This window comes from Oryx dammah, unplaced genomic scaffold (assembly GCF_014754425.2).
Source record: "Oryx dammah isolate SB20612 unplaced genomic scaffold, SCBI_Odam_1.1 HiC_scaffold_2, whole genome shotgun sequence".
NCBI classification, from domain to species: Eukaryota; Metazoa; Chordata; class Mammalia; order Artiodactyla; family Bovidae; genus Oryx; species Oryx dammah.
The window spans coordinates 181,291,035-181,363,123 of NW_024070186.1; positions in this window are offsets into that span (position 1 = coordinate 181,291,035).

Here is a 72,089-nt window from a genome sequence, read left to right on the forward strand (position 1 = left end):
GAACAACAGCAAAATGTGCCAGTACCCTTCCAGGTACTAGGGAGAAAGCAATGAATAAGACAGAAAGAACTCTCACCCCATAGTTTTTACATTACAGTGAAGCCAAAACAATAAAATGAGTAGTTGAATAAGAGCCACAGGTGTATACAATTATGAAATTAGTAAAATAGGGCAATGTGATCAAGAGTGGCAGGACAGGGGCTATATATTTTAGGTTGGGTGATGAAAGAAGACTTTGTAAGAAGACATCTCTTTATGAAGAAACAAACTCCTCCATGAAATTAAATGGAGCCACAAGTGAATCCCTGAAAACCATTACAGCATGGAAAACCTTCAAAAGCAGGTGTTTGGCCAAAGAGATGTCATGAAGTTCAACGTTTCTGTGAAACCCACATCAGCATGTCCAAGGCAGACCCAGAGGGAAGTTTAATCTTGATCCAAGTGTAAAACCATGGTCATTGAAAAGCTAAAGAGGTGTGGTCACAATGTCTTTGGGGAAAATATCCCATGTCAGCTTCAGACCCAGGAAATCACTGTGTAACAGTATTCTTCCTTTTGGGAAATAAATGGTACTAGCAATTATTATTATTTCCTATTGTTCCTAAGCAAGCTATACTAATAACTGTTTCCCTTCCCAAATACAGGCTGAAAATCGAACAAAGGGAGGGAAATTCAATCATCTTCCCATTTCTTGTTAAAAGTTATTTATTTATTTTTTGTTTAAACCAAAGTTGCCAGACTGTTTCATAAAAGAATACTTACAAACATACTGTAGGTGTTCCAAATAAAGAAAGATGTTATTGAATGCCAGCATGTTCCTGCAATTTCTGACCCAAAGGAAGTTTAAAAAGGGATTAAATTATGCCAGCTCAGGGACTTCCCTGGTGGGCCAGTGGTCAAGAATCCACTTTGCAATGCAGGGGACAAGGGTTTGATTTCTGGTTGGAGAACTAAGATCCCATATGCCACGGAGCAGCTAAGCCTGCATACAACTTCTGAGTCCATGCCCTCTGGATCGTGTGTGCCATACCTAGAGAGCCCGTGTGCTACAACGGAAGATCCCACATGATATAACCAAAACCCAGTGCGGCCAAATAAACACACAAATATTTTATGAAAAATATGCCATCTCATTCTTTAGGTAGGGTCATTGGTCATGCTCAGTCAGACAGGCTCATCCGGGAGGCCTTGGGTTACTCTCCTGATCTTTGCTCCATTGACCAAGTAAATGATAGAATCCTAGACTGATCAGATGGTTGCAGAACCCACCTCCAAATAGGAGCACTGCAGAAATAACCTGATCCTGCATTCGAAAAAGGGGTAAAGGTAGAATTAAGCCCTTTGGCTAAGAGACAAATCTTTGTCTCTTAATACCCTGCAATGTCCACACCATTATTAATAGAACCTCCAAGACTCTAACTGTGGTCTGGTATATGACAGAGCAACCCCAGCCTTGATGGACTCCAAGGTAAGACCAGGGACAAGCTTCAGTGATGATTTTACCAACAATCTATCCAGAATAAGACAAATTTAAGAAAATTCCCCCATTGTCCATCAAGCAAAAACTTACAAATGGAATGTAATTAAAATCAGTTCTTCTTTGACCCAATTCAAAGAAATCTTCTTAAAGGCGTGCTGGAATTGTGATACATTGAGCAAGGCTCTCTGGGTGCCAGGAGCTGCTACTGGAAATATAGAACAAACTGGAGGGTATCAGACAGTTGCAGGAACCCCCAAACATTAATTTTAGTCACAGTTGGCTGCACCATATCAACCTATAAACACTTCTCTACTTTCAATTAACATTGCTCTGTCTCCTGTCTAGCTGAATATTATATTTAACTAATTTAAGAGGATTGGTAAAGAGAGTTTTCACACTTCACAGGAAAACATAATGAAATAATTATACCTCTACCTACAAAAGGCATGAGAATATTACATAAGCAGCCTTCCAGGCTTTTCAACTAAAACCTTTTTTCTGTGTCTTCTGTCTGAGGGTTCCTGCCTGAACTTTCACTTTGTTTTTACATCTTTGTGTTGCAGAACGTTTGAGTACTTCTTGGAATTTCAGTACTTGTGTATTTTTTGGCCACTGAATGTACTGGCTGAGTTATACACATCAGGTGGGAATGGGTGCAGGACAAGCTGGGACACTGGGCACATGTGTTGGTGGAGAGAAATGGGATTGAGACTGGGGCTGGGAAAGGTAGTCCATAATGCTGTTCTTAATATAGACAGGGCCTGGGAAACAAAGCTTAATGTTAGCATTGTAGCCCATGTGTCAGTCAGCTAATGACACAATAGTGCCACACAACAAACCACTTCAAAATTCCGTATCTTCCAACCACAAGTAGGTTTTCTCATGTTTATGGCTTCTGGAGACCAGTGATATCTCAAATGACTCTGTCAGGTTACAGATTGACTGGCCTTGCTTCCAGGCTATAGGTTGGATTCAAATCTGCTTCATGTTCTTGGGACCAGGTTGAAAGGGCAGTGACTATTCAGTGCACGCTCTTCTTGTGGTTATCACAGGGGCTCCAGAGTGAAACTAAACCCTATAAGTACATCTAAGATCTCAGTTTATGTCATGCCAGGCAATATCCCTTTGGCCAAAGACATCACATGGCCAAGCCTCACATCCAGGTAGTGAGAAGTAGATATCACCTTTGGTGGGAGGGGTTAGGTGATAAATATTGGCTTCACAATAACATCCTTCACAGCCATTAAGGGTCAACCCAGTGGGCAGAGTGACCAGTGGGTAAGGTGATAAAGACTTCTCAAAATCACAGTGGGCTCAAGGGAGAAAGGCCCATGAAATACAGGCCCATGGTCCCAATCCATCCATCAGTGTTTCAGTATAACTTAGGAGCTGGAGGATTAGGAAAATGGGAAGGAGCCCAGACTTTGAGATGCAACTTGATGAACAGACTGCCAAGTACACAGCAGCAAGGTGAAGGTACAGCGCAGATTGGGTTGAGCTGAGCTGATGATGTGCTTGCCACCCTGGCAGCCCTCCCCAGGAGCAGCCTGGAGGAGACTTCCAGGGAGGTCTCTCTGTCACCGTATTAGTAGAGGTAGAGAAGATGGAGATAAAACACATTCTGGACCCACAGCAGCTTCAAAGAACCTATATGAGATGAAGCAAGAGGTTAATATAGTATATTTTCCCCCTGTGTTTCAAATGCCATGTATTAAATATAAGAATTTTTATCTATTTAGCATGTACAATGTGATGATTTGATATACATCTATATAGTGAAGTGATTTAGTACAGTCAAGCTAATTCACATACCATCTTGACTCAGTGTTCAGAACAAAGGGATCACCTTAAGACAAAAGCAGAACATGAACAGCAGAGAAGGGACCGCATCCCACACAAACCTTCACATGACTCCTGGGAAGCACCTGGTTCAAGAATGATGTCAGCTGAAAAATAAATGCCGGAAGTTGAGAATTACGTTTTATTTGGTAGACAAGATGGAGGACTTAAACCTGAGACACAACATCTCAGAGAGCTCTGAGGGACTGCTCAGAAGAGACAAGGAGGGGAGCTAGGATACACAGGAGTTTCTGCAACAAAGACCAGGTGGTCAGAGCATCAAAAGACTACTACTAATTAAAGCAGACCAGATATCTCAAGTTAAGGAACATAGCACTTTCTTATTTATGGGAAGATGCGAGTCTGGGCTCACTGAAATCATTCCTTTGATATGCATCTCAGCTTTCCCTCAAGCCAGTCTCCTATGCACTCGCCCTGAGTCTCCTCAGGATACACTGTAGGGGTTGGGGTGGCTGCAGGGTCTGACTGCTCAATGCAGGCATCCTATTTCCATCCTCAGTTCCCTCATCAGGGAAGCCTCATGTGATGGCTCATGGCTGCACCATCCTTTGTTTACTGATATGGCAGACAACAGTTTTCATTCACAGTGGTGACCCCCAAATCGGCATGACCATCGCTGAGCATGTGTTGGAAGTGTGTGCAGGAGTCATGGTGGCATCACCCAGAGATGAAGTAAGCTCCACCAAGCAAGACAGTGACTTCCCCCTCCCCTGCCGCATTGCACCCTGTACCAAAGATAGAAAGGCTGGCTGAGAGATCATTCTCATTGGCCAATCAGCACTCACATTTACAGTGCTGCAAAGCTATGAAAATAGTAGGAGCTCAACTATGTGCCAGATATTGTCCTAAGTTTACGCATATTCACTCACCTAGCTTTACAATAGACCTGGGAAATTCGCGGAGGATAAAGCTCAGAGGAGTTAATAATTTCCCAAGGGTTTCACCATGAGGGAGTAGAGCTGATATTAGAGTCCAGGTAGCCCTCGTAGCTCAGTTGGTAAAGAATCTGCCTACAATACAGGAGACCTGGGTTCTATTCCTGAATCGGGAAGACCCCCTGGAGAAGGAAATGGCAACCCACTTTAGTTATTCCTGCTTGGAGAATCCCATGGACAGAGGAGCCTAGCAGGCTACAGTCCACGGGGTCACAAGAGTCAGACACGTCTCAGTGACTAAACCACCACCCCCAGTCCAGGCAGAGATGCTGCTTACAGTCACCCTCTCTCCTCTCTCAGGAAGAAGAGCTGGGTGCCCAAGGGGAGAAACTGACTCAGAATTTGCAAGGAACTGGAGAGAATAACCACAGTGGAGGAGAAGCAAGAATTATTGTAGACCATATGTACTTTGAGGCTTCCCTGGTGGCTCAAAAAAATCTGCCTGCAATATGGGCAACCAAGGTTCGATCCCTGGGTTGGGAACAGTCCCTGTAGAAGAGAATGTACTCCAGTATTCTTGTCTGGAGCACTCTATAGACAGAGGAGCATGGCAGGCTACAGTCCATGAGGTCACAAACAGTGGGAACACTTTCACTTTTTCACATGTACTTTACAACATAAAAGTTTATATAAACATGTATGCACCAAAGCTAACTGTACAGTAAGCCATGTTCATTCTTAGCTTTTTAAGGAACATTTTTATAAAGCCCTTATTAAAGTCCTTATCCCCTGTGCTTAATTATCTTCTGGGTAAGAGGAAAAAAATTTTTTAACAGAATCTCTATCCACTAATACTAAATAAATCAGCAAGTAATAATAAGAATAACCAAAAAGGTGAGAGTGAAAGTCTCTTCAGTTCAGTTCGCTGCAGTCACTCAGTCACGTCCGACTCTTTGCGACCAACTGTCCATCACCAACTTGCGGCATTTACCCAAACTCATGTACATTGAGTCAGTGATGCCATCCAACCATCTCATCCTCTGTCGTCCCCTTCTCCTCTTGCCCTCAATCTTTCCCAGCATCAGGGTCTTTTCAAATGAGTCAGCTCTTAGCATCAGATGGCCAGAGTATTTTAGTCATGTCCAACTCTTTGTTACCCCATGGACTATACAGTCTATGGAATTCTTCAGGCCAGAATTCTGGTGTACATAGCCATTCCCTTCCCCAGGGGATCTTCCTGACCCAGGAATTGAACCAGGGTCTCGTGCGTTGCAGCCGGATTCTTTACCAGCTGAGCTACCAGGGAAGCCCTAACCAAAAAGGTCATCAGTAATAATTTTGATAGTAGCAATAAGAATGAATGAAAGGAGAATACATAGTGCCAAAATCTTTGAAATGCTTCACCAAGAAAAGTTTTCTTTTGTAAATAAGTCTCCTAATCTCTCACTCCACCCCCATGTCCCAGATGTGGTCCTAGTGAGTTAACAGAATCCTATGTATCCTCAGAGGTCAATCAAGAGATGAGTGATGGAGGTGGGGAGCTCTTTTCCTCCTCTGACCACGAGGCTGGTCACGTGGGTTGCTAGAAAGAGCTGGGTGAAGCAGATGAGCAAACACGTGCAGATACCTTTGATGGGGACAAACACTCACGTCACTGCTTTGAACTAGAAACAGCTTGAAGGCAGAGGAAATCCCCCCAAGGTGCATCCCAGGTAGTGGGTGGACGCTGGCACAGAACAATCAACAATCTCTGAGAAGGAAACAGTCTGGTTGTTCTGGGACTGTGCTCACACCACTTGCCTTCCACCTGCCAGCTCATCTGGCCTCAAGCTAGAGAAGTAGCTGGAACATAAACCTCCAGTCCTCAAACTGTGGTTTAGAAGGCAAACAAGGAAGTCTGGAAAGAGAATAAAGGAAAATTCAGCCATCCTCTATCAGAGCAAGTAGATACAAGAACACAACAAAGAAAAAGTAGGAAAACAATGCAATACTGTGAGCTCAGAGAGATAAAAGGAAGAAACACAAACTGGAAAACAGCGATGCGGGATGCTATCTGGAAGAAAATGCCTCAAGGAAAAGGAAAAAATGCTGCAAGAGTGCTTCATGGCAAAGAACCTCGCTAGACCATGACATCAGCAAAGCAGGACTTCCAAGACCAAAAGATTTTCTCAAAGATTGAAGTGTCTGGAAAGTTCACAGAGCTAAGAACACAAATGGAGACCAAATAATATCCATGCCGAATTAGTAATTTAGAAGCATCAAAGAAAAGAATAGAAGCAGCTGAAAATTGATTTACTAACATAGGAAAGGCTTCCCTGGTGGCTCAGAGGTTAAAGTGTCTGCCTGCAATGCAGGAGACCTGGGTTCGATCCAAAAAAGTCTTGACATAATTACAGTCAGAATAGAGAAATTAGACCTGTGGTTTAAGCACACAGACAGGAAGCAGGCAAATCAGGAAGGCAAAGTCATCCAATGTTACGATCACTGGCGTCCCTGCAGCACAAAAGTCAACAAATACAACAGGAAAAGATGCAAACATATTAGAGGGAAATTTTCCTGAAATCAGAAGGAAAAGCTGAATCTGCAAAATTGTTACCGAAAGTAGGGAATGGGGTTCGCGGTTGGGAAGGGGTTCTGGTGCTCACTACTCAAAAGCCAATAAACAGATGGAAAGGAAATTTTGCTTTATTTTGGATGCCAGCAACCCCCGGGGGCCAGAGGGGACACAGGGGAAGGGCAGATCTCTGTCCAAAGGCCGACTGGCAATCACAATCAGTGGGCAAGTTGTGTTTATAGACAGAGGGAGAGGGCTACATGCATAAACAGCACCGTCAGCTCTGACAGTCACCTTCAGATTGGTCACCAGGGACCTGACCAGCATCATCTTGGTTGTTTTAGGTACAGTGAGTCTTCAGTTCCAGGGTCAGTTTTTTTCCATGTCTTTGAGGCCAGTTCTTTGAATTATGGCAGCTTATGGCATGGGTACAGTCTGGTCTGCAAGGAGATCCAACCAGTCCATCCTAAAGGAAATCAGTCCTGAATATTCATTGGAAGGACTGATACTGAAGCTGAAACTCCAGTACTTTGGCCACCTGATGCGAAGAACTGACTCATTTGAAAAGACCCTGATGCTGGGAGAGATTGAAGGCAGGAGGAGAAGGGGATGACAGAGGATAAGATGGTTGGATGGCATCACTGACTCAATGGACATGAGTTTGAGTAAGCTCCAGGAGTTGGTGATGGACAGGGAGGCCTGGTGTGCTGCAGCCTGGGGCTGCAAAGAGTCGGACACGACTGAGCGGCTGAACTGAACTGAACTGACAGTCTGCTCATCATGTAGCTAACTTCTTCCATCTGGTGGAGGTTTCAATATATAAGACAGCTCACAAGATATGGCTCAGAAGAGTATCTATAGCCCTTGAGAAGGAACTAAAGGTCTTTGACTAGGCTAAAGACTTGTTGTTGCTTAGTTGCTAAATCATGGTCTGACTTTTGCAACGCCATGGACTGTAGCCTGCCAGGCTTCTCTGTCCATGCAAGAATACTGGAGTGGGTTGCCGTTTCCTTCTCCAGGGGATCTTCCAGATCCAGGGATCAAATCTGCATCTCCTGCATTGGCAGATGGATTCTTAACTGCTGAGCCACCAGGGAAGTCCCTTGTACTTAGTGATTGTTGTTATTGTTACTTGCTCTCCTTTTATTGTTTTCTTTTGTTTCCTCATGTTCTCATTTCTCACTTTAAACTTGTTCTTTGACTTGCATCTCCACATACAAAAGGCAGGCAGAGGACATGGTGTAGGGTGGGGGGAAAGGACCCTGTGGTCCTGCTCTGTTTCAGAACAAAAGTGCATATTCTCTTCCAGGAAGAATCGGTACAGAGAAACCAATCCCAGGACATATCCTTGCGTCTTACCAGACTTTATTCAGCTAAAGAGCAAATCCTGAACAGGAGGAAAAATCTAGGTGGCTTCAGACATTCCCATCCTATCATTAAATATCAGAAAGAAAATGGAGCAATGTTCATGTAGGTCTGAGGAGAGGAACCTACAATTCTAGAAGATTCCTTCATATACTCAGCACGAAGGCAACAGGACAAACCTTCTTTGGGAATGTTTATTTCAAGAGTGAAATAAATCAGAAACTATAGCACCCCTGAACTCATCTAGAATAATGATGTAATAATAGATATCTTGCCAGTTAAGACAAAACAAATAACTAGGGAAGAGGAATTTTGGCAAGCAAACTTGTGGGCACTAAGTTCATTTAATTACTAATTCTAGACTTTGTTCCAGAACAAAGCATAAATTAATCCATGGTGGTGAAGTAAAAGTAAAGACATAATTAACAAAAATCAACAAGGTTGGGGACATTTGGGTAGGATATATCCATGCTTGTGTTTCTTCATCCTTCTTATTGACAGTCACCCCATATTATCCAAAATTAAAACATGCAGTTAAAAAATATTGACTTCTACTTCTGTCAATGTTTTTTTCTTAACTTTAGAGGGCTCTTATAAGGAATAATATTTATGGTGAAGAATTAAATTTTAGCAAATGCCCAGTTTTAAATTGCTTTTTCTTCTCTTTCATTTAAGAAAGCTTAATTTAAAAACTTCTCTTTAAATAGCAAGCATATTACAATTCTATTTATTACAGTGTCTCCTTCTGTCTGTCTGTCTTTCTGAATATAAGCAAGAGAGCTGTCTGGAATGATAGACACATTATGTTGGCAACAGTTATTTTTAGACATTAAGATTTGGGGTGATTTACTTCTTTCTTCCTACTTTGGCACGGTTTGAATAACTTATAATGAGCAGATACAGTTTTAAAAATGCAGTCATTATTTTAAAAGTGAAGAACTTATACCAGCATCCTTATATAAAGATACTTTGCCTGGAAAAACAGAGAGAATAATTCAGATAGCAGAATCCTTTACTAATGCCAACATCCCAAGACTTACTTCTGCCTAGATGTGCTCTGCATTCCAGGATGGCTGTCAGAGAACTCTATCAGGGTCATAAAAAGGAAAAGTCCTTCATACAAAAATGGGAATTGTAAAAAAAGAATGAAATAATGCCATTTGCAGCAACATGGATAGACATAGAGATTAACATCCTAAATGAACCTAGTCAGATAGAGAAATACCATATGTATCACTCATATGTAGAATCTTTAAAACAGGATACAAATGAACTTATTTACAGAACAGAAACAGATTGGCAGAGTTAGAAAACATGGTTACCAAAGGGGAAAGGTGGGAGGGAGGAATAAATAAGGAGTTGAGATTAAAATATACACTTCGCTGGATGTAAAATAGATAAACAAGAAGGATCTGCTGTATATAGCACAGGGAACTATATTCAATATTTTGTAATGAGCTATAATGACAGTGAATGTAAAAATAATCTATATATTTTATATATATATATATATATATATATACTACTGAATCATTTGTTGTACATCTGAAACTAACACAGCAATGTAAATCAATATATTTCTCTCTTTTTTTTTTTTATGTTTTTGGCTGTGCAGTGAAGTGTGTACGATCTTAGTTCCCTGACCATGGATCAAACCTGCACCCCCGGTGGTGGAACTGCAGAGCCTTAAACACTGGACGACCAAGGAGGCCCCCTAAGTTAATTATGTTTCAGTCCAAATTTATTGTTCTTGAATTAAAAACAGTAAGTGGCTAAAATACATTGACTCTTACTATCAGGCAGATGTGGTCCTAAGAAATGTACACACTGCAATATTTAAGGTGGATGAGCAGCAGGGACTATTGTATACCACAGGGAACTCTGCTCAGCGTTATGTGGTAGCCTGGATGGGAGGGGAGTTTGGGGGAGAATGGATACATGGATATGTATGGCTGAATCCCTTCACTGTTCGACCTGAAACTACCACAACCTTGTTCATTGGCTATACCCCAATACAGGGATTCCCTGAGGGCTCAGACGGTAAAGCATCTGCCTGCAATGCGGGAGACCTGGGCTCAATCCTTGGGTTGGGAAGATCACCCGGAAGAGGGGAAGGCAACCCCTTCCAGTATTCTTGTCTGGAGAATCCCCATGGACAGAGGAACCTGGTGGGCTACAGTCCATGGAATGGCAAAAGAGTCAGAGACGACTGAGCAATGAAGCACAAAATACAAAATAAAAAGTTAAAAAAAAAAAACATACATTGATAACTAATTTATGTATGATCACAGTCCTGTTAATATAGGTGCTATTATAACCCATGACATTCTGCACAAGGCGACTGTGGCTTAGAAGGAGTAAGTGACCTGCCCAAGCCCGCCTTACAGATGACTGCAAGCCTGGGTTCTTAGCCACTGTGCAACCTGATTTCTGAAGGGTGAGACAGGATCTGGAATTCACTGGGTTTGACTTGAAATTCCTGAAGGCTGTTGGTCTCACTCAAACGGTCATGTGACTTACCTGACGCAGGAGCAAGGCTGCCTTTAGCAGGGAGCAAGGCTGTGTGTGCTCATAAAAATATCTCTCAGTAGGGTGATTTCCAGATGCTGCCATCAAAGGCTGGCTCAGGCCCACACACTTCTTTCCTTTAGAGAGCCTGATGATTGTGAAAAAAAATAACATCTGCCCCCACTGATCCCAGGGTACCACTCAGGTGCGTTCATTGTCAGGAGGGAAGCCTGGCTTTAGATTTGGAGATGCTCTGTGTTCACAAGCTGGTGGTGCTTCTCCCCATCCCCACCCTCTGCTATGCTGTGACCTGTCATGCCAGGAATACAGGGTTTCATCTTCCCATGTTTAATTTCAACAGCCTGGGAAAGAAAAGTACCTCCCTCCAAACCTGGATAATTAGACCTTCTGTGAAACTTCCGCTGGTGGGTTGAATGACACCCCATGCTGTGCTGTGCTTAGTCACTCAGTCGTGTCTGACTCTTCAATCCCATGGACTGTAGCCCACCAGGCTCCTCTGTCCGTGGGGATTCTCTTTGCAAGAATACTGGAATGGGTAGCCTATCCTTTCTCCAGAGGATCTTCCTGACCCAGGAATCCAACCCAGGTCTCCTGCATTGCAGATTCTTTATTAGCTGAGCCGCCAGGGAAGCCCAAATGACACCTCACCCCACCCAAAAGATACACTGCTCTGGAACCTGGAAAACTTACCTGATTTAGGAAAAGGGTCTTTGCAGATGTAATTAAGCTATAGATCTCAAAATGAGGTATTCCTGGGTTAAGATGGGCCCTAAACCCACCTACACGTGCCCTTATAAGAGATGGAGAGATGACCCATAGACAGGAAGAGTGTGAAGGCAGGAGCAGAGACCAGAATGAGGTCCAAGGGTCATCAGCCAAGGGTCTATAAGCCAAGGGTCACCAGCAGCCACCGGAGGCTGGGGGAGAGAGGACTGGATAGGATCCTCCCTCAGAGCCTCCAGAAGGAACCAACGCTGCCAACACCTTTACCTTGAACTTCTGACCACATCCTGATGGCGCTCAGGAAGCATTGATTAAATTAATCCAGGCATTCGCAGCTGGTTCAGTAATGCCAATGGTAAGGGTTAGAACTCCACCCAGCAGATCTGGCAGTGGAATGTAAACTCTCTGTACAGAGACATTGCTGCCTCACCCATTTCCTCTGTATTCTCTGCACAGAACAAAGTAGGTATCCAGCGGTGTTTGTCAAATGAATGATATTGGGATGAGGTAAAGGCCATTTGAGACTTGCTATGATGCGGTCCTGAGGATGTCAACAGCATTATCTGGGCCTCTGGTTCTTAATGAAAAGTAGCCCTAATTATTTCAGGGGACTGTTGTGAGGATGAAATAAGAGACTGCCATCCATGTTTAGAACTGTTAAGACTCAGAAGTTTATGTGTTTTTATTAATAGTGCCACAGTAGAAACAAACAATCTCAGATTTTAAAACAAAAATGTTCAAAGCTAACTGGAATACTGTGCTTGGGCAGGAACCAGGGAGGGGCCTAAGGCAAGGACCATGAAGTCAGAGGAGAGCGAGGGGCCAGAATACTGGCTGGACTTACATCTTCCTGGATCTTGGGCTCCACCACGAAATTAACACATGGGCCCTGATTCCATGCAAAGTGGACATGTGTCTTTATTAAAGGCAGGTTTCTGGGGACTCGAGGAAAGGAGGAAGTTTTTGAAAGCCACTCTTCTCTATCCACAGGTAGAAATTGATTTCTCTTGCTTTTGACCTTGTGGAACATTTATTGAGAACTGACTATGTGCCAGACATCAGAGCATTTTACAGGTATAAGCCCTTTTTATCATTCCACCTATTTTACCAGTGAGCAAAATCAGATAAAGGGGCTTCCCAGGTGGTGCTAGTGATAAAAAATCCTCCTACCGATGCAGGAGACACAGGAGACTCAGGTTTGATCCCTGGGTCAAAAAGATCCCTTGGAGCAGGAAATGGCAACCTGCTCCAGTATTCTTGTCTGTGGGACAGAAGAGTCTGGTGGGCTACAGTCCAAGGGATTGCAAATAGCTGGACCTGTCTGAGAAACTAAGCACACATGCAAAGTCACACATGCAAAGTAGATGTGGATTGTAGAACTAAGATTTTACTGGAGGTCTGTCTGTGTTCACAGCCTAAGGTCCTGAGACTTTATTGCCCTCTCACCCATCTACTGAACAACTTTTCTTACAATGCTCTGCGAGAGGCTTGCAAAACAGAAATGCAAAATGCTGTCCCTGCTTCAAGAGAGTCACAGACAGTAGAGAGGGCAACCCAGGTGGCTCAGATGGTAAAGAATCTGCCTGCAATGCAGAAGATCCTGGTTCCATCCCTGGGTTGGGAAGATGTCCTGGAGAAGGGCATGGCAATCCACTCCAGTATTCTTCCCATGAACAGGGGACCCTGGTGGGCTACAGACCAAGGTTTCCCTGTCAATCACCAACTCCCGAAGCTTGCTCAAACTCACGTCCATCAAGTCTGTGGTGCCATCCACCATCTCATCCTCTGTCATCCCCTTCTCCTCCTGCCCTCAACCTTTCCCAGCATTAGAATCTTTTCCAAGGAGTCAGTTCTTTGCATCAGGTAGCCAAAGTATTGGCTGTAACTAACACCAAACACACACGCCTAATGCTATGAAAGCTCTGAAGAAGGAGGAATTATGACCATCTGGAGGATAATGGAGGGCTTCCCATGTGACGCTAGTGGTAAAGAACTCAGCTGCCAATGCAAGAGACATAAGAGATGTGGGTTTGATCCCTGGGTCAGGAAGATCCCCTAGAGGAGGGCATGGCGACCCACTCCAGGATTCTTGCCTGGAGAATCCCATGGATAAAGGAGCCTGGTGGGCTACAGTCCATTCAATAGCAGAGAGTCAAACACAACTAAAGTGACTTAACACGCATGCTCAGAGGGGAATGGAAGGATTCACAAAGACAATTACTTTGAGTGGGGTTTGGTAGCATGAATAAGAGTTGGCCATTCTATATGGAGTGAAAACTAGCCCAAAGGCACGAAAGAGGCTGATGGATCTAGGGAAGAGTCTTTACTGTCACTGAGACACAGGCTTTGTGTGTGTCTGGGGAGGTGGGGGCTGAAGCAAAGAGGCTGGGGTAGGGGGGAGGTGAGTAAGTACAGATGATGAGATGCCAGGGGTATTGGATTCTACATCAGAACTTCCAACCTGGTGGCCCCGTAGACATGTTTTGTTGGCCCATTAGTGTTTAAAATTCCTTTAATTGACAGCCAACATTTGCAAGGATGGAGATTTTGCATCACCATCAAGATTTCAATTCTCACTTAAAAATTCAAAATCTGGCAACACTGGGTCCATGTTTGTTCACAGTTACTACCTGGAACTGAGGAGCAGTGGCTCCTTTGGGTCCGTCTCCCGTTCTTCAGATTGGCACAGCCCCGACCTCACCACTCCATCCGCTCTCTTCACTCCTTGCCTTGTGCCTGCGGGCATCTGAGCTCTCATTGCTGATGAATGGGAATTACTTTAGATTTTTTAAAGCAGGTAGTCAGATCTGAAAGGGTCATAGCTGTTCGGGCTGGAATGGGATTGATAGATGAGAAGAAAAGGTGAAAACAGAAAAACTAGTTAGACTGTCCAGGAGATCAGACCGGAGATGAAGGGACTTTTCTTGAGTAATTCCAGTGGGATGAGAATCTTCACGAGGTTCATTTCCATACTGTTTCAATCTCCTCCTTACCATCCTTTGTAAATTACACACACCACATCACTTATCTCCTTCCCCTGCTCCATCTTTCTGCATTATGCTTACCACAACCTGGCATCCTGGGTGCCTGAGTTATTTATCTGTTTATTACCTGTCTCCTCTGACTAGAACATAAACTCCATGCGGTCAGGAATTTTGTTTGTTTCATGCCCTGCTGTATTTCCAGTGCTGGGAAAAGTGCCTGGCACAGAATGTTTTTAACAAAGATATGTTTACTTCAGGCAAAAAAAAAAAAAAGATGTTTTAAATTCTTTGTCGATTGATGTGTTTCAGCATCTGTAATCTCAATACCCTGAGGATAACTGGCATGCCTGCAAGATGTGCCATGGTTTCTAGCATATCCCAGAGGCCCTCTCCACTGTTCAGATCTCAATCTGAGAAGTCCATCTTCACACTAGTGACAGGGGCAGAGAGTTGTCAGGACCTTGGAAAAGCAGGGCCTGGCCAGGACTCACTCACATCACCAAAGCCAGAGATCTCCAGACACCTGCCCTGTACCAGCCTGAGTATGTATGGCCCCCTGGGACTCCCACATCCTCTGAAAGGAAGATGTTGATTAATCGTCCTTTCTCTCCATTGTAATTTCTTCCCCCGTCTTCTAAACAAGAGCCAGGGCTGTTAAAGCCTCCTTTTGATGCTTAATTGCTTAATTATCAGTTTACGCCACCAACTTTAAGAGACAGAATTGAATCACTTTTTAAAAAGGCAGGTGGGCTAGAGGCTGCTCAGGAAGTGAGGCCCCCCTCTGTGTCGGCAGCAGTTACTTCCGAGGGTGGGAGGACTTCTTACAACCCAGGTTCTGGGGGCTTATCTCCTCTGATCATCACTGTCAACTGGTCCTCTGAACCCCTGATCCTTCTACAACCAGCTGAGCCCTTGAGAAATGAGCGTGGAAATTACTGAGCCCCTAGGACCCCCGTCACAGGTACCACTCTTTTTTTTCTCCAAAACTATCTAAATCTTTTCAAATTTGAATTCTTGTTTTATTCTTTTAGCTGTTGTTCAGTTGCTAAGTCATGTCCGACTCCCTGCAACACCATGGAATACAGTACACCAGATTTACCTGACCTTCACTATCACCCAGAGTTTTCTCTAACTCATGTCCATTGAGTCAGTGATGCCGTCTAACCATCTCGTCCTCTGTCATTCCCTTTCCCTTTTGCCTTCAATCTTTCCCAGCATCAGGGTCTTATCCAGTGAGTAGGTTCTTCCCATAAGGTGACCGAAGTATCAGAACTTCAATTTCAACATCAGTCCTTCCAATGAATATTCAGCATTGATTTCCTTCTTGCCGATGCAGGAGATGTAGCAGACTCAGGTTCAATCCCTGTGTCAGGAAGATCCCCTGGAGAAGGGAAAGGCAACCCACTCCAGTATCCTTGCCTGGAGAATCCCATGGACAGAGGAGCCTGGTGGGCTACAGTCCGTGGGGTCACGGAGAATCAAACACATCTTAGTGATGGAGCACACAGAGAGAGAGAGAAAGAGAGAGAAAAGAATTACCACTGAAATGTCCTGCAGAAATGAGCTACCCCTGCGCAGTCAGGCCCAGGAAGGACTCCTCTGCCAGTGCGGCCAAGTCACGGGCTCAGATGGGCTCCTGTCACTCAGGGTCCCTCTTGAGCTACAGGAGGCCAGCCCTGGATCCAAACCCCAGAGTTTAGCCCTCTCTTGACCCTCTGTTTTACTCTTATTTTCTTTTTCCAGCCAGTGTTTAGCAAGCGGTCCACTTGGCAAGGGATCTGTGGGATGAAATGAAAGCCAACACAGTGAAGATGAGTGAGGAGGAAGGCGACAGGCATTAGCAGAGATAGTGAAATGCAAGGAGGCCACAGGCATGGGACCAGCAGGCTACAACCGTGCCCGGTGGATGGGGACCTGCGAAGGGGAAAGAGCCCGGGGTGCAGGTCTTGGTGCTGACACTCAGAGAGAAACATTTTCCATAATTTTTCATTGTGCTGGCTGAAAAAGGATTGCAGTCCAAAATTTAAGTGTGCAAGAGCTCTCATAAACATGATTGCCTTTAAATCAAGTGATGTCTCACTTCTGACCTCCAACTTGCTTCGGGTGGGAAATTGACTAGATTCCCTATTTCCCATGTTGGATCTTGAAAATGTCCTTGGGGTCTCACACAAAGCAAACTTTTGGGAGTTTCCCCTGGGATAGTTGGACCACAGCAGGCAAGGGAATCTTTGCTCAGCTGAAAATATAGGTGTCTGGGTTCAGGACCTCAGTGTTGAACCTTCAAGGGCCACCATGCTCACCTATGTGCCCAGCGTGCGTGGTGTCCATGCTGGGTCCAGCTTCTGTCAATGTACCCTGTAGTCATCCCCACCCCATCCCCAGGGGGGCCTATAATCTCCCTGGGGGCTAAAAGGAAGCCAGTCACAGACCTCCAGCGCTCAAGGATTCTACAGTTCTCACTTTTCTTCCCAATCTCTTTCTGCTTGTAACCCCTCACAGGTACCCATTTTCTCTCTTCCCTCCTAAACAGATGCCTGCCTTGAGAGCTTCAGCAGTCTCACAAGAGTCAAGAAAAGTCTGGCTTCAAGAAACCTGTTTTCTCCTTAAAATGCCCCTAACAAAATCAACAAAATCTATCAAGAACCTAGATGGTATTATGTTTAACGAAATAAGTCAGACAAAGACAAAATGTCTATGTTATCACTGACATGTACAATCTAAAAATCAAAATAAATAAATCTATGTAACAAAACAGAAATAGACTCAAATATAGAGAACAAACTGGTGATGACCAGTGGGGAGAGTAAAGGGAGGAGAGCAAAATAGTGGTTTGGGACTGATAGGAACCAACCACTCTGTATAAAATAAATAAGCCACAAGCATATATTATACAGCACAGGGAATTATAACCGTTATTTTGTAATAGCTTTAAATGGAGTATAATCTATAAAAATATTGAATCACTATGTCATATACTTGAAACAAATATTTATAATATTAATAAATCAACTATACTTCAATGTGAATGGGAGAAAATATTTGCTAACAGTGTGACTGACAAGGGATTGGTTTCCAAAATTTACAAACAACTCATGCAGCTCAAAATCAGAAAAATAAACAAACCAACCAAAATATAGGCAATAGACCGAAGTAGACATTTCTCCACAGAAGACACGCAGATGGCCCAGAGGCACATGAAAAGATGTTCAACATCACTAATTGTTAGAGAAATGCAAATCAAAACGACAATGAGATATTACCTCACACCTGTCAGAATGGCCATCATCAAAAAATCTACAAACAATAAATGCTGGAGAGAATATAGAGAAAAGGGTACCCTCCTACCCTGTAGGGAGGAATGTAAATGGGGACAGCCTCTGTGGAGAACAGTATGTAGGTTTCTTAAGAAACTAAAAACAGAACTACCCTATGACCCTGCAATCTTCAGTTCGGTTCAGTCACGCAGTCGACCCCATGAATCACAGCACGCTAGGCCTCCCTGTCCATCACCAACTCCCCGAGTTCACTCAAACTCATGTCCATCGAGTTGGTGATGCCATCCAGCCATCTCACTCCTGGGCATATATCCAGAGAAAAACACGGTTTGAAGAGATACAGGCACCCCATGTTCACTGCAGAACATGGAAGGACATGGAAGCCACCTAAATGTCCATCACCAGATGAATGGATAACAAAGATGTGGTATATATATACAATAGACTGTATGCTCCAATATAAAGTTAAAGTAAATACTTTGAGCAAGAGCTATCAAAAATAAAAATTGAAAAGAACAAAGAAACGAATATATCTATGGGCCACCCTACCAGAGGGTTAAGCGCATTGTCTTGAGGCCAGTTGGCAGAGTTAGCTGCAGATGAGTTAGCTGCTCACTGCTATGCTGCCCTGGATGGTTTGCCTAAAGGTCCCATTGCATCACCCATTCCATTATGCACTCTTGTGTATTCCCCTCCCCACCAACTATGGGCTTGGCCCTATGATTTGCTTTGGCTTGTAGGATGCATGCAGGGTCTTCCCTGTTGGCTCAGAGGTAAAGAATCTGTCTGCCAAGGCAAGAGAAATGGGTTCAATCCCTGGGTTGGGAAGATCCCCTGGAGAAGTCAATGGCAACCCACTCTAGTATTCTTGCCTGGGAAATCCCATGGACAGGGGAACCTGGCAGGTTACAGTCCATGGGGTCGAAAAAGAGTCAGGCATGGCTGAATTACTACACAGCAACAGCACAGGACATGTGCAAACATGGTGCAAGCAGAGGTCTGATGAGTGCTCGAGCACTGGGGCTCATTCTCCTGGAACGCGATACTGACACCACTGTATCAGGAAGCTAGTCTAGCCTCCTGTAGGATAAGAGGCCATGTGGAGGAGAACCAAGATGCCTCGGCCAACAGCCAGCACTAACTGCCAGGCATGCCAGCTGGGCCATCTTACATCTTCAAGCCAAGCCAACTCTGCACTGGAATCCAGTCACATGAGCGAGACCAGGCAAAAACAGCAGAGGAACGGCCCACCAAAGTCCCCGAGTTTTGTTGTGGATTATCGCACAATAGTAGACAACTAAAAGTGATCTCTCAGACTTTGTATGTCAACCGCTGCAGAACTTTCTCTTTAAAGTGACTCTTTTTAGAGCAGTTCTAATTTTACAGAAAAATTTAGCAGAACATACAGAGATTTCCCATATATATTCTGTCTTTACATGTGCATAGCCTTCTCTATTATCAACATCCCCCACCAGAGTAGTAAATTCTTTTTTATATAATTGATGAGCCTGCATTGACACATCACTGTCATTCAAAGTCCCTAGTTTACATAAGAGTTCACACGTGATGTTGTACATTTTATGGGTTTGTATAAATGTATTATGACATGTATCCATCATCATGGTATCACACAGAATAAACTGTATTCTGGACACTGCCCTAAAAATTCTCTCTGCTGCACCTATTCATCCCTTCCTTCCCAATCCTGGCCACCACTGATCTTTTTGTCTTCACGGTTTGCCTTTTTCAGAATGTCATATTGTTGGAATTATGCAGTATGTAGCCTTTTCAACATGACTTCTTTCACTTATTAACATGTATTTAAGCTTCTTCTATGTCTTTTCATGGACCGATTGCTAATTTCTTTTTAGTACTGACATGAGTTTGGGTGAACTCCGGGAGTTGGTGATGGACAGGGAGGCCTGGCGTGCTGCGACTCATGAGGTCGCAAAGGGTCGGACACGACTGAGTAACTGAACTGAACTGAACTGAATATTTTACTGTCTGGGTGTTCCACAGTTTTATTCATCCATTGACCTACTAGGCAGCATCTGATTTCTTCCTAATCTTGCTGCCACAAACATCCTTGCATAGACTTTTGTGTGGACATAAACACCAAGGAGTATTTGGGTAAATATCAAGGAGTGTAATTGCTGGATCACATTCTAAGAATGTGTTTAGTTTTGTAAGAAACCAATTGTCTTCCAAAGCAGCAGCACCATTTTGCATTCCCGCCAGCAGTGAGAGAGGGTTCCTGTTGCTCCATATCCTTGCCAGCATTTGGTGTTGTCAATGTATGGGATTTTGACTCTTCTAATAGGTATATAGTAGTATTTCATTGTTGTTTTAATGCTACCTTCTCTGATGACATATGATGTAGAATATCTTTTCATAATTTTATTCACCATATGTATATCTTTTTTAGTGCAGAGTCTATTACTTTGGTCCGCTTTAATCAGGTTGTTTTCTTGTTGTTGTGTTTTAAGAGTTCTTTGTGTAGCTTGATTAATATCTCAGGTGTCTTCTGCAAACAATTTTCTAGTATGTGGCTTGACTTTTAATTCTTTTGAGAGTAGTATCTTTCAAAGGGCAGAAATACTTAATTTTAATGACGTTCAGCTTATCAGTTCTTTCCAAAGCCTGTTTCCTAATTCTAACCACCCACTAGTTTGGATTCCTAGAGGTCTGAACACCTGTTCAGCTGGTGCCAGGGTCCATGAAGCCTTCCTGAGCCCCCTTGTTAAGGCATCATTCACAGCTTAGCTAACCTGCCCCACAAGATCTTGGCCACCCATTTCTGATCCACATTGCTGATGGGCATGGCAGAGACCCTTTCTCAAGTGTACTTTCAGAATCTGATATATATTGCTTGATCTGTCATTCATGAGCAAAGGATAACATAATTGCAGAATCAGAAAAGAAAACTCACTCCAAGACAGTGGGATCTACTAATAATATACTGATAATCATAATACAGGAGTTTCAATTGCAAATGATTATTTAGCCAAAGTGGTAAAGAATGATTTAGAATAATATATATTTCAGTTCAGTTCAGTTCAGTTGCTCAGTTGTGTCTGACTCTTTGCGACCCCATGAATCGCAGCATGCCAAGCCTCCCTGTCCATCACCAACTCCCGGAGTTCACTCAGACTCATGTCCATCAGGTCCGTGATGCCATCCAGCCATCTCATCCTCTGTCGTCCCCTTCTCCTCCTGTCCCCAATCCCTCCCAGCATCAGGGTCTTTTCCAATGAGTCAACTCTTCTCATGAGGTGGCCAAAGTACTGGAGTTTCAGCTTTAGCATCATTCCTTCCAAAGAAATCCCAGGGCTGATCTCCTTCAGAATGGACTGGTTGGATCTCCTTGCAGTCCAAGGGACTCTCAAGAGTCTTCTCCAACACCACAGTTCAAAAGCATCAATTCTTTGGCGCTCAGCCTTATTCACAGTCCAGCTCTCACATCCATACATGACCACAGGAAAAACCATAGCCTTGACTAGACGGACCTCAGTCGGCAAAGTAATGTCTCTGCTTTTGAATATGCTATCTAGATTGGTCATAACTTTTCTTCCAAGGAGTAAGCATCTTTTAATTTCATGGCTTCAGTCACCATCTGCAGTGATTTTGGAGCCCCAAAAAATAAAGTCTGACACTGTTTCCACTGTTTCCCCATCTATTTCCCATGAAGTGATGAGACCGGATGCCATGATCTTCGTTTTCTGAATGTTGAGCTTTAAGCCAACTTTTTCACTCTCCTCTTTCACTTTCATCAAGAGGCTTTTTAGCTCCTCTTCACTTTCTGGCATTTAGTTGCCATCTTAAGTTGCATTCTTTTGATGGAACTTATGTTTAGCTTTCAGATTAAACATTTATGTTTATTCTTCATTTCCTTAAGAAATTAACCCTGTTAAATTAACCCTGCACTTCTCTTAACCCCCACCTCGATCCTCTTCTCTCTACATCTTCTCCCTTTTGATAAAAATAGTATGGGTCCCAGATTTAGTTTTTGCATTCCCCACAATGCAAAGTAAGTAAAACAACAGGACAAGCACAAGGATAAATGATGACTGACAGTTAACCTCAGTGTTGGGGACACAATAGAGAATGGTAGGGATTGAGGCAAATCTGGAGGATGCAAGCCAGATTTTCTGGCTTTTCAGAAAAATCCAGAAATTCAAATTTTCATATAAAAATCCCAATTAAAAAAAAATAAGCAACTAATTTTAAATGATTTGAAACACTATATGGGCCATGAAAAAAAGTGAAAGTCATTCCATCATGTCCAGCTCTTTGCCACCCCACAGACTGTAGCCTGCCAGGCTCCTCTGTCCATGAAATTCTCCAGACAAGAATACTACAGTAGGTAGCCATTCCCTTCTCCAGGGGATCTTCCCAATCCAGAGACTGAACCCAGATCTCCTATACTGCAGGCTGATTCATACCACCTGACCCACCACGGAAGCCCCAACATGGAACATGGACAGTACAAATTCATAATTCTAGTATCCAGGAGTTTGAGATCTCTGCCATAAGACAATTAACAAAATGAAAAGACAGCCTACAATTTGGGAGAAAATGCTTGCAAACCACATATCTGATGAGGGGTTAGTATCCAAAATATATAAGGAGCTCAGATAAATCAATAGCAAACAGATCATCAGATTTTTAAGTGGGCAGAGGACCTGAATGGACATTTTTCCAAAGAAGACATACAAATGGCCAATAGGTATAGGAAAAGGTGCTCGACACCATTAATCATCATAGAAATGCAAATCAAAACCACAGAGAGCTATCACCTCGCACACCTGTTAGAATGGCTATCATCAAGAAGACAAGTGACCACAGGTGTTGACAAAGATGTGGCAACAGGGAAAAGTTGTGCACTGTTGGTGGGGATGTAAACGTGTACAGCCATTATGGAAAGCAGCGTGAAGTTTCCTCAAAAAGCTAAAAATAGACCTATCCTCTGATCCAGCGATCGCTCCTCTGGGTTTATACTCACAGGAAATGAAGTCAGTATCTCAAAGCAATGCCTGTACTCTCATGTTCATTGCACCATTACTCACAATAACCAGGATTCAGGAAACAACCTAAGTGTCTATCAACAAGTGAATGAATAAAGAACACATACAGTAGAATATTATTCCGCTTTAAAGAAGAAGGAAATCCTACCATTTGAAACAGGTATGAACCTGGAGATTGTGCTAAATAAATTGTCAGAGGTAGAAGGAAAAACAAACTGCATGACCACGCTTAGCTGTGGAATCTAAGAAAGTCCCATACATGGAAGCAGAAAGCAGAACAGTGGTTATCAGGAGAGGGAGAAGGAAAAGGCATATGTTGATCAAAGGGTTCAAAGTTGTAGCTACATAGGATGAGTAAGCCCAGGTAGGGTCTACGGTACAGCATGAAGTGAAGTGAAAGTCGCCCAGTCGTGTCCAACTCTTTGCGACCCCATGGACGCAGTTCATGGAATTCTCCAGGCCAGAATGCTGGAGTGGGTTGGGCTTTCCCTTCTCCAGGGGATCTTCCCAACCTAGGTATTGAACCCAGGTCTCCCGCATTGCAGGTGGATTCTTTACCAGCTGAGCCATGATGTACGTGCTAAATTGCTTCAGTCATATCCAACTTATTGCAATTCCATGGACTGTAGCCTACCAGGCTCCTCTGCCCATGGGATTCTCCAGGCGAGAATCCTGGAGTGGGCTGCCACTTCCTCCTCCAGGGGATCTTCTGCCTCAGGGACCGAACCCATGTCTCTAATGCCTCCTGCATTGGCAGGTGGAGGCTTTACAACTAGCGCCACCTGTGAACTTGCAGCATGATGACTACAGTTAATAATATTGCATTTAATACTGAAAATTTGCTAGATTTCAGATGCTCTCATGGCAAAAATGCTAACTATATGTGGAGATGATATTGTAATTAGTTTGACTATATTAATCATTTCACTAGATATGTGTACTTAGTTCTTCAGCCGTGTCCAGCTCTTTCTGACCCCATGGACTATAGCCCTCCAGCACCTCTGTCTGTGGGAATTCTCCAAGCAAGAATGCTGGAGTGAGTTGCCACGCCCTCCTCCAGGGGATCTTCCCAACCCAGATATCAAACCCAGGTCTCCCACATTGCATGTGGATTCTTTATCATCTGAGCTACAGGTATATCAAATTCACCATGCTGTGTACCTCAAATATAAGCAATTTTCATTTTAAAAATTATATTATAAAATAGGAGCCAGGAAGTTAGGATTGGGACCCAGGGTTTGGGTTTGATTTCTGCAGGGCCCCTGGAGTTTTTCCCTGATATTTTCAAAGTCAGAGTTATTCTTATGGTGTCCGTAATAAGCAGCACCTCTTTCCAGGCTTTGGAGAGCTGCAGCCATGGCTGGCACCCATGACCTTCGCAGAACAGATTCTTCACTTCAGTTTATCCTGTCTGGACTGGCTTCTGTGGTCCAGTGGTTTTTAAACCTGCGTGCGCTTCAGAGTCACCTGGAGGGCTTGTTGAATCATAAATTTCTAGACTCACCCATGAAGTCACTATTTCAGAAGGTGGGGTGGGGTCTGGGAATATGCGTTTCTAACAAGTTTCCTGGTGATGCTGTTGTTGCTGGTGCAAAAACCTCACTGCTTTAACCAAAGCAACAGTGTCTTAGAGATGAGTAGAGATGCTTGACTTGGGGAAAGCACTGGAACTCATTAAAGGGAGAGACTTTTTATTACAACCCTAGGAAGAGGGCAAAGGGTCCGTTGGCAAGGCAAACAGCTGGCTCTGGCCACACAGAGGTGAGAAAGGGAAAGGCTCAGACAGAACCGTGTCCAGCCAGCAGAGGCCAGATAGAATTGAGCTTAGCAAAGCTCTCAGCCACTTGGATTGGAATTCTGATGATCAGATCATAAAGAAACATGAACATTTTATGTGTTCTTGCATCTTCCTTGTTTACTTCCCAATCCCCTCACGCATTTTCAGTGATGCTCTTTGTGGAAATGTCAGCCTGTCTCCGCTCTGCTCAAGGGAACAAGAAACAGTGACGGCTCCAGACTTGGACTAAGTGTTGAAGGGGGGAGCAGCTCCCCCTAGGGGCCAGCAGGATGGCGCGCACAAGGGAAGTGCTGAGCTGGGGAGGGGGCGCTTCTTCCTTCAGTGGGCACTTACTGGGCACCTGATGTATGAGTCCAGGCAAGGGGTGGAAACGCTGGAGCAGAGAAACACAAGGAAGACCAGGTCATGAAGGACTTAGGACTTTGGGATGGATACTGACAAATTAGTTTGCTCCCTTTTTGTTCAGTCGCTAGGTCATGTCCGACTCTTTGCAACCCGGTGGACCATAGCCCGCCAGGCTCCTCTGTCCACGGGATTCTCCAGGCAAGACTACTGGAGTGGGTTACCATGCCCTCCTCCAGGGGATCTTCCCGACCCAGGGATCGAACTAGGGTCTCTTATGTCTCCTGCATTGGCAGGCGGATTCTTTACCACTAGTACTACCTGGGAAGCCCCCTCTCTCCCAGAGATTGCTCAAAAACAAAAAAATTTGGTGATGTCATCCAACCATCTCAACCTCTGTCACCCCCTTCTCCTCTGCCCTCAATCTCCTTCTCCTGGAACTTTCTGTTGATTCCCATGATCAAAATGAGAGGATGTCAAAGTCTAAAAACACATCAGGAAAGAGAACAACATAATTTTTTAATATTTTGTTTTCTAATAGATAAATCCCTTAGAAACGCCATAGGACAAGGCAGGCATGACTCATTCATCAGATTCCTTTCCCTGCTAAAGGGATCATTAAGGCATCCAAATTAACTGAGTGTAATCATGAATTAAATCGAGCTCGTTTATAAGGAAAACATAGAAGCATCTTTCATCTTAATATCCTGACACAATTTTCCTGACTCAAAGGTACTATTAGAAGGAAAGTGGGGAAAAAAAAAAAAAAACTCTGTAGCTTAACCCTGAGTGGAATTGGTAATAAAACACCATTTCCCCAGTGAACTCACTGCTTTTCCAGTCCTTCTCAGCTGAGCTCATTATTTTATTTCACTCCTTGATAGGTTGAAAAATTGCCTGCAAACTGGTTAATTAGGACTAACAGTGCTTAGTAACTGGGGAGACAATCGCCGTTCGTGAAATTAATGCTGAAATGGTGGGAACTCATGATTCATCTGCTGAAGTGCATCTAGACACGAGGCTCCCCCACCCCCCGTTGCGTCAATCCAGCCATCTGTCCAGGTGGCCAGGGTAAATGACCATTTCTCTGTCTGCGTTTGGGGCTGGTGGTGATAAGAAACAGAAATCCATCTAGAGAAGAAAGGAAAGTTCATTGTGATGACACAAAGGTGTTTCCACATGGCATTTCTGGGAAAGGATAGGAGACTTTGAAAGGGAGGTGCTACCAGGATTTCTCTTTTTCCTCCCTTTGGTCTTTCTCTGTCCCTCTCTGTATGACCAAGATGCCCTTTCTCTCTGTTGCCCTCTCTCTTATCTTGTCTGTTATTTAGCAATGGTTGTAATGAATTCTCCAACATCCAGTCATTCTTCTTCCAAGTATCTGGGGACCCTCTCCTTCCTTTTGTCACTCCATATGATTCAGTTAAGGTCTCCTCGCCCAAAGCTCAGGATGCAGCTTGTGGCCATGCTTTAATTATCCATTCATCTCAATAGTTTCCCTCTGGTCCCAGAAGTGACTTCTCATGGTCCAACCAGAGTCAGCAGGATGCAATGAGGCTTTGCTGGAACATCCTGGAAAGACACTCTCCATCTTTACCAGGAGATTTCAAGGTAGTGGATGTAGGTTTTGGAGTTGCAGGAGTCGTCTTAGAACTGCCAAGATTATTCCTATTTTAGAGCAAAGCCTCCATGTGGAGTAGAACAGAGCTCAGTGATGAAGAAAGAAGTAGGTCATATGACATCATTCGAGCCCCTCACGCAGCACTTGTTCAGTTCAGTTCAGTCGCTCAGTCCTGTCCGACTCTTTGCGACCCCATGAATTGCAGCACGCCAGGCCTCCCTGTCCATCACCAACTCCCAGAGTTCACTCAGACTCACGTCCATCAAGTCCGTGATGCCATCCAGCCATCTCATCCTCGGTCATCCCCCTCTCTTCCTGCCCCCAATCCCTCCCAGCATCAAAGTCTTCTCCAATGAGTCAACTCTTCTCATGAGGTGGCCAAAGTACTGGAGTTTCAGCTTTAGCATCATTCCTGCCAAAGAAATCTCAGGGCTGATCTCCTTCAGAATGGACTGGTTGGATCTCCTTGTAGTCCAAGGGACTCTCAAGAGTCTTCTCCAACACCACAGTTCAAAAGCATCAATTCTTTGGCCCTCAGCCTTCTTCACAGTCCAACTCTCACATCCATACATGACCACAGGAAAAACCATAGCCTTGACTAGACGGACCTTAGTCGGCAAAGTAACACAGCACTTAATGCCTACATTATCCTGGGGTTTACAGTTGCCTGAACCTGTAAATTCCCTTTCTGTATGTAAGCTAATTTGTCTTTAATTTTCCATCACTTTTGATAGAAGGAATTCCTAAGGAAATTTGTGGCTTTTTAACTTTCTTTTAACTTTGTTTCTTTTTTTGAATTTTTAATTTAATTTTTATTTATATTGAAGTATAGTTGATTTACAATGTTGTGTTAGTTTCAAGTATAAAGTAATTCAATTATACATGTACACATGTCCATAGTTTTTCAGATCCTTTTCCCACATAGGTTATTATAGAATATTGAATCCTCTTTCCTGTGCTATACAGGAGGTCCTTGTAGATTATTTTATATATCATAGTATGCATATGTTAACCCCAGCTCCTAATTTATCCCTCCCTCCCACCTTTCCCCTTTGATAACCATAAGTTTGTTTTCTATATCTGTATGTTTCTGTTTTATAAATAAATTCATTTGTATAAACTTTTTTCAGTTCCACATATAAGTGATATCATGAGATTTGTCTTTTTCTGTCTGAAGTACTTCACTTAGGATGATAATCTCCAGGTCTATCCATGTTACTGCAAATGGCATCCTTTCATTCTTTTGGCTGAGTAATATTCCACTGTGTATACATACATCCACTTAACTTTGAGTTGCCAACTCTCAGCTCTGACCCTGATTCCAGATGGCCTTCCAAACCAAGCACTCACAGGCATATGACTATACTTTCGCTGTCTTTTTCTCAAAGAGACTCTGATTCAGTTATCCCAGTCAAGGACTGCATCCCCTGATCCAAACAGGTCTAATCAGCCAGAGCCAGGAGGGTGAGGTCACATAGTATAAACACAGACACTCCCCAGCTGGGGGTTGGACTAATATCAAAGAAGCGTCCAAATCGTGACTGCTACTCCCTTCCTGGGCTCACTCAGCCTACGGAAAAGGCAAACAGTCACGCCTCCAAATATTGGAAGGTTTGAGAATTTGTCTTTCTTTAGCAGGAGCTGAGTGTCTGAAGACAAGTTACATGAGATCTCTGAGATTCAGCCTCTTTATCTTGGAAAAGGGAGTGGGGGTAATAATGTTTCCTCTGTTATTCCAAAATGAGGCTGGTCTCCATGGGCTCGTGTTGCCTACTGTCCCCGTGGCTGTCAGATGGTATGGTCTGAGGACTGTGCCCATAAGACCATCAGTAGAAGCAGACAGTTTCCTCGTAAGTGTGGACTGCGGCAGGTATGTGGATCCTGCCCAGGGAAAATGCTATCCATGCCCATCCTAACCTCCAGGAGATGTGGAGACTCGTCTTCTCTGCTGCTTTCTCCTGCATCATCTACCACAGGACTTGTTGTGGTGCAAACAGGGGGTGTGAATACTAAGGGGGCTTGGAGGTCAGTGGACAAATGTCCCAACCTCCTCAATCCACAGTGGGATGGCACCCCCAGAGACTCCTTAGAGGGGCTCCAGCAGGATGGAGCCCCAGGGGCCCATAGCAGTAACCTGCTCATGAACATAGCCCTTGTTAACTTTTCTCTCTTCCCTGTCTCACTCTCTATTCCCTCACTTGTGCTTCTGAGGATCACCTCCTAAATAAACCACCTGTGTCCTAGTCTTAGTCTCAGGATCTGTGTTGAAAGGACAGAAACCAAACCAACATCCTCAGTCCAGCTTCTTCCAGAAGCATCTTCCCTAGAGCCCAGACTCACTTTTTTGGAGTTAAACTCATTCCTAGAACTAAACAAATGTTACCAGATTCTTGCATATTTTTTCCAGAGATATTTTATGCATCACAAGCAGATGTGTATGTAAGATTCACACACAAGCAAACTTCCTTCTTTCATACCAAGTCTTTGGAGGCCTGCCTACATCCTTCCTCGCTTCTCCTCTGTTCCCATGTTGTAATTTCCTATCAGATCACACACCTGCCTCCAGTGAAAGGGTGCCATGCTATGAATGGAGAAATATCAGAGACAGCACATGGCGAGGGCAATCAACCCATACCAGGCAAGGGGAAGGCCACCAACCAGGATCCTGGCAGACACTAGAGGCAAGAAAACTATGATTCAGCATCTTGAGGAACTGAAGTCCACGAACACAGATCAGAACCTGCTCGGGGACAGGGAGTCCCTGGCCCTTGAGAGACAGAAGGGCAGAGCACTGTCCGGACACAATGGGCTACCCCTAAAGAGGGCCACTTCTCCAAGGTCGAGAAACATAAGCAACCTTCTATATACATAAAAATAGAAATAGAAATTTAGACTAAATCAGTTGGCAGGCAAGAGAAAGACTTCTTAGAGGGAGTGTCATTTAAGTTGAGATCTGAGGGTTGAGTAGAAGCTAGCCAGTAAATGCAAAGGCCTGGAAGCTAGAGAGGGACTGGCTTATTGGAGGAACTGCAGGTGAACTGCATGGGTGCAAGCACCCTCTGGTGTGAGGATGGTACAGTGGCCTCTGAGGCTGCTAGATGCTCAGAGCTTTGAGTTCTCCTCCATCCTGGTCTGTCTTTAGTTCTCCTCCATCTTGGTCTCCCCCATCCTGGTCTGTCTGTCTTTACTTAACAACATCTCCTGCTCCAGGGCATATGGTTTAACATCAGACCTTCTCCCAAAAGGGATTTGTGCTTTAGGCTTCTGGGCCTTTTCACACGTTGATCCCCAAATCAGGAATGGGTTTAATGCCAAGCAAGGACTCTGAGCTTTAAGCAAGATGCTTGTGTTTGAGGGAAAAGCTGGGCTTAGGGTAGTCGTTCAGTTTGTGTTCTAATACAGACCCTAAGACCAGATTTGGATGCAGGCAATTTTCCCAATTGATAACACAGTCATTGCAAGAATATACAGTGGAATCACAAAGTGTATGAACTTTTAAGAGTGGTTTCTTCCTTTTTAAAAAATAATTTATTTATTTTTGTGAAGATCCCCCAGAGGAGGGGATGGCAACCCCCTCCAGTGTTCTTGCCTGGAGAATCTTCACGGATGGGGGAGCCTGGAGGGCTGCGGTTCATGGGGTCATAAAGAGTTGGACACGGCTGAGCGACTAAGCGCAGCACACATTTATTTACTTAATGGCAGTGCTGGGTCTTCGTTACTGTGCAGGCTTTTTTCTAGTTGCAAAGAGAAAGGTCTACTCTCTAACTGCAGTGCAAGGGCTTCTCACTGCAGTGGATTCTCTTGTTGTGGGGTGCAGGATCTAGGACGTGCAAGCGGTAGTAGCTGTGGCACATGGGCCCAAGAGTTGCAGTTCCAGGCTCTAGAGCACAGGCTTCATAGCACAGGCTTAGTTGCTTTGCAGCATGTGGTGTCTTCCCAGATCAGGGATTGAACCTGTGTCTCTTGCCTCTTTTCACTCAGCATAATGCCCTTGAGATCCACATAAGTTGTTGAGGACATTCGTTCTTTTTTTTACTGCTGCATATGACTTCACAGTGTGAATGAACCTGTTTATTTAAACATTCACATATTGCGGGACATTTTCTTGGTTTCCAGAGTTTGATTATTACAAATATAGATGACGAAGGGTCATGTACAGGTTTTATGTAGACATAAGTTTCCATTTCTTTGGAAGAGTGTAATTGCCAGGTCATAAATATCAGTTTAGTTTTTTCTTGTCATTTGTTTAAGAAACTGTTTTCCCGAGTTGTTGGACAATTTTAAATTCTAACTCAAAATGCTTTGAGTAATTCAGATAATCTATATCTCCCAGGATTTTTGTCATTATTTTTTATTTTAGCTTTTCCAGTAGCCATGTATTGACAGGTCATTGTATTCTTAATTTATATTTCCTTAAACCCTGGATACTGAATACCTTTCTACATGCTTATTTGCCATATTGTTTATCCTCTTCAGTGAAATGTATGTTGATATCTCTTGCCCATTTTAAAATTGCATTGTGCTTTTAGTATTGAGTTTTGATAACTTTTTGTATATTTTATTGGAGTATAGTTAATTTACAATGTTACATTAGTTTCAGGTGCACAGCAAAGTGACTCACTTATGCATATGCATGAATCCACTCTTTTTTTCTTTAGATTCTTTTCCCATACAGATCATTACAGTATTGAGCAGAATTCCCTGTGCTAAATGGTAGCAGTTAATAATTATCATTAATAGTAATATTAATAGTTATCATTAATAGGTATCATTAATAGTTATTTATTTTATACACAACAGTGTGTATATGTCAATCCCAATTTCCCAATTTATCCTAGCCCTCCTTATTCCCTAGTTGCTATAAGTTTCTTTTCTACTTCTGTGACTCTACTTATGTTTTGTAAATAAGTTAATTTCTATGACTTTTTTTAGATTCTACATATAAGCAATATTATATGATATTTGTCTTTCTGTGTCTGACTTCAGTTCGGTTCAGTTCAGTCACTCAATTGTGTCCGACTCTTTGCGACACCATGAATTGCAGCACGCCAGGCCTCCCTGTCCATCACCAACTCCCAGAGTTCACTCAAATTCATGTCCATTGAGTCGGTGATGCCATCCAGCCATCTCACCCTCTGTCTTCCCCTTTTCCTCCTGCCCCTAATCCCTCCCAGCTTCAGAGTCTTTTCCAATGAGTCAACTCTTCGCATGAGGTGGCCAAAGTACTGGAGTTTCAGCTTTAGCATCATTCCTTCCAAAGAATACCCAGGGCTGATCTCCTTTATAATGGACTGGTTGGATCTCCTTGCAGTCCAAGGGACTCTCAAGAGTCTTCTCCAACACCACAGTTCAAAACCATCAATTCTTTGGCTCTCAGCTTTCTTCATAGTCCAACTCTCACATCCATACATGACTACTGGAAAAGCCATAGCCTTGACTAGATGGACCTTTGTTGGCAAAATAATGTCTCTGCTTTTCAATATGCTGTCTAGGTTGGTCATAACTTTTCTTCCAAGGAGTAAGCGTCTTTTAATTTCATGGCTGCAATCACCATATGCAGTGATTCTGGAGCCCCCAAAAATAAAGTCTGACACTGTTTCCATTGTTTCCCCATCTATTTCCCATGAAGTGATGGGACCAGATGCCATGATCTTCGTTTTCTGAATGTTGAGCTTTAAGCCAACTTCTCCACTCTCCTCTTTCACTTTCATCAAGAGGCTTTTGAGTTCCTCTTCACTTTCTGCCATAAGGGTGATGTCATCTGCATATCTGAGGTTATTGATATTTCTCCCGGCAATCTTGATTCCAGCTTGTGATTCATCCAGCCCAGCATTTCTCATGATGTACTCTGCATATAAGTTAAACAAGCAGGGTGACAATATACAGCCTTGACTTATTCCTTTTCCTATTTGGAACCAGTCTGTTGTTCCATGTCCAGTTCTAACTGTTGCTTCCTGACTTGCATATAGGTTTCTTAAGAGGAAAGTCAGGTGGTCTGGCATTCCCAGACTGACTTACTGATCCAGAAATCCCACTCTTGGGCATATGAAAAAAAGTGAAAGTGTAGTCACTCAGTCATGTCCAACTCTTTGCAACCTCATGGATTGTAGCCCACTGTAGCCCACCAAGCTCTTCTGTCATGGGGATTCTCCAGGAAAGAATACTGGAGTGGGTTACCATCCCCTTGTCCAGGGGATCTTTCCGACCCAGGAACTGGACCCGGGCCTCTAGCATTGCAGGCAGATTCTTTACCATCTGAGTCACCAGGGTAGCCCTTGGGCATATACTTGGAGGAAAACCATAACTTTGAAAGATACATGCACCCAATGTTCACTGAAGCACTATTTATAATAGCCAAGACATGGAAGCAACCTAAAGATCTGTCAACAGAGGAATGGATAAAGAAGATGTATATATATACTTAACGGAACATTACTCAGTCATAAGAAAGAAAAAAAAAACATTGCCATTTGCGGCAGCATGGATGGACCTCGAAATTGTCATACTGAGTGAAGCAATTTCTTATATATTATTGATAGTAGTCCTTTATTACATATACAGTTTACAAATATTTTCTCCCCAACCCTATTTTCCTGAGAATTTTTATTATAAATGGTTGTTGGATTTTGTCAAATGATTTTTCTACATCATTGATATGACCCTGAAGGAGATTTTGAATCTCCTTCAAAATTCAAACCAGATTTTCATTCTTCAAATAAATTAAAAAGTAATATAATAATGCAATAAATTGTTGATTTCTATTTACTCATATTTCATTAATAATTTTTTCCATCTATCATCATGAGGGAAATTCATCTATAGTTCTCTTTCTGTCTTTCTTTTTTCCTTTTTACTATCTTTGTCTAACTTTGCCAGCAGAGTAATTTTGGCTTCATAGAATGAGTTAGAAAGTGTTCCCCCACTTTATTCTGTTTTCTGGGAGAGATTTGTGTAGAATTGCTATTAATTCTTCATACATTTGGTAGACTTCTCCAGTGAAGCCATCAGGGCCTGGAGATTACTTCTTTAGGAGGTTTTAAATCATAAATTCAGTTTCCTTAATATTTCTAGGACTATTCAAAGTATCTACTTTGCATTTGGTGGCAGTTTGTGTTTTTGGAGAAATTGTTCCATTTTCATTTAATTTGTGAAATGTATGTGTGTAGACTTGTTTGTAGTATTCTCTTATTATTCTTTTGAAGGCTACAGCGTCTCTAGGGCTATCCACTGTTTCATTCCTGATGTTTGTAATTTGCGTCTTCTCTCTTCTTCCCTTTGGCTGTTTTGCTAGAGGTTTGACAATTGTACCAGTCTTTTCAAAGAACTGCCTCTTTGTTTCAGCAAATGTTCTCTATTGTTTTTCCATTTTTAATTCCATCTGTGCACTTATCTTTACCATCTCCTTCCTCCCTGGTGGCTCAGACGGTAAAGCGTCTGTCTACGATGCAGGAGACCGGGGTTCGATCCCTGGGTCGGGAAAATCTGTTGGAGAAGGAAATGGCAATCCACTCCAGTACTATTGCCTGGAAAATCCCATGGACAGAGAGGCCTCGTAGGCTATAGTCCACGGGGTCGCAAAAAGTCAGACACGACTAAGCGATGTTCCTTCCATGTTCTATTTTACTGAGGGGTGCTGTGCTCAATCACTTCAGCTGTGTGCCTGTGGACTCTTGGTGACCTATGGACTGTAGCCCACCAGGCTCCTCTGTCCATGGGATTCTCCAGGCAAGAATACTGGAGTGGGTTGCCATGCCCTTCTCCAGGAGATCTTCCTGACCCAGGAACTGAAATCATATGTCCAGTGTCTCCTGCATTGCACACAGTTTCTTTACCCACAAACCACCTGGCAAGCCCTTATTGAGGTGAGAGCTTAAATTATTAAGCTGAGACTATTCTTTTGTGATATATGCCTTGTTCAGGCACTAAGTCGTATCCAACTCTGCAACCCCGTGAACTGTGTCATGCCAGGCTTCCCTGTCCTTCGCTACCTCCTAGATTTTAGATATCATAAATTTCTGTTTCAGCAAATAATAATAATAATAATAATATATTTTTTAAAGTAAACAGACTCACAGATACCTAGGACAAACTAGTGGTTACCAATGGAGCAAGGGATGGGGAAGAGGGTCAAGATAGGGGAAGGGAATTAAGAGACATAAAACTAGTAAGTATAAAATAAATAAGATACAATGACATATTGCACAGAACATAAAGTAAAACTGATATTTTATAATAACTTTTTAATTGAAGTATAATTGCTTTACAATGTTAGTTTCTATTGAACAATTAAGTGAATCAGGTTTGTTGTTGTTCAGTCTCTAAGTCGTTTCTGACTCTTTGCAACCCCATGGACTATAGACTCCTCTATCTTCCAATATCTCCTGGAGTTTGCTCAAATTAATGTCCATTGAGTCCGTGATCCTATCTAACTGTCTCGTCCTCTGCCGCCCCCTTCTCCTCTTGCCTTGAATCTTTCCCAGCACCAGGGTCTTTTCCAAAGACTTGGCTCTTCATATCAGATGGCCAAAATAGTGAATAAGAAAAAAGTCTGTTTTAGCTGTGTTCCAGTGCTTTAGTTGTACCCCACAAATTTTGACATGTTGTATTTTCACTTTCTTTCAATTAAATCTTCTTTAAAATTTTTCTTGAGACTTTCTTTTGATCATTTTGTTCATTTGGAAGTATAGTATTCAATTCCCAAGTATCAGCTATATGTATACATATATCCCCTTCTTCTTGGACCTCCTTCCCTCCCCATCCCACCCATCTAGGTCATCACAGAACACCAAGTTCGGCTCTCTATGCTATACATCAGGGTCCCACTAGATGTCTATTTTACACATGGTAGTAACAAACAACCCAATCAAAAATGGGCAGAGCACCTACATAGATATTTCTACAAAGACATTCAAATGGGTAAGAAGCACATGATAAGATACTCAACATCATACTAGAAAAGTGAAAATCAAAACTATAGTGAGGTATCACCTCACACCAGTCAGAAATGCCATCTTCAAAAAATCTACAAACAATAAATGCTGGAGAAGGTGCGGAGCAAAGGCAATCCTCTCGAACCATTGGTAGGAACGTAAATTGACACAGCCACTTTAGAGAGCAGGATGGAGGTTCCTTAAAAAACTAAAGATAAAACTGCTGCTGCTGCTGTTGCTAAGTCGCTTCAGTTGTGTCTGACTCTGTGTGACCCCATAGACGGCAGCCCACCAGGCTCCGCCATCCCTGGGATTCTCCAGGCAAGAACACTGGAGTGGGTTGCCATTTCCTTCTCCAATGCATGAAAGTGAAAAGTGAAAGTGAAATCACTGAGTCGTATCCAACTCTCAGCAACCCCATGGACTGCAGCCCACCAGGCTCCTCCATCCATGGGATTTTCTGGGCAAGAGTGCTGGAGTGGGGTGCCACTGCCTACCATACGATAATTTTAAGGGCTTCCCAGGTGGCGCTAGTGGTGAAAGAACCCCTCTGCCAATGCAGAGACATAAGAGACCAGGATTTGATCCCTGGGTCAGGAAAATCCCCTGGAGGAGGGCAGGGCAATCCACGCCAGGATTCTTGCCTGGAGAATCCCATGGACAGAGGAGCCTGGCCGGCTACAGTCCATGGGATTGCAAAGAGTCAGACACAACTGAAGCAACTTAGCACACACACACATAATAAATTTGGAGTATAATCAATAAAAATACAGAATGCCTCCACTGTACACATGAAACTAATATAATATTGTAAATCAACTATACTTTAATAGCAAAAAAATTCTAGTTTAGTTGTGTTCCAGTGTTATAGTTGTGGCCTACACATTTTGACATGTATTTTCGGTTTTTTCAATTAAGTGTATTTTTTAATTTTTCGCAAGACTTTCTTTTGACCATTTTGACTATTTAGAAATATAGTGTTCAGTTTCCAAGAATTCAAAGGTTTATCTGTTATCATTCTGTTATTGATTTCTGCTTATATTCCATTATGGTCAGACTACACACTCGGCACGATTTCAATTCTTTTAAATTTGTGGAGGTTTATTTTATACTCCACACTGTAGTCATCTTGGTATATTCATGGGACTTGAAAGAAGTGTGTACTATGTTTCTGTTGGATGGATTGTTGTGTTCATGTCAATGAGATCCTGTTGGTTGATGATGTTATTGAGTTCTTCTATATCCTTGTTGATGTTCTAATTGCTTCATCAATTGTTGTGAAAGGGTGTTGATGTTTCCAACATTAATTTTGGATTTGTCTATAACTCTTTTTATTTCTGTTTGTTTAGTGTCACATACGGTGCAGATCTTTTGTTTTGTGCGTGCACTTTTAGAATTGATATTTATTCTTGGTGGATTGACCCTTTCATCATTATGTTACAGCCCTCTCTTTCTCTGGTGATTTTCATCAGTCTGGATACTTTTATATGATATTAAAATAACTACTACTGTTTTCTTTTAATTTTTTCATCCTATATCTTCTTCCATCTGTTTACTTTATCTACCTATATAATGAAGTAGTTTCTTAGAGAAAATTTATAATTGGGGCTTTTCTTCTTTTTTTTTAAGCCTACAGTACCAATCTTTGTCTTTTAATTAGCATATATAAACTCTACTTTTTTAGTAGAGTTTTATGTTTATTTACATTACAAATTAAATATTTTTAAAAAACTTTAAACCTTTTGTTTTGTATTGGAGTACAGCCAATTAACAATGTTGCAGCAGTTTCAGGAGAATAACCAAGGGACTCAGCCGTACATACACATGTATCCATGCTCCCCCAAACCTTCCTATGATTACTATTGTATTAGGGCTGAAGCCTGTCATTTAAAGTCTTGTTTTCTCTTTCTTCTCTTCCTGCCTCCTTTTGGATTATTTAAACACTTTTTTATAATTCCATTTTGACTTGCCTGGCATTTTACGGCTTTTTGAACAGTTGCTTTAGGTATTATATTACATGTATATAATTTACTACAGCCTACTGGTACCAACATTTTTACCAGTTCAACTGAGATCTAAAAATATAATTTCCTTTTATGCATTTTTATCCTTAACCATTCATAACGTAATATGTCTTCAGTGTATGTCTCCACATACACTGAAGTCCATATTAAACAATATAATAATTTTTGGTTCAAATAACAAACATATTTTTGAAAACTCAAGTGGAGAATAAGTCTGTTCCATTTAACCATACTTTTGCTCTATCCCTTGTTCTTTTTTCTTTTCTAATGCTCTAAGTGTCCTTCTTATTTCCTTGTTGTATAGATAACTTCCTCTAAGCATTCTTTGAGGGACTATCTATGCCAAATTCTCTTAGTTTCCCTTCATCTGAATATGTCTTCATTTTCCCTTCATTTCTGATGGATATTTTTCTGGATGCAGAAATTGGGGTTTGTAATCCCTTCCTTCAGCACTTGAAAAATGCTGTGCCATTTCATTCTGGTCTTCATGGTCTCCAGCTCTTAAAATCTGCTGTTGTTCTAATTGTTTCTTCCCCTACAGGTAATGTGTAATTTCTCTCTAGCCACTTTCAAGATTTCTTGCCTTGTTCACTCAGCTTCTTGAATCTATAGGTTTATGACTTTTGCTGAACTTGGGGAATTCTCAGCCACTATTACTTTGAATAGTTTTTCCATTATTTATCCTCTCCTCTAGGACTGTTATGATCCAAATGTTAGGGCTTTTGTTATATTCTGCATGTCCCTGAGGTTTTGTTCATTTTTCTTTTTCTATTTTCTCCTTGTAGTTCAAATTGGGTAATTTCTATTTTAAGCTTACCAGTTCTTTCCTCTCCATTCTGCTACAAGTCTATCCATTGAGCTTTTATTTCACCTTTCCTATTTCTTTAGTTCTAAAATTCCATTTGCTTCTTTCTTAGCTCATATATTCTTTGCTGAGAGTTTTTGTTTCTTTTCTGAGAGTCCATATATTTTCATTTGTTTCAAATGTGTTCATTGTTCCTGATTGAATCATTTTGATGGCAGCTACTTTAAAATATCCATGAGATAATTTTAACATCTCTGACATCTTAGTGCTGGATTCTGTAGATTGTCCTTTTTTTCCCATTCAAACTGAGATATTTCTAGTTATTTGTATGACAAGTGACATTTGATTGATAACTGGCCATTTAAAAATGTTATGTTATAGGACTCTGGATCTAATTCATATTTTATGTTTTAGCGGGCGTCCCATGACACGGCTTCTCTGACACTGAATGGGTGGGGTGGGCAGGTAGAATATACCACATGGAGGTAGAATTTCAGGTTCTTTACATGGCCTCCATTGACAGTCAATGGGGATGAGTCTCCTTATTACTGCTGGGCAGGAATAGGAGTTCAAATTTCCCACCGGGTGTCTGTCGACACCACATTTCCTGGGAAAAGGAGGTGAGTCCGGTTGCTGCTCCCCGCATGGCTCATTAATGCTGAGCGGCGCTGAAGGTCCTTACTCTCCATTAGGCATCCTCTGACACTGTCTCAGGGAGGAAGGGAATGAGTCCCTCACATACTAAGATGAACTTCCAGGCTCCCACATGGTCTCCACCAACACCATCTCAGCAGCAGCACTTTGTCACAGCCTGGCAAGGATAGAAGTCTGGATGTTTTTACTCAATCTTTGCTGACAAAAATGGGAAATTGGCTTTTCTGAATTGCTGGTTTCTCCAGGACACAGTCAAGAACAAATGAGGTCAAAAGAAATCCCAGAGAATCCACCACTTGCTGTTCCTTGGGTTTTGAGGTCCCGAGACAGTCTGCCTTCTCTCTGCCTTTCCGAGTCTCTCTATGCTTATTTTCTATATAGTAATGTCCGGGGTGGGGGGCGGTTAACTGTACTTAATAGGATAAATATATAAAATGTATGTCTGTTCACTCCATATGACCAGAAGTAGAAGTCCCCTGCCTAAGTTATTTTTAGTATTTATTTGTTAACAGATAATATATTCATGTGGGTTCAAGAAGGCACAAAATAGGTGCTGGAAAAATTCTCTGCTCACCTCTCCCCACAACCACTCAGTTGCTATTACCTTTAGTCAGGTATTCTGTTTTTTGTGCACTCTTTGAGAGATAGTTTATGCGGATACAAGCAAATTCGCTTGTACATTTTTGGTTTACTTTACATAAATAGCAAAATCTTAAACACACTGATTTTGTTTTAATTTTTTTAGAGACTGTCTTTTAACTTTTTTAATTTGAAGTATATTGCTGTGCAATATTATATGTTACAGGCATATCATATAGTGATTCACAATTTTTAAAGGCTATACTTCATTTGTTCAGTTCAGTTTAGTTCAGTCGCTCAGTCCTGTCCGACTCTTTGCGACCCCATGAATCGCAGCACGCCAGGCCTCCCTGTCCATCACCAACTCCCAGAGTTCACTCAGACTCATGTCCATCGAGTCCGTGATGCCATCCAGCCATCTCATCCTCTGTCGTCCCCTTCTCCTCCTGCCCCCAACCCCGCCCCCCCCCCCAGCATCAGAGTCTTTTCCAATGAGTCCACTGTTCGCATGACATGGCCAAAGTACTGGAGTTTCAGCTTCAGCATCATTCCCTCCAAAGAAATCCCAGGGCTGATCTCCTTCAGAGTGGACTGGTTGGATCTCCTTGCAGTCCAAGGGACTCTCAAGACCTTTTAGAACTAACACCCAAAAAAGATGTCCTTTTCATTATAAGGGACTGGAATGCAAAAGTAGGAAGTCAAGAAACACCTGGAGTAACAGGCAAATTTGGCCTTGGAATGCGGAATTAAGCAGGGCAAAGACTAATAGAGTTTTGCCAAGAAAATGCACTGGTCATAGCAAACACCCTCTTCCAACAACACAAGAGAAGACTCTACACATGGACATTACCAGATGGTCAACACTGAAATCAGATTGATTATATTCTTTGCAGCCAAAGATGGAGAAGCTCTATACAGTCAACAAAAACAAGACCAGGAGCTGACTGTGGCTCAGATCATGAACTCCTTATTGCCAAATTCAGACTTAAATTGAAGAAAGTAGGGAAAACCACTAGACCATTCGGGTATGACCTAAATCAAATCCCTTATGATTATACAGTAGAAGTGAGAAATAGATTTAAGGGCCTAGATCTGATAGATAGAGTGCCTGATGAACTATGGACGGAGGTTCGTGACATTGTACAGGAGATAGGGATCAAGACCATCCCCATGGAAAAGAAATGCAAAAAAGCAAAATGGCTGTCTGGGGAGGACTTACAAATAGCTGTGAAAAGAAGGGAAGCAAAAAGGAAAGGAGAAAAGGAAAGATATAAGCATTTGAATACTTCATTTGTAGTTATTGTAAAATATTGGTTATAGTCCCCATGATGTACAGCTTTCTATTTTTAAATAATTACAGATTCACAGAGGTTGGAATGTACAGGAAAGTTCTGTGTAGTCTCCCCTCAGCCTTCCTCATTGTTATACCAATGTTAGTATTTTATACAACTACAACGCAGTATCAAAACCTAGAAACAGCCATTGACATAATCCACAGACTCTATGGGCCATATTCTGATTCCATCAGTGATATGCGTGCACTTATGCACGTGGTGGGCATGTAGCTCTTTGCAATTATGTCACACCTGTAGCCTTGTGTAACCGCAGTCATGGTCAAGATACTCAACTGTACCATTCCAGGACTCCCTTGTGTTTCATAGCCACACTTATCTCCTTACCCCATCCTTAACATCTCTATTATCAGATTATTTAATTAGTAACTCATAAAAAGAATCATTCTTTTTGAAATTTTTCTGAAGTCAGCATAATTTCTTTGAGATTCATCCAAGTTGTTGTGTGAATTAATAGTTAACTCCTTTTTTATTACTGAGTTGTATTCCATGGCATGGGTGTACTAAGCATGTTGAACAATTTAACCATGAAGGGACACTGGAGCAGTTTCCAGTTTGGTGGCTAGTGTATAGGCTAGTATATAGAGAGGGCTGCCATGAATGTTGGTGTTCAAGTTGCTGAATGAAAACAAGGCTTCCTTCCTCTGGGATAAATACCCACACATGAAACTGTGTGTTCATATGATAAATCCATTCTTTTTTAGTTTTGGAAAGAACAGCCAAACCAGTCTCCAGAGTGGTTATAACATTTACATTCCCATCAGCAATGTAATTCATATATCTTAAAATCCCCCTGAAGTGAATTCACCCTTGCATTCAAGCATGCAAAGCCTAAAGAGGACCAATCTTTTTTTTCTTTCTTTCCTTTTGACCATGCCATGCAGCTTGTGGGATCTCAGATCCCCAACCAGGGACTGAACCCTGGGCCATAGCCCCTGAAAGCACTGACTCCTAGTCAGTAGACCACCAGGGAACTCCCCAAATTCACCCTTTTAAAGGAGACAATCCAGGGGCTTTTCGGATGCTCACAGGGTTGCACAACCATCACTACTGTCTAATTCCAGAACATTTTCTTCACCCAAAAAAGAAACCCTGTTCCCCTCAGCAGTCACGCTGCTCCACTCCATCCTCCTTCCAGCCCCCAGCAGTCATTACCTGAAAGTGAAAGTGAAGTCACTCAGTCGTGTCCTACTGTTTGCGGCCCCACAGACCTACCTACCAGGCTCCTCTAACCTTGGGATTTTCCAGGCAAGAGTACTGGAGTAGGGTGCCATTCCCTTCCCATATATATTTTTTTTGGTTGTATACTTTATTCATTTATTTTCCCACTGAAGTATAATAAAGTAGGGACCACTTTTTAAATTTCCCCTAATCCCTTCAATTTACCAGCTCTCTATCCTTCCTTGGCATATAGAAGCTAATTGAAAATAAGTGAAATCATACCCCATAGGATATAAGCCTCCTGAAGGTAAGTGAAAGTGTTGCTCAGTCATGTCCGACTCTTTGTGACCCCATAGACTGTAGCCCACCAGGCTCCTTTGTCTGTGGAATTCTCCAGGCAAGAATACTGGAGTGGGTTCCCACTCCCTTCTCCAGGGGATATTCCTGACTCAAGGACTGAACCCTGGTCTCCTGCATTGCAGGCAGATTCTTTACCATCATGATGGTGGCGGGGGTGTTATTTATTTACTTAGTCTATTTTGCTCATTGATGAATTCCTAGAACAGACTCTGGCCATAGGAGCTGCTCCATGCTCATTTCTATGACTACAAGTAAATGGATAACAAAATGCATGCACGAGTGGATACATTGCCCAAAGTCATCATGTTAAATCCCAGTGCTGCAACAGGACAGCAGTTTCCATTCTTGTTAAACATCAGAATAACCTCCATAGGCTGTGAAAGGTATGCACCCATGGCTCCAGCTCGGATCTTCTGAATCAAAACCTCCAAGTATGAGATCTGAGATAATTCATTTTTTTTTAATTAATTTATTTATTTTTAATTTTTACTTTACAATTCTGTATTGGTTTTGGCATAGATTGACATGAATCCACCACAGGTGTACATGCGTTCCCAAACATGAACCCCCCTCCCACCCCCCTCCTTTTTTAATCAACACTCCTGGAAGTTCTCATGTAATTAGCTTCACCCCAGTGCACAGGTTAGAGTTTCTGAATTATCAAGGAAGGAAGCAATAGAGCTGGGATGCACTGAGTGCAGGAGCTAAGCTCTGGCCAGGAGCCAGTGAATCTATGTATCTTTTTCTCCCAGAGAAAAAAAGAAGTGTAGAGAAGTTCTGTCCAAAGGATACCTCTGTTGGGGAGGCCGAGGACGCCGAGAGATAGGCTACAAAGAGTGGATACTTTGAAGCCAATGACATAGAAGTTTAAATTCAGATTCAAGCTCAGTCATTCACTAGCAGAGTTGGACACATCATTTGGCTTCTCTGAGCAGTTCTATTTTTTGTTAAATGGGCAGAATGATAATTTATAGCCCAGATGGCTATCATGAGGATTAAACAAGCTAATCATATAACACATGCATATGCAAGTACAAGTGACCATGTGTGCACACACGCAGGCCACACACGCACACTAGGTTTTAACATTTAGATTTCCAGCTATGGAGTCTGAGCCCATGAATCTAAGCACTAAAATGATCCTCAGACTAATGTCATCTCACCTCTCTCTTACAACAGATAGCTCTTCTCCAACACTCCTGAAATTTAGCCACTCTGTCTCTGAATGCCTCCAGGGCCGGGTGCCTCGCTACCTTACATAAGGCAGCCTGATTCTCTAGTTAAATCCCATTGTGAGAAAGCTCTTCCTCAGGATGAATGAAAATCCACCTGCTTTTGCTCCTACCACTGACTCGCCTCCCTTCACTGGAGCCCTGAGGAATGAGACAAACTCATTTCCACTTCATAGTCTTTCTGGTTAACCAGCCTCTCACCAGATAATCATGGCTTGGCAACATATTATCTGAAGGGTGGTGTATCAGACAATAGGATTCTCTCCTTGTGACATCCAGCTTTGCCGCTAGACTTGAAGCAATAGAGTCAAAAGGACAAAAGTCTTTAGAGGCCAGGGAAGCAATGCATACAAGTGAGATCAGCAAAGTGAGGACCATGGCAAAGATGAAGACCCAGTTCCCCTCTAAGGGAAGGCAGCCTCCACTCAGGTCCACCAGATCTTTTCAGACATTGATATCTTGCTCTGTGTTTCCAGATATGGTTTTTAAATAAGTATTCAAATGCCATACCTTTTATTTCAAATTATCCATTTAAAAAATGAGTGCAGGAGTAGTTAGGAAGTTTGGAATAGTACACACTGCTATATTTAAAATAGATAACCAACAAGGACCTATTGTATATCATATGGAACTCTGCTCAATGTTATGTGGCAGACTGGATGGGAAAGGAGTTTGGAGGAGAATGGATACGTGTGTACATATGGCTGAGTCTCTTAGCTGTTCCCCTGAAACTATCAACAGTTTGTTAATCAGCTATACCCCAATACAAAATAAAATGTTTTTTTCAAAAAATGAGTCCAGGGACCTCCCTAGTGGTCCAATGATTAAGGATCCACTTGCCCATGCAGGGGACATGGGTTTGATCTCCAGTTCAGGAAGATCCCACATGCCATGAGGCAACTAAGCTCGCCAGCCACAACTTCTGAAGTCCATGCACCTAGAGCCCATGCTCTGCAACAAGAGAAACCACGACAACAAGAAATCTACGCGCTACAATTAAAGAGTAGCCCCCACTCACTACAGCTAGAGAAAGTTAACAGAGACCCAGCACAGCTAAAAATAAATGAATACATTTTTGAAATAAGTGCAGGTACAAACCAGTGAAACGTGATACGTTCTGCATTTGTTAATACTATTGTTTTAATATGTCAATTGTGTGGTTTTGATAATGTACTTAGGTTAGGAAAGGTGTTAACGTGGCAGCAAACTGAGTCGAAGGTAGAAGGGGACTTTTGTGCTCTTTTTGCAACTCATTTTCAGTATAAAAGCATTTCTTAAAAAAAAAAAAAGCCTAAAAGATAAAAATATGAAACTGCCATTTTTTAATCACTCATTTTTTAAATGTTGAAAACCAATTTAATTAGAAAGCACCCATGTGTTTGCAGGTGAACTACAGCTTATCTTGGACCATTCCTCTGCAACTTTAATACACTGTAGCATCATGACTGAGTTTATAAGATTTGCAGTCAGACTATTTGAATTTTGGCTCTAGTATTTATTAACTCTGAGACCCTGGCAAGTTTCTGAGTCTCAGTTTCCTCATCTGTGAAACAGGAGATGTTAATATCTCACTGGGTAGTTGTAAGGATTAAAGCAGCAGCGTGTGTAATACATGTATCTGGAATACATGTACCATTGGATAAATGTAGCCATTGTTATTGTCAGGATGAATTCAGAATGATAGATAATCACCTTGCCACCGTATCACACTGGTCTGGCATAGTCTATCAACAGATTCTCTGGCTTCCTCTCCCCTTCCCTTTCCTGCTCAGAGCAGGTTTTCTGATGAAGCAGATGGGTTGAATCCAGAAAGCCCAGAGAAAGGTGCGTTCTTCGCCTCTTTTTCAAAGATTTTTTTACAATTAATTTATTTATTTTAATTGGAGGCTAATTACAATATTGTAGTGGGTTTTGCCATACGTATGAATCAGCCATGGGTACACATGTGTTCCCCATCATGAACCCCCCTCCCACCTCCCTCCCCATCCCATCACTAGATTTTTTTATGTAAACCATTTATAAAGTCTGTATTGAATTTGTTACAGTATTGCTTCTCTTTTATGTTTTAGCCTCGAGGCCTGTGGGGTCTTAGCTCTCTGACCCGGGGTCAAAGCCACACCTCCTGCATTGGGAGGTGACATCTTAACCACTGGACCACCAGGAAGTCCTGAGTGCATTCCCTTTTTCCTGCTCATACCACCTGGCAGCACCCTTGATCTCCAGTCAGAGGCTGGCATCTCATGAAATGAAAGACAAGCTGAAATCAGCCTTGCCTCATTTGTCTGCCCCCAGTTGACCACATTGCCTTAGTTCAGCTCTTCCCTGTGCTGAGAGAAATGAGGGAAGGCAGACAGAATGAGTGGTTGATTAGAGTTTTTCTCTTGGCCTGAAAATTCTTGACAGAGGCCAAGAAGGAAACAAAAGGTAAAAACAGACACGGGAGCAGATGAGCCAGAGCACTTGGCAAAACCCCAGCTAGCTGCCCACCGTTCATGCCAGGCTAGGAGAGGAACCAGGAGAAAGGGCCCAGCTGGGCTACGTTTGCAACTGGACCCCAAAGGGAAAGGTGACCTGCACCATTCCTGGTCCAGCATTTCACTCCAGGGAGGCCAAGAGGCTTTGGTGGAGGAAACAGGGCCCAAACTCCAGCCTTCATAAAGGCTCCCTCTCTGTATGCGTGCGTGCATGCTAAGTCATTCAGTCGTGTCCGACTTTGCAATCCTGTGAAATGCAGCCCACCAGGCTCCTCTGTCCATGGGATTCTCCAGGCAAGAGTACTGGAGTGGGTTGACAGGCCCTCTTCCTGGGGATCTCCCTACCCAGGGATTGAACCTGCGTCTACTGCAACTCCTGCATTACAGGTGGGTTCTTTGCCACAGAGCCACTGGTGAAGTCCCCCTCTCTATATATCAGAAGCAAAATGATGGGTATAAAACAGTAGCTTAATAGGAAGAAAGGAGAAAAGGAAGGAAAAATTCAAAGAGAATTCACTCTACAAATATGACTCAGGTGCCTCCTCTGGGTCTCGCACTGTGGTTGGAATCTAGCACAATGAGGTGAACACAAGAGAATGTGCTCTCAGAGCTTAGACTATAGGAGAGAGAAAGCAAACCATCAAATCCATAACTAGTCAGGCAGTAAAAAGCACCAGGAAGAAAAATAAAGCAAGATGCTCTGCTTTTACCAGGTGGGCAGGAAGGACCTTTTTGAGAAGGTGACAGTGAAGTCTTTGTGAACAAAGAGGGAGCGACCTGTGTGGAGATCTGGGGAGTGAGCTTCCCAGGCAGAGGGAGCAACAAGGGCCGAGGCCTCGAAGCTGGAGCCTGCCTGGGTTGTTTCAGGAGCAGCCTGGGAAGCTCAAGAGGTGGGTGAAGTAGAGAGCAGTGGAGATGAAGCCCCAGGAATGATAGAAGGGGTCCAGGGGGGACAAGGATGGAAGTAAGAGCTGTGAAGATGCTACTGAAATGATCCAGACCCACAAAGGCGCGCTCCAGCATCCATTAACTCCCCACGCTGTGCAGGCATTTTTCATGGAAATTAATCTCACCCACTCTCCTCATGCTGTCATCTTCATTCTCCAAAACCAATGCCCAGTGGCTTACCCCAGACCACACCCATATGAGCGTCCTAACGCCGGGCAGTCAGACACCCGATGTTCCTGTCCTCAGCAACCTCCCACATACCTGGCCCTACCTTTCCAGCTCTCCATCCTAGTGCAGAGTCAGGGAGGTTGACTGTCAGACATCCACACAGTCAATTCAATGAAAGGCGTTGCTGCCATGATTAGTCATCAATGCTGACTTTTATGCTCTCTCAGAAACAGCAGCAGCCTGGCTAGCACGCATGACCGTGGATATGCATGACCACCAGCATGGGTTCTTTTCTGTGCTCTTTCTCCCCACCAGACCACGTGCTCTATGAAAACAGAGGTGGCTTATGTTTTCCTTAATAGATGTATCCGCAGCCCCTAAAGAGTGCCTGGCACAAAAATATACCATGCTTATGTAAGACGCCAACATCAGGGTAAACTGGGTGAAGGATTCAGGGCAACTTTCCATCTTATCTTTGTAACTCCACTATAGATCTAAAATTATTCCCAAAAAATTTTAAAAATTAATGATAATGCTGGGAGGCAAAATAAATAAATAGAAGTGGATTTCAACAAATGTGAACCTGGCTTACTTGTTCTTTTTCCATTCTTAAGCTTCACCCCTAAAGCCCCGGGCCATCCCTCCGAGCCTCTGGGATAAATATCTGCCCACATCTGAGTGTAGGTAACATCTAGTGCCAGACTCCCGGAAGACTCCCCCACATTGCCCAGCCTCCTCCATCATCAGGTGCATTGGCCTCAGCACGGAAAGCAATTGAAGGGTCTTATTATACCTGCACTTTGTGGCGCTCACTCAACCTGTCAAAATAATTGACTTAATGTGAAGTCTGAGGTCCGCAGCTGCATGTCTGTCCTCCCTGGGAGCTTGGGGCTGGCTGCTGGTGGCTGCTGGTGCCCGTCTCAGTGTTTGGAATTAACAGCAGTTTGGAAATCTCCCTAATTAGTTACAGCACCACTTGAGGTGTCATTTTATTTTATTTATTTATTTTTTTTTAATGAGCCAAATAACATATTGCCACTTAAGTTTCTGGGAGACAGGAAGCTATAAATAAAATTATAATTCACTGAAGTCTATCACACAGATATTCCAAGTTCAGAAGTAAGTTTTAATTTGACTAATGAGATGAAACTTTCTCTGCAGGGTGTGGGCTGTGGGCATGAATATCACTCTGTTTTATACAGAAGGGGGCATTCCCCTAAAAGCCAGGGAGAGAGTGCAGCCCAGAGGCAACCAACAAAACTCGATCTAGGGACTTCCTTGGTGGTCCACTGGCTAAGACTCCACGCTGCCAATGCAGGGGGCCCGAGTTCCATCCTTGGTCAGCTAAGATACCACACGCCACACCTAAGACCCAGAATAGGCAAATAAATAAATAAATATTTAAAAAAAAACCTTGATCTACTCAACAGAGGGCATACGTGGGGTCCAGGAACTCCAACTCCAATTCAGATCTCTGACCCGGCTCTTCTTGGCTCCGATTCTGTGCCTCTCCTTCCTTCCCCAGGCCTCAGTTTCCTCTCACAGCCAAGAAGGAAGAGGAGGCGGTTTATATTTCCATCAGAAATTTCTGTAAACACGAGACCATCTTACATGGGTGACAGGAGCTGATACCAGAGATCTGGAGGTGTGATGTAGTGGTTAAGGGCTTGTACTAAGCAGCTGTACTGTCTGGGTTCAAATCCTGCATCCGTCATTAAGTGTCTGTCAACTCAGGCAAATTCCTTAACTTCTCTGTGCCCCCACTTTCTCTGCCCATTAAACACTCATTTGGCTTCTCAAATAACTTAATTGCTGAATATCCAAATTACTTAGAATTTACAAAGAGGACATAGCAAATTCTCTGTTAAGTCTTATCTATTAGTAGTAGATGTATTCTCAAAGCATCCTTAGATATCAAAATGGTTTCATGGTCCAGATATTATAATAGTCTGTGGACCTCCAAAGAGTCACAGCGTATAAGTAGATCTACAGTACATCTGTGATATTAAAATATAATGAGGGGGACTTCCCTGGGGGTCCAGTGGCTAAGACTTTGAGCTTCCAATGCAAGGGATCCAGGTTTGATCCCTGGTCAGGGAACTAGATCCCACATGCTGCAACTAAAGATCCTCCATGCCACAGCTAAGACCAGGAGCCAACCAAATAAAACAAATAATTAAATGTAAATATAAATATATGTATAAGGAAAGTAAAGTTGCTCAGTCGTGTCTGACTCTTTGTGACCCCATGGACTGTAGCCTACCAGGCTCCTCAGTCCATGGGATTTTCCAGGCAATAGTACTGGAGAGGATTGCTAATTCCTTCTCCAGGGCATCTTCCCGACTCAGGGATCAAACCCAGGTCTCCCGCATTGTAAACAGACGCTTTACCATCTGAGGCACCAGAGAAGTCCTAAATATATGTATATATAAATGTAAAAATATATATATATATAAATCCCATGGACAGAGGAGCCTGGTGGGCTGCAGTCCCTGGGTTCCCAAAAGAGTCAGACACAGCTTAACAACAACAAATATATGTACATATATCATGAGGGATGGGAGTTCGGAGGCACTGGGGGACAAGGTTGAAGAACAAACACTTATCTACTTGTGTGCAAAGGTTATCAGGCATGTCCCTTGTCTGATCTCAGCTGTTGGGATATAAGTTTTGGAAGCAGACTGGCCAATATTCAAATCTGGCTCTCTTACTTACAAACTGTACAATCTTGGCAAGTTACTTGGCTTCTCAGTACTCTGATTTTCTTATCTTTGGGAGGATGAAATAAAATTAATGTATGGGGAGAACTTAGTATTATGCCTACCATACAATAAACACTCAATATATGGCAGCTATTATTGGGATTATTTTCTTCATTATTTTCCAAGCATATAAAGAGCCTATCGCATGACAGGCTCAGAACGCTCAGCGGAGCCTCTGAACCACCTCAAGGTTGACACTTTCTCAGGCTCTTTCTCACACTCTCTTAATGATGCCAGGGAAATGTTGCTGTTTGCTATGCAAATATTGCACTCTTTGTCTGCAATCATAACATCGCACCACTGAGTGGACGGTAACAAGAGAAAAATGCTGATGTGGGATGTTTGCAATGGCCCATCAGTTCCTGGCGGATCCGAGGGAGCTGCAGAGGCAGCCGGCCAGCCTCTAGCTTCCCCGGGCACATTTCTGGAGACGACGCCTCATTAGTGCCACTGAGCACGGAGTGCTTCCTCATACAGTCAATTCCTGGCCAGGAGTGAGGTGCCCTAAAGAAAGGGCCACTTTTAAATAATCAATATGGAATTTAAATAATTGAAAAGTGCGCCTTGCCACTCCAGGGTTCCCACTGAAGCAGAAAGAATTCTAGACTTGTGCTCAGGGAAGATAATTGGAGACTGGAGGTCACCCAGGGTACTCCTCTGCATCGAGGGGCCAAGACTTGTATCAGGACTCCTACTGCTTATGGGGCCATCTTGGCTACTGGCGCACCCCTCAGTATTCATGGTGGGGGATGTATCTTTTTCCTGCTCTAAGTACCATCCCTGCCTACGTGCATGCATTCTAAGTCACTTCAGTTGTGTCCGATGGACTCTGCGGCCCTGTGGACTGTACCCTGCCAGTCTCCTCTGTCCATGGAATTCTCCAGGTGAGAACACTGGAGTGGGTCGCCTGTGCCCTCCTCCAGGGAATCTTCCCCACCCAGCAATCGACCCCGCATCTCTTATGTCTCCTGCATTTGACAGGTGCGTTCTTCACCACTAGCACCACCTGGGAAACCCAAGTGCCTTCCCTGGGTTTTATCTAAATTCTTCTTGTTGTGGATGGAATTTACCTCTCACTGGGGTCTTGGGGTCTCTTGGGCGCAGCTTCTACTTGGTTATAGAAAGTGGAAATGGGGACACTGCAGGCCAGCCAGCCTGCTTACTCAGGCTGTTGAGGACAGGTGTGGAGGGGGTACCTCCCTCCTGGCTTTCTAGAAGTTTCCTTGGGGCTGACAAGTGTTCTGAGTCATGGTGGGGTAGTGAACATGGACAGAGTCCAGCCTTTGGGTCCGGCCTGGAGATAGTCACCCTGGGCAGTCAACTGGTACATAGAGAGTAGAGAATTATCCCTGTGTGTATTACAGAAGCCTCACCGGCCTAGCACCCAAGGTTCCATGAGGCATGTGGCTAGCTGGTCAGCATCATTTATTTACAAGGAATCTAGGTAAATGCCTGGCACACCAGAAATCAAACAAAAGGCAAACAGATGAAAACAAACTCAATAACAATGACAAAGTCACCACTCTATGGGGCTAACCTTCTAATGAAGACGGGCAGTCAAGATGTGAGGAGGGGTAAATTCTATGGAAAAGAGTGAAGCAGAGGAAGGGCATAGAGAATGAAGGGAGCGGCTAGTTTCAGGCAGAGTGGTCTGCGTAGGCTCTCTGACGGGGAGACGTTGAGCCAGAAGCCTACACTAGTGGGGCACACAGTGAGCCATGTACATCTCCCAGAGAAGAAAGCCCAGGGAGGTGCAACAGGCTGGGTGGGTTCAGGAAAAAGCTCAATGGCGAGTAGAGCTGGAGCAGAGAAAGCAGGTAGGACGTGATAGGAGTGGGGATGGAGCGGGCAGGAGCCCGTCACGCATGGCCTGCAGGTCATGGGAAGGTGAGCGGACTTCATCTTAAGAGGAATAGGAAGTCACTGGAGCCTTGAGAGTAGGTGATCTTTATTTCTACAGGTTGACTCTGGCTATTGAGTGGGTGACTTTAAATTGGACCTGAGAGCGGTGCCGAGGCGTTGGCCACTGTGTCTAAGTTCCAGGAGGCGGTGATGTGCCTCACGGAGAAAATGATGAATCAGATGAGCTTTGTTCAGGCACGAGTCACGGTGCCGCTGACTGCGAGCTCAGTGTTAGTGAATCTACAACATATATTATAGAGGCTGTGCTGAACTAGAAACACACACTAAACAAAGCTAGATGTTGACCGATGGATGAACACATCACGACCAGAAGCTCACAGGAACCTAACCCCATATTTCACCTGTGAGCGGTGCGTTATTCAGTGTTCATGCATTTAGTGTTTGTGTGTGACTTTACAGAATGTAACTCTCATGAATAAAGAGAATTGATTGTAAATGGATTCAGAATATATTCTGGAGGTGAGGGCAAGAGAGGAATCTCATTTGATATGGTTCTTCCACATATATTCCTTCCTCGGCAAACTCAGGAGGGGTGGGTTACTTAGCCTGTTTTACAGATGAGGAAACTGAGGCCCACGGTTGAAATCACACTGCTAGTTAAGGCAGATTCTAGGTATAGGCCAAACTCTAAACCCAGTCCTCTCTTTCTGAGTGTATTCATTTGCTACACCCGCCATAACAAGTACCACACCATGGTGGCTTGAATCAGGGGTCCCCAACCTCCAGGATTTAATGCCTGATGATCTGAGGTGAAGGTGATGTAATAATAATAGAAATAAAACCCACAATAAATTTAATGCGCTCGAATCATCCCCAAACCATCCTCCAACCCTAATCTGTGGAAAAGTTGTCTTCTGTCCCTGGTGCCTAAAAGGTTGGGGAACTGCTGGCTTAAACAACAGAAATGTATTTTTTGTTCACAGTTCTGGAGGCTGAAGTCCAAGGTCACGGCGCAGGCAGGTTTAGCTTCTCTTGGCACCTCTCTTCTTAGGCCTCTCTTCTTGTCTTGCAGGCAGCCCCCTTCTAGCTGTGTCCCCACGTGCTCTTGCCTCGGTGCCTGTCCGTGCCTGGTATTTCTTTTACTTTAATTTATTTATGTCTAATTGGAGAAGAGTTGCTTTACAATATTGTGTTGATTCTGCCATACATCAGCATGCATCAGTCATAGGCATATATATGTCCCCTCCCTGTTAAGCCTCCCTCCCACCCCATCCCACCCCTCTAGGCTGTCACAGAGCACCCCAGGTTTGAGCTCTCTGGGTCATCCAGCAAATTCCCATGGGCTCTCTATTTTACATATGGTAGTGTATATGTTTCAATGGCACTCTCTCAATTCACACCCCCTTCCTTCTCTGCCTGTGTTTACAAGTCTGTTCTCTATGCTTGTATCTCCACTGCTGCGTAGCAAATAGGTTCATCAGTACCATCTGTATAGATTCCATATATGTGTGTTAATGTATTCATTTTTCTCTTTCTGCCTACTTTATTCTGTAGAATAAGTTCTAGCTCATTAGAACTCATTCAGATGCATTCCTTTTAATGGCTGAATAATATTCCATTGTATATATGTACCACATCTTCTTTATCCATTCATTTATGGTGTCTCTCTGCCTCCAAATCTCCTCTTCTTGTAAGGACAGGGCCCACCCTAAAGGGCTTCATTTGAATCGAATCACCTCTTTAAAGACTCCTTCTCCACAGTCACATTCTGCGGTACTGGGGGTTAGGAGTTCAATATATGGATGTCAGGGGTACACGATTCAGCTCATAGCACTCGGTCACAGCTATACCTACTCTTACTTTCTCTCTCCATCAATTGCGTCTATGTACTAAGAGCTTGCGGAGTCTTGTGGGGGTGGGAGGATGCGAGACTGTCCGCTTTTCCCTGATGCTGTAAGTGGGCATGTTTATCTCTTCACTGAGGTCAGAATGGCAGCCTGGAGCACCTAAAGAGAAAGGAACGGGCAGGAACAAGAAAACCAGAAAGTCATCTTTGGTTCTCTGACCACATTATTCTTGCAGTCTTTCCTCGCCCCGGGATTCTTTCTGCCATTTAATCAACTAAGTCCCAAATTACGAGAGAAAGAAAATCATCCCCGTGGGTCCTGGGCAGTCCCTGAGGGCTTGTGGGATTTTACATGATTAAATAGAAGCCACATTATTTCCTACCTGCTCGTCTCTGTTGAATATTGTATGTTGCCTCCTAACCACTGCTCCAGCTCCTATTTCAAACAGAAAACATGATTTAAGGGAGCAAAAATGTTTCTCCCTCCTTCTCTGCAGGCTTCCTTGCTGGCTCAGTGGTAAAGAATTTACCTGCAATGCAGGAGTCACAGGTTTCATCCTTGGGTTGGGAAGATCCCTGGAGAAGGGAATGGCAAGCCACTCCAGTATTGTGGCCTGAGAAATCCCATGGACAGAGGAGCCTGGCGGGCTACAGTCCGTGGGGCCACAAAGAGTCAGACACGACTTAGTGACTAAACAGCAACAGCTCCTTCTCTGCGTGGCTTCTCTGGCTTCTGAAACCCACATCTCACTGCTTCTTAGCCCACCTAACCCAATACCTGGCCTCAAACTCACCTGGAGGGGAGGGGCACAGTATCCTTCCACTGTGCTCAGGCTGAAGTATGGGCATTAAGAAAGCAGGCTACTTGGGCTGAAATCCTGCCTTGGAAAAAGAGTTCACCTCTCCAAGCCTCTGTTGGTTCATCTGCAAAATGGGTTTGAATTACTTTCTCGACTGGTTTACACGGAGATATAAAAAGCCCCACTGCTGCTCAGTACCTGTAAAGTTCTGTACAATCTAAAAGTGCTACACAAGTATGATTATTATCAATGTGCTTTGGAAGGAGCTCCCATCCCAGGTAGTGCTAGTTGTAAAGAACCCACCTGCCAATTCAAGAGACAAAAAGAGACACCCTGGGTGTCGATTCCTGGGTCAGGAAGATCCCCTTGAGAAAGGCAGGGCCACCCACTCGGGTATTCTTGCCTGGAAAACCCCATGGACAGAGGAGCCTGGTGGGCTACAGTCCATAAGTCACAAAGAGTTGGACACGACTGAGAGACTGGCATGCATTAATTTACTACTTGGAAGGAGCTGGCTCCAAAGCCAGGAGCAGCAGTGATGACATGGAAATTCTAACCATGCTGGGGGTGCAAGGCAGCCCTGCTCTGTCCCAGGGGTCACTGGGGCTGCCAGCACATTCTGACCTCGCAGGCACTCTGGTACAGATGGGGTGGAAGGAGTTTGTCACAGTCAATCTCATTCAGCGTCCTACAGGTTTATGCCTTCAGGGCCCCGGTAGGAAGGCGAAATAGATGAAGCAGGCCAGATGTTTCTCAGAAAATATGGAGTTGAGGGAATGTGGGAATTAGAGGTTTTGCTTTCAAATTCCGTGTCTTAGAAACATTGAGCATGCTAAGCAATGCACCCGACAGGCAGAATCCGACCCAGGGGAGTTCAGTTAAAACTCTGAAGTCAGTTTCGCTGCAGGAAGCACGTGCTCTTTTCATCCACTGAGCCCACCTGGAGGTCACCCTCAGACAGTGTCTCTCCTTCTGAGGGTGGTCTGAGCTCAAGTCAGAATGCTCAGCCCACACCCGGGGCAGCTGGAACGTGCCTGGGTGTCAGTGTCCCTGGACCATCCCCCGACCAGAGGAACAGAGCTGCGTGGAGCATCCTAGCTTGCTTATCCCACAAGGGGACACAGCTGATGTTCTTTCGGAGGGTCCCCAGCAGGACTGAGCCCCACTTACCCACTGCAGGAATCTATCAACTCAGTGATGCACTGTCTTTTGCTTTGGGTTTTTTTCTTAAAAAAAAAAAATGAAGTATAGTTGATTTACAATTTTGTGTTAATTTCTGCCGTTCAGCAAAGTGACTCAATTTATATATATACATTCTTTTTTATTGTTTTTCCTTTATGGTATATCCCAGGATATATGAATATAGTTCCCTGTGCTATACAGTAAGACTTCTTGTCTTCATTCTGTATGTAAGAGGTTGCATCTATTAACCCCTATTTCTGTGATGGCTGCTTCCTGGAAGAGGGTGCTCGGTGGTAAAGAATCTGCCTGCCAGTGCAGGAGATGCGAGTTCAATCCTTGGGTCAGGAAGACCCCATGGAGAAGGAAATGGCAACCCACTCCAGTATCCTTGCCTGGGTAATTCCATGGACAAAGGAGCCTGGAGGGCTACAGTTCATGGGGTCACAGAGTCAGGCACAACTTGGAGACTAAACAGCAACAAAACAACTAACTCCAGACTCCCAGTCCATCCCTCCCCGACCCCCTTCTGCTTTGGCAACAAGTCTGTTTTCCGTGTTTGTGAGTCTGTTTCTGTTTCACAGATAAGTTCATCTGCATCTATTTCAGATTCCACATACATGTGGCATCAAATAGTATTTGTCTTACTCTGCACTGTTTATTGGGTTTCTTCCGTCCCTGTCTCACTCCCTACTCCCACTGTGATTCCTGGCATCTTGAGATAATGAACTAACTGTGTGCACCCAAATTCCCACCTCAGGATTTACTTCAAAGGGAACTCAAACTAAGACAGCACTTATTCACTGCTCTACAAGTAGTCTGCCCGATATTCAAGACAGCCAAGTAGTCTGCTTCAACTGGCATACCTGTAGTCATGGGGAGTTCACTATGGTCAGAAGGAAAAAAGGAATGAAAACCAAGAAGCGAAACTTTTTGCAAGTCCTTCAGGAGATCTGATGATTCTCCAGGAGCCCCTCAGCACTTTCCCAGCCTCTCGCTCACCAGGGCTCAGACCTACTTAGCGTTCTCTGCACTGTGATGGATGTGGTATTAAATGCCAGAGCGGGACCTGATGCAACTCTTCCAGGACTGAAGGCCCTCGGGACAAGCTGTATATCAGGGTGATGACAGGGCACTGATGAAATGCTGCACCGTGGTCAACCTGACCCTTTCGCTTAACTGCACCATTCACAGCGCTGAGCATCAGGGCAGTAACTCAGACAAAGAGAGGGGACTGGCATCGATACACTGGTGGGAAGCTCGGCTTTAGACATACCTAGAGACATTGGTGCATCTGAGATCAGCTGCTTTTTCTTCTCCTTGCCAGGTCAGGGTTGAGGACTCATTCTGCATAAATACAGTAGGACTGACCTTGAATTAAATTGCATTAGTTCCCACAAAAGCAAATAATCTTATGATAGAGATAATTCCATGGCAGGGACTCTCTGTGCTCAATGATTTGGGAGACTCTTCCTCTTCTGGGTACCCGAGAGGATCACGTTTCTTCACACACGCTTCCTGCTGCAAGGTGGGGTCATGCAATTAGTTCTGGCCAATTGGTTGTGAGCAGAATGGATGCATATATCTTCTGGATCAAAGCATTTAATTGCTAGTGTGAAATCTTCCAATTTTTTTTCCTTGCTTTGGCAGCCGTGAAAACATGTGCGTGATGGAAATGCTCTAAGATGGAAGCAACCGGGAGCTCCACACCACCTCATGAAGACAGCTGCCCAGGACAAGACGTAGTTTCAGTCTACGGTAAGAAACAGAGTGTTGTTGTGCAGAGTCACTGAGATTTCGGTGCTGTTTGTCATTGTAGTGTAACCTAGACTGACACAGAAGTCTAATCAATATAGTATCAGCCACCACTATTTATAAGCAGTTATTAAGTTTCAGAGACTCTGCTAAGATGTCCATGGACCTGATATTTAAATCCCACACTAACCCTGTGAAAGAAGATTTGGGATTTCCCAAGGGTCCATGGGGTCGCTAGGAGTCAGACACAACTGAGCAACTTCACTTTAACTTTTCACTTTCATGCATTGGAGAAGGAAATGGCAACCCACTCCAATGTTCTTGCCTGGAGAATCCCAGGGATGGGGAGCCTGGTGGGCTGCCGTCTATGGGGTCACACGGAGTCGGACACAACTGAAGCGACTTAGCAGCAACAGCAGCAGCAAGGGTCAAATACCCAAGATATGACCACGCAGTGAATTCTCATATCCACGCTGGTCTCACTCTAAGGATTGGTATGTTCTTACTCTTAAACATGGTGAGGGGGGAACCCACAGAGAGAAGAACTTTAATACTATATGAAAAAAATCGGAAAATTCTGTATATAAGATGAATCTGATTACTTTCACATACATACAAGATAAAGTGAGACAGACAGAAAGAAAGAGAGAATGGAAGTGAACCACAATATATGGAGCTGAAATCTTTAATGGGTGGTTTTATGGGAGATTTCTATTTTATTTTTATATGCTTCTATAATCTTTTAGGTCTTCTACAATGAGTAAATATTATTTTATAGTCAGAAAAAATTTGAATTTTTAAAAAGCGGGAAGGACAGTATCCAAAATAGAATGTGAATTATCAATGTCCCAAAACACCCGTGACTCAAGAAAACGCGGGTGAATGAGAACAAATGCTCATTAAGCCCCTACTACGTGTCTTACATTTTTGTATGTTATGGCATTTAATTCTTCCAATGATCCTGAAAAATAAGAATTAATTTTCCCAATTTGCAGATAAGAAAGCTGGGATTCAGAGAGGTCAAGTGACTGGCTTAAGCTCATACACCTATGACATGACAGAACCAGGCTTTTGGATGCAAAATTCATGTTCTTTTCACGACACGGTGCCTGCTGTGATTAGCACCCCTTGGCAATAGTTCATAGCTTGGCTTCTAATCTAACATTATTCCATTTGTATGAATGTAGGGATATCCAAACCGCATTTTATCACAAACCAGAGCCACACCTCCCTGTGCGGTTTCCTACAAGAAACAAAGGCAAATGAGAATCAAGATATAACCGCATTGCTTATCCACATCCATAATCTTAGGAGTTTGTGGAAACGTACGTGCTGCATGCTAAGTCACTTCAGTTGTGGCCAGCTCTTTCTGACCCTTCGGTCTGTAGCCCTCCAGGCTCCTCGGTCCATGAGAATCTCCAGGCAAGAATACTGGAGTGGGTTGCCATGCCCTCCCCCAGGGGATTTTTCCACCCAGGGATTGAACCCACGTCTTTTATGTCTCCTACATTGGCAGGTGGGTTCTCCACCACTAGTGCCACCTCGGAAGCCCATAAATATTGTTTAAATAATAATAATAATGTGGAACAATAATAATGTACACTCTAGGGAAAAGGCCGGTACCGTGTGACACTGTTCAGAATGGTGTCTGGCACAAGGAAGGTTCTCGCACACTGGCAGCTGCTGCTAACAAGAGACAGCGGGGCTTCCCCTGCCCACGGCCCCCGCTTCCCCTGCAGCAGCTGCTACTGGCTCCATTGGAGCCTGAGCTTGCGATCACCACTCAGTTTGTTCCCTAGAGCCTCCCGGAGCTTCCTCCATGGAACCTGCTATCTCTGGAGTCATGGTTCCAGTCTCATCCTGTGCATCTCATTAAAAGGATTCTGGATAAGATGAGAGGGGGTCCTCCCACCAGTATTTATAACCCCTGAACTAGGCTTCCCTAAAAAGAAAAGGAGTATTTCTCTATGAGCCACTGAATCCAAAGAGTAGAATTCAGAGTGTGAATGAATATCAGCGTCTCCATCCCCAGGCAACTGGAACATGAAGAAGGACCCAGGGGCTGGGGCTGAGAGAGTGACCCGGAAGGGCTGCCAGAGAATGAGACCCAGGCGCATCTTGGAAACCGAGTGGTCACAGTCTCTGGATCTTCCTGTCCACCCTTTTTCCTTATCCTGGCTGGAAAGCTCCGTGTCCTTCCAGGCTCGGGCAGATGCGCTTCCTCTCCTGGGGGTGTCCTTCTGCCCCCCTTCCCTTCATCAGCTCACTCTGTTGTGGCCCCCATGTCTCCACTCGATGTCCCCTTGAGTCTAGGGAAATCCTCTGGGCTCCTCTAGCTCCCCAACCAACAGAGGGGGCTAAGAGTCCTGTGCTCTTTGTTTTCCCCAACAGCACGGAGCAGAACAAATAGGGAACAGAAAATCATTGCCTCCTATAATCCAAGACAGAAAGGGCCTGGGTAGTTGAAAGAGAGAGGCCTGAATGTACCAATAAAACATTACAGGCACCTAACAGTGTCTATAGTAACAGCCATAGAAATATAAATACAGACACAGACACAAATAAATATTAATACATGCGTATATGTGTTTGTTTAATTTAGAACTGAGATACAGACAGGATTAGGTGAAGCAACTTCTAATAGATAACTGGTACTTCTCAACATTTTCAACATATGCTGAGCTCTATGCTAGGCATTTTCCATCACCTCATGGAAAGCCCCAGCAGGGCTGCAAACAGGTAGTCGAAGCCCCATTTCACAGGTGGGAAAACTGACTTTCAGAGAAGTTGAGGAGGTTGGCCAAGGACACACAGGTGGTACACTGACTTTCCAAGTAGTGGTGTTTAGAGCGAAATGAGTATCTTCTACTCAAAAACGTCAGTGTGTTTGCCATAGCACCACAGAGTAGCCGAACAGTCAAAAGAAGCTGTTTGATATTTGCATATCTTTAAATCTTGCTCTAAATGGTATCATTTCTTTTAAATGGACTAAATGACTATGCATAATTAGCAATTAATAATTATTATGCCTCATTAATTTAATAAAAGATTATGTCTTTATAGAAAATGCAGAGCTCATTGGAAAAGAAAGTTAACCCGTGCTATTTAGGCTTTCAAGGGGAAAATCTGCCCATTTAGACGAGATGCCCAGAGTCCAAAATACTCCGCTCACCTGGGGCCAGGTTACCCAGGCTGCTCACCTATGACCAAAGGGGAGCTGCAGAGCCGGCCTTGTGAACCCAAACCAACGAAGAGCCCTGTCATTAACCAAACAGAAATCTCAGGAAACAAAACAAAATAAGCAGGACCGTGACCAGCCCGCCAGGGCTGCATGGCCTGTGACCCAGAATGTGGGGAACGTGGGCAGGGCGGCAATCTCAGCAACAATTTGCAGAACCACCACTTTGCAAAGATAAATATAGGTCAGACAGCCCTTTCAGCTAGGGAGAAGGAGGAAAGGGATAAAATGCCATCCAAGCGCTAATCCAGGGTCATAAGTTTCACGGCAAGCAGGTCCACCCACTGCTCTCAGTTCCGCAGCCCCTGGTCTCATCCTCTGACCACGATGATTGCAATGTCTTCCTAAATGATCTCCGCACCTCCGGTCTTGCTCCCTTGCAATCCTAATGGCAGCCAGAGTGAATCTGTCAAAAGGAAAACCTGATCCTATGGCTCACCTGCTTCCAGCTCATGGGTTGGCTTCCTACGGCCCTTGGGATAAAGCCCAGAGGGACAAGGGGCCCTCCTTGCCACACCAGGATCTTCTTGTCCATCCTTTTTCCTTATCCTGGCTGGATACTGGATGAAAACCTCTGTGTCCTTCCAGGCTCAGGCAGATGGCCTCTCCTGGGGGTGTCCTTCTCCCTCCCTTCCCTTCATCAGTTCACCCTGTTGTGGCCCCCATGTCTCCACTCAATGTCCCCTTGAGGCTGGGAGAATCCTCTGGGCTCCTGTAAATCCCGGATGTGCCTCAAGTGTACCTGCAACAGCACTAGCTCACAGAGGGTGAGGTCTGAGGGCCCAGGGGATGGTAGCTCCAGGGTCTGTAGAGGGACGGTGTGTGCCACTGTACGCACAGCACAAAGGGTCGACCCAGCCTGGGACAGAGGCTCAGTAAGTGGTTATAAGAAACCTGGAGTAACTCCTAGTTTCTCACAGGTCAGCATCTTCTGGGGACCCACCCCTGCCTGCTTCACCCCATCGTCACAGCATCACCTCTGTCAGAGTCTCTAGCCAGGAGCCGCCCTCTCTTCATTCTTGCCGGGTCAGGAGGCCTAGCCATGCCTCTTGGACCAGGAGTCTCAGCTCAGTCATTGGGCATGAACCCTTCAGTGTGCAAGCACAGAAGAAGATGGTGTCCCGGTTACAAGTGTGGACACTGGAGTTAGACTTCACATCTGAATTCTGACTCTGCGTCTTTGCGTGTTGACAAAGTCACTTAAGCTCCGAGTTCCCATTTCCTCGTTAGTAGAATGGGTATAACAGCAACACTAATGTTCCATGGTTTTGTAATGCTTGCAAAGCCCATAGTTAACTACCTGATCTCCCAGGGGGCACTAGTGGTAAAGAACCCGCCTGCCAATGCAGGAGACTTAAGAGACATGGGTTTGATCCCTGGCTTGGGAAGAGCCCCTGGAGAAGGACACGGCAACCCACTCCAGTGTTCTTGCCTGGAGAATCCCATGGACAGAGGAGCCTGGCGGGCTATGGTCCATAGGGTCACAAAGAGTCGGACACAATTGAAGCAACTTAGCACACAAGTACCTGATTAAATACCTGATATGTATAGGCTTTTATTGTTATGGTTTGGTGGCTCTGATGGTAAAGAATCTGACTGCAATGCTGGAGACCTGGGTTTGATTCCTGGGTTGGGAAGATCCCCTGGAGAAGGGATAGGCTACCCACTCCAGTATTCCTGCCTGGAGAATTCCATGGACAGAGGAGACTGGCAGACTACAGTCCATGGGGTCTCAGAGCCAGGCATGACTGAGCTGCTAAGCATGTGGGTATGTAAGCTTTTCCTATAGCCCCCTCTTTGATCCACTTCTTGAAGATTCCCTCTCTCTCTCAGCAACATCTCCTCTTTTTCCCTCTGCTTGTGCTTTCAGTCTCTGAAAAGACACTCCCTCTTTGGGAAGCTTTCCCTCACTTCCTCAGGCTCAGTCACATGTTCCACATTTATCCTTATCTCCATCCTGGCCATATCAGTCAGGATAGGCTGAGCTATGCTGCCGTAATAAACAATCCAAGATCCTGGGAGCCTAAACGATGATGTTTAATCTGTCTCACATAGTACTTGGCCATCTAAGGTTGCCAGCCTCACTCCAGTGCCCCAGTGAACCAAGCAGCCTCTATCTAGAATATTCCCAGGCATTATGGCAAAAGTAACAAGGGTCACTGTGTGGGGATTGGCCTGAAAATGCTCATAAGATGAAACTTAAGTAATAAGCTCACAGTTTAGTGTCTAAAGCAACAGATTAGACTTCAAGGGGGCAGGAAGCCTAGCCCTCATGTTCAACCATCCTATTGGTAAATCACATGGAGTCCACCATCAGAACTCCCATCACATTATAACGTGGGAATCTGCTGTCTTCTCCACTGTGAGCTTCTTCAGGCTTTGGTTTTATATGCAGGCTTTTGCCTTGCACAGCTTCTATACCAAACAGAGACCCACCATCTTCATGTTGAATAGACGCATAGAGAGATGCCTGAATGCAGTCCAGACAAGAGCCCTTTCTCCATCCTGACTCCTCTTACCACCTTTACCACCTACTACTGCACAGAGGAAGCTCATTTGCATAATGATTCCTTGTCCACAAACACGCCAGGCTCATTCCTCTAGTGCAGGGCCTTTGTACATGCTGTCTGTTCTTCCTGGAACACGCTCCCTGAAATTTCTGTACACTGGAGATGCCTTCCTGGACCACCTCATTTAAAAGAGTTCTTCAGCCACAGCCCTCCGTATCCTCACACTCTGCTTCACTTTCTGCATAGGCATTCTTGCTGTATTATGTTGTGTGCATGTATGTGCTAAGTCGCTTCAGTCATGTCCAACTCTGCAACACTGTGGACTGTAGCCCACCAGGTTCTTTTGTCCATGGAATTCTCCAGGCAAGAATACTGAAGTGGGTTGTCTTGCTCTCCTCCAGGGGATCTTCTTGACCCAGGGAACAAACCCATGTCTCTTACGTCTCCTGCATTAGCAGATGGGGTTTTTTTTCCACCACTAGCACTACCTGCAAAGCCATTACATTGTTGATTTGCTTCCTTCGTGTTTGTCTTCCTGATGAAAATATGGCTGCATGAGCCTGGACCCTTGCCCATGAGGTTTATGGCTCTATTCCTAAAAGCGGCATGACATTTGAAATTAGTCAACAGACACTAAATATACATCTGTTGAATTGATGAATGTGTGAATGAATAAATAAATATGTAAATACACAGCTGATTGCCACAGTATGGAGAGCAAACTACCAAAAAATAATCTGTGTCCACTACAGAAAATAATGTCTAGAGAAATATAAGGCATGAGCTCTAATTTCCCTGAATATTTTTAAGATCCTCAACCCTTCAGAATTAGCCCTATGCCCTTCCAAAATGTACGATGACAAGCAAAATGATCGCAAATTAAATGTTTAATTAATTTTTATTATTGCTACCATATTAGTTTGCGGTCAAATTTATGACCCAATAGATTTTCCGTCTTTATGAATGACAGGTTGATGTCTTGGCACCGAGACCTTTGGCATAAGCAGGGAGTTCAGCACATTCCTGCCATCATCCAGTCTATCTCCTCATGAGGGAGGCAACTCTTCAAACTGAGAGACATACGACCCCTCACTCATTCATCCTGTAAAACCTGATTAACCTATCACACTCCAAATTATGCCAGGCTCTGCGATGAGCAGACAGGGAGTGAGTGAATACACACATGAATTTGTTCATTTATCAAACATTAATTTTTGTCTTCAGCATGTAGGAAGTGTTGGTCAGGTGGTGAACAAAACAGAAATAAAAATATAAAGTGTAGGTCTGGTTCAGACTCTAGTTGTTCAGTCACTGAGTCATGCCCTACACTTTTTGACCTCATGGACTGCAGCACGCCAGTCTTCTTTCTCTGTTCTTCACTATCTCCTGGAGTTTGCTCAGACTCATGTCCATTGAGTTGTTAATGCCATCCAACCATCTCATCCCCTGCCTCCCCTTCTCCTCCTGCCCTCAATCTTTTCCAGCATGGGGGTCTTTTCCAATGAGTCAGCTCTTTGCATCAGGTGGCCCAAGGACTGGAGCTTCAGCTTCAGCATCTGTCCTTTCAATGAATATGAAGGGTTGATTTCCTTTGAGATTGACTAGTTTGATCTCCTTGCAGTCCAAAGGACTGTCAAAAGTCTTCTCTAGCACCATAATTCAAAGGCATCGATTCTTCGGTGCTCAGCCTTCTTTATGGTCCAACTCTCACATCCGTACACAACTACTGGAAAAACCATAACTTGGACTATACAGACCTTTATCAGCAAAGTGATGTCTCTGCTTTTTGATAGCTGTCTAGGTTTGTCATAGCTTTTCTTCCAAGGAGGAAGCGTCTTTAAATTTCATGGCTGCAGTCAGACTCTGGAATGTCACCTTAATTTCACAGTGAGTAAGCAACTGTGGCAGATTTGACCATGCTAACCTAAGCACACTTTTGAGGCTTTTGCTCAGAGATATTGATCTCAAAGCCTACATTCCCCCTCATTTCTGTCATTCCTCACCCCCTGCATTTCATCCATCAGCAAGAGCTGATGGCTCTGCCTCTGAAATATACCCAGAACCCACCTAGTCATCTCCTGTTCTACCCCAGTCTCCTCCACCTTCATCTCTTATCTGAAAGTTTGCAACTCCTTGCTTTCCCACTGCTCTTAAATAAAGTCAAATCTCTTGTTACAGCCCACAGCCCAGCTTGCCCATTTCATCCTCATCTCCCCTCAATCCCAAGTTCACCATCCTTTTTCCCCACACTGGAAGGTGGTGCCAGGCAATGGCCCCTGATGTCCTGCAGGTGCCAACCCTTCCTTTGGAACAGCTCTGTCCCCTCCCTGAGCCATTACACTCTGGCCCTGTGATGGGAGTAGCGTCCCTGATGACCTTTGACTTGCTTTCAGGGCCATTTTTCCATGTCTTAGCGAATAGCTCCCAGCTTCTATAGAGATGGCTGGTCCCTACTAACCTCCCTATCAAGCAGTCCTTGGCCACACACTCACTGCTCTTTCCACCAAACTCTCTTGTTTTTGATAACAGGGATAGGTTGAGAATTTTCCACATCTTTTAGTTCTGTTTCTTTTTTTGCTTAAAAAAATCCATCTTTAAGTCATTTTTCTCTCCTCACATTTTAAAATAGGCAGTCAGGAGGAGCCAAGCCACTTTGCTTCAATACTTTGCTTAGAAGGTGAAAGTGAAGGTGAAGTCGCTCAGTCGTGTCTGACTCTTTGCGACCCCCTGGACTGTAGCCTACCAGGCTTCTCCGTCCATGGGATTCTCCAGGCAAGAATACTGGAGTGGGTTACCATTTCCTTCTCCAGGGGATCTTCCCGACCCAGGGACACGACTGAGCAAAAAAAGAAAGAGAACTAAAAGATGGGGAAAATTCTCAGCCTATCCCTCATCACACGGAGGATTAGGATTCAACATATGGACTTTGGAGGGACACAGATATTAGTCTTTAGCAGCTGGGAAGGGAGAGACATCCTTGATCTGACCTGGTCAGGCCACTGGAGCCAGAGACCATCCACCAGAGCCGGGTCTTCCAAGGCCAGAGGAGCAGTGAGGATCTTCCAAGGGGAGAGAACAGGCAACACTGGGCAGGCTGAGGGTGCATGGGGGAGAAGAGGCTGGCTGGAGGACATTCTCTCTAAAGACTAGGCAAAGGGCTGTCACATACCAAGACATTTTCTCACTGCTGAACACTCAACTAAGTAACCTCCCATGTTATCTCATCCAATTATCCTCCATCCCCTGATTTCAAGCTATACTACAAAGCTATAGTAATTAAAACAGTATAATATTGACTTAAAAATAGACATTTAGAAAGTGGAACAGAATGGAGAGCTCAGAAGTAAACTACAGCATATACGTTAATCAGTATATGACAAGGCAGTCAAGAACATTGAATGGCAAAAGGATAGTCTCTTCCAAAATGGTGTTGGAGGGGCTTACCTAGCAGTCCAGTGGCTAAGACTCTGTGCTGTAAATGCAGGGGGCTCAGGTTTGATCCCTGGTCAGGGAACTAGATTCCATACTGAGTTCACATGCTATAACTAGAGATCCTGCCTGCTGCAATGAAGATCAAAGATCCCAAGCGCCACAACTAAGACCCGGGGGAGTGAAATAAATATTTGTAAAATAAATATATTTTTAAAATATTTTTAAAAAACACTATATTGCAGAAATTAAACTTTAAAAACGAACAAAATAGAGTTGGAAACACTGGATAACTACATGCAGAGAAGTGAAACTGGGTCCCTATCTTACTTCACTTATAAAAATAACTCAAAATACATCAAAGACATAAACATAAGGCCTGATTCCCAAGAAATCTAGCAGTTTCATAAGACTCCTAGAAGAAAACAGAGAGAAACTTCTTGACATTGGTCTTGGCAATGATTTTTAAGATATAACATCAAGAACACAGCAACAAAACCCAAAATCAAGTGGGAATATATCAAACTACTAATAAAAAGCTTCTGCATAGTGAGGGAAATCATCAACAAAATAAAAAGGCAACCTATAGATGGTGAAAAATAATTGCAAACCATATGTCATATGGGGCGCCCCAGGTGGAAAAATGGTAAAGAATCCACCTGTCAATGTCTGAGACACAGATTCCATCCCTGGATTGGAAAGATCCCCTGGAAAAGGAAACGGCAACCCACTCCAGTATTATTGTCTGGAGCATCCCATGGACAGAGGAGGGAGTCTGGTGGGCTACAGTCCATGGGGGTCACAAAGGAGTTGGACACGACTTAGCAACTGAACCACAACTGCAATATCAGATAAGGTGTTAACATCCGCAATACATAAGAACCCATATAACTCAAAAACAACAAAGCAATTCAATGAAAAAAAAAAAAAAACATAAACAGAGGAACTAAATAGACACTTTTCCAAAAAAGACATCCAAGTTGCCAACAGACACATAAAAAGAAGTTCAACAACACTAATCATCACAGAAATGCAAATCAAAATAACGAGCTACCACCTCACACCTGTTAGAACAGGTATCATCAAGAAGACAAATGACAACAAGTATTGGCAAGAATGTGGAGATAAGGGGAACCTTGTGCACTGTTGGAAGGAATGTAAATTAGTGCAGCCATTATGGAAATAGAATGGAGGTCCCTTAAGAAATTACAAATAGAGCTTCCATATGATCCAGCAATTCTACTTCTGGCTATTTATCCAAAGGAAATAAAATCAGTATCTGAAAGAGACATCTGTCCCCCCGTGTTCATTGCAGCATTATTTATAATACCCAGGACATGAGAACAACCTGAGTGTCCATAAATGGATGAACAGATTAAGAAAATGGGATATAAGTTATGGATATATATTTATAAATTTTTGATATATGATTTCTATCGATCATGTATGTAATGAGATATTTTTATTTATTTATTGCCTGTGCTGAGTCTCTGTTGCTGCAGGGCTTCCTCTGGCTGTGGCAGTTGGGGGCTCCTCTCTACTTGGGGTGCATGGGCTTGTCCCTGTGGTCCCTGCTCTGGTGGTGGAGCGTGGGCTCTAGGGCACACAAGCTTCAGTATTGTGGCTCTTCGTCTCTGGAGTGAAGGTTCATAGCTCTGGCGCAGGCACTTTGCCCCATGGCACGTGAAATTTTCCTGGACCAGGGATTGAATCTGTGCCCCCTGTATTGGAGGCAGATTCTTAGCCACTGGACCACAAGGGAAGTCTTAATGGGATATTATTAAGCCTTAAAAAAAGGGAAAAGAAAGAAATCCTGCCATTGTGACAATATGAATAAACCTAGAGGACAATATGTAAATGAAGTAAACTAACCACAGAAAGTCAAACGCTGCATGATCTCACTTATATGTGGAAACCGAAAAAGTCAAACTCAGAAAAGCAGAGAGTAGAATGGCGGTTGCAGGATCTAGGATGTGGCAGACATGGAGAGACATAGGGCAAGGTTTACCAAGGTTTGGTTATCCAGAATGATTTCATTCTAGAGAGCTGATGTGTACATCTCAGCTGCAGTCAATAGTGTTGTGTTGCATATTTGAAATTTGCTTAGAGAGTTAGTTACCTTGTGTTCTCACCACAGACACTCACCTATGTGAGGTGACAGATACGTTAACTAGCTTAACTATGGTAACCATTTCACAATGTGTACATTTAACAAAACATCATGTTTTGCTGCCCTTCACAAACATAAAGAACAGACTTCGGGACACAGTGGGCAAAGGAGAGGTGGGATGTTTTGAGAGAACAGCATTGAAACATATACATTACCATATGCAAGACAGATAGCCAGTGGGATTCTGGTGTATGACCCAGGGAACCCAAATCCAGTGCTCTGTGACAGCCTGGAGAGATGGGGGGAAGATGGGAGGGGGGTTTAGGAGGGAGGGGACATATGTAGGCCTATGGCTGATTCATATTAATGTATGGCAAAAGCCATCACAATATTGCAAAGTAATTTTCCTCTAACTTAAATAAACAAATTTTAAGAAATCCTGTTGTACATCTTAAAATTATACAATTTTTGTTTGTTAACTACCTCAATAAAGTTGGAAAAATTAAAACTTTAATTCTTTAAAAAATTGCAACATTAAAAAAAGAGCTGAAACTGTGAAACTCTTAGAAGAAAATATAGAAGTAATCATGGCTTTTTTTAGGCAACATTTTCCTAGATGACAGCAAAATCACAGGTAATAAAAAGAATAAATTGGCCTACATTAAAATTAAACTTTTGTGCTGCAAATGATACCATCAAGAAGGTGAAAAGATAGCCCACAAAATGGGAGAAACTATTTGAAATTTATCCAGCTGATAAGGAACTTATATCCAGAATATATAAAATATTCTTACAACTCAATTAGTTAAAAGACCAATGACTCGGTTAAAATTGGGCCAAAGATTTGAATAGCTGCTTCTTCAAAGAAGATACACAAATGGCCAATAAGCACAAAGATGCATAATGTCATTGGTCATCAGAAAAATGCAACTCAAAGCCACAGGATACGACTTCACAGGCTCTAGGATGACTGTAACTAAAAAGATGGACAATAACAAGTGTTGCAAGGATACAGAGCTATTGGAACCCACAGCCATTGCTTGTAAAATGGGGTAGTGCTTGGAACAGCCTAGAAATTCCTCAAAACATTAAACATATACTTACTTTCTGACCTAGCAATTCTACCTCTAAGTTTAAGAGAAATGAAATACACAAAGAATTATACACTAACATTCCAGTTAACATATTACAGCATTATTCGTAATAGTCAAAAGACAGAAATAACCAAAATGTCCATCAAATGATTAATGGGTAAAATAAAATTTGGTATACACATGCAATGGAGAAATTATTTGCCAATAAAAAGAAATGAAGTACTAACACATGTGATGACGTTGATGATTCAACACATTAGGATAAGTGAAAGAAGCCAAAACTAAAAGATTACTGTTTCGTATAATTCTTTTTGTATGAAATTTCCAACATGGGCAAATTATAGACACAGACACTCGATTAATAGTTGCCTAGGGCTGAAAGAAGGGCAGGGGAGGAGTGGAATGGGCCCTGACTACTAGCAGGTATGACGCATATTTTAGAGGAGATGAAAATCTTCTAACTTCTATCATTACAGTGGTTGTACAAACCTATGAATATACTAAAGAACATTCCATCATTCACGTTACAGGGGTGAATTTTACAGTATATAAATTACCTCTTCATAAAATGCTTTTTAAGAAAAGTTAAAACCCCATTCCCAGACCCAATAAAGTCCCAGCTGGTTTAGACATAGGAATCTTGGTTCTCTGTCCTAGGTAATTAAGCCTTTGCAGACTAAGATGAAAAGTTAGAGTGTAAAGATGTGAGATCTCACTCCCTCATCAAGCAACCCTTGAGCCCCAGTTTCCTCATCGGGTTGATTGATCCTATCTTGATGTGTTGTTGGGAAGATGAATGACCTGTGTATGAAATTCCCAGCGCCAAGCACAGAAGAGAGCACAACCTTGCAGATAATCAGTATCATGATTATCAGTGCACTCAAAGTATCATTGTAAAGATTAAAGGAAGCAACACCACTCAGGTGCTAAGGATTTTTTTGTGATGACTCATGGAGGGGGGAGGGGTATAAACACCTGCATCAGCCTGCTCAGCGGCTCCTGGGGACTTTGCCTTCACTGACACCTCATTGACCTCCTCGACCTCCATGGTAGAATCATTCTGGTCATCTGGGTCTGAAAAGCCAGGCCTGAGCCATAATGGCATCCAAATGCCACACTGCCACCCTCCTGAGTTGTGCCTGCCTGCAGTGCCAGGGCACCTGGGTGCAGCCATCAGGGTCTGCATCCTGCAGAAGCACTCGATGGTGGATGCCATCCTGCTCAAGCACCTGCTGAAGCGAGTGTGCCGAGGACCTGCATGACACACACTCGGCCTCTTCCCCAGGTCCACCAACTCCAAGGCCCAGGGGGCCACTGGCAGCTTCAAATTACTTCCTGAGCACAGAGGGGAAATGCAGCCCAAGAAGGTGCCCACTCTGATGACTCCCGGGAGAGTCAGTGAAGCTCCGGAGAAGAGCCTCAAGGAAACAAATGAAGCCAAGTAGGATCCTTCCAACTGGTGAGGTTAAAAGGCGACCCAAGAAGCCAGGAGAGGTGAGGACACTTTCTTCCAAACCACGTTTGCCCAAGGAGAGGGCCCCCAGGAAAGGCAGCCAGATCAAAGACCAGGTAAGGTCAGGAAGGCCTCCCCACAGCCTGAGGAGGCCACACAGGCCCCTGCCAGTGCCAACAAGCCTGGCAGGAAGTCAAAGGTTGAAGGCAGAAGGAGTAGCCAAGATGCCAAGGCCCACAGAACAACAAAAGCTGAGAGTCAGAGTTCAAAACTCACGGTCACCCAGGGCAATGGTGTTGCTCCTCCAGACAAAAGAGAGGAAAACCAAGGTTCCTGAAGAGGTCACTGTCCAGGCGGTAAGGGAGGGGTTGAGAGCCAAGCCCACTGCTCCTTATAAAGGCAGTGGGTCCAAGTCAATGTTTGTACCACTGGCCAGGAAGACAGAGACCTTCAAGGGTTAGAGAAGACCTGGAATGCCCAGCAAAACTCCATCATCCAATGTGTCCAGTAAGAAGTGAAAGCCAAGAGCTAGAGGCCAGGGTGGAGAGTGGTTGAGATTCTGCTCGAATTTTTATTCTCTGACAAAATATCATTCTACTTATTTTAATTTACCTATTTATCACTTAAGGCTTCCTTCCCCCAACAAACAAACATGGTGCTTAAGATACACCTTATGAATGAATGTATGAGTGAACTAATGAGTGAAGAACAGGCTATTCAGAGCAACTTGATTCCTCTTGCAAACTGGTCTGATGTATCAAAATGCTGAACAACAGGAAAAATAACTCTTGAGAAAGGAAACCCTAGAGAGATGGACATTTTAAGTTTCGAGGTTCTGTCTCGTAAAAATGAACAGGAACCCACCTCATGTCTATTTCCAAAACAAAAGCATGGTTCTGCTTCACCATGAGCCTTCCCCACATGAAATGTAGC